Raw genomic sequence first — 72089 nt, 5'->3', positions numbered from 1 at the left:
AAGGTCCAAGCTGTATAAGGGGCAGTAAGGGCATCAACTTAAACTCCAAGACAAGCTCTGTCACTTGACAGTTAAATCATTTGGTTAGGCTTAGAACTTGGAGGAGCAGACCCACTACAAAATTATGATTGTAACGGATAAATAAAGAAAATGTTTAAAAACAAATGAACAGCCCCCTCTGAATAAATTCACAAGGGCGCTTTATAGAAACACATTGGGAATTCACTATTGCAGAGACACATCTCAGCATAAAAAGCCCAGAATAGCTTGTTTTCTGTCTACCTGGGATATAAAAAGACTCTAGAGCTCTTTAACATCAGACAAGGCAATAATGTATTTTCCTGATGCATATATGGTTTCATATTAGTGATAGAGCTCAACCCCTTTACCCACCTACAAGACCAGTGCAAATATATAAAAGACTAATATAGTGACCCCACCCACAACATTTTCTATTTTGTCCAAGACTTTTCACCTGCAGACCTGTGTACTGATGTTCAACACCTACTAAATAGGTCAGGGTCTGCCTGGGTTCAGCCTCACCCAGGACACAGTTCTCCACCCTGGGTTGCAAAATGCATCAAAAAGGTGCTAACCAGAAATGTTCCCAGAGAAGGCATTATGTTTGTTTCTGGAGGTGCACGTGGGCTGCATAGCTGTACCCTTTGCAACTTAATGTTATCCTTTACGGTATCTCTTGCTTCCTCTCCTTCTTCTGCTTAATGTACCTTTCTCTGTCATTCCTCTGCCATTTCTCTGATGGCATCACCCTAGTGTACTTTCCTTGATGTGTTCCTCCATTTTTCCTCCTCTGGCTCCTTTTCTATGTCAGTCCTGGGCTCCCTTTCTGTTTAAGAGTAGGAAAAAGGCAGTCTTTTGGTTCCCAACATCTCCTGGGGAGTGTTGGGATGCACCTAGTAGCCTGCACATACGCAGTGCATCCTGTGCCTCAAAAGTGTTGGGGCAGGTGGAGCTACCAAGTAGGACTCTTTTTGTATTCTGCTTCATGCCTTTCTAAGGTACCTTTCATGCTCACCTTTTCTGTTCTTATCCTATTTGTTTGTATTCCTTTACCTGGTTACCCCTCCCCCGTATACTTACCTCCCTTTCTCTTGGAATGCTATGTGCTGCAGCTTGAATTCCTCCTCTAACGATTAGTCACTTAACACAAACTCAAGACCCTCTTATTTAAGACAGGTTTCAAATAAAAGAAAAAAATTGCATTCTCACTAGCTGATTTATTTTGTTTGTTTCAGCCTTGCTGGCTTACCTTCTCAATCTAAGAAATCCAAAAGAGCATTGTTGCAAAACAATAGGTTGGATTATGACATGGATTTTATCCATCCCGCAGGTCCAGAACTAAATATTGCAAAAGCTCTTGCAAATCTTTACATTCCTCTTCCCCTGAGTGCTCAAGGTGACCAAAGGGGCCCGCAGGGGGATGCCTTTACCAGACAAGCTTGTGTGCAGTATTTGTTTAAGCAACCTCTCCAAAGACAAACATTTTGGCAGCCAAATGTGAATGAACTGCCAGTGTTGTACTTCTCTGCCACCTCAAATAATACTGCAGATTCTCCACCTCCCCAAGAGCCACTCTCAGGGAGCAGGGGGTCCACTGCAATCTGGACAACATCCTGTTGCTGGCCCAGAGTTGAGACTAAGCAATAGTTCATGAGGGGATTCGACTTGCCACTCTGAAAAGATATGGCTTGATAGTGAACATCAAAAGCCAGCTAGAGCCAAACTAACAGATAACATATCTTGGAGTGCATCTCAATATTCACACCAATACCACTCTTCCACTACAGAAGATACCTCCAATCAGAGTAGGCAGAAAGGAACTTGTTCCTCTGTGACGTTGGCCTCCCAGTGCATGAGCATTTTAGAAACCATGGCCAACTGCATATCGATGATACCCTGGGTGTGCTGTAAAGTTTTAGAATGGTTTTATATTACAGTGGAAGAGGCAGCATCTCAGTCAGATTATAAATTTCTTTCACCAGATGCGCAGGAGCCTTTGGTAGTAGATATGGCCGGATTCTCTAACATGGTCTTGCATGTTGGACCCATTGCCTTAGACCATTGTTACCACTGATGCCAGTGCAACAGGATGTGGGGTCCCTTCTGTGACCACACCAGAATGCAGGGCAGATAGAGCTTTTCAACAAAGTCTGTGATATCAAATATGCTGTCAGTATGGGCAGCTCTGATGGCATTAACAACCCAACCCAGCACTTCTCAGAAACAACATAATTACCATACTAATGCCCCATACACACGATCGGATTTCCGACAACAAATGTTGGATGTAAACTTGATGGTGGAAAGTCATGCTCTATCGAACAATGTTGGCTAGCAGGTTCTCAAATTTTCCACCAACAAATGTTTGTTGTTGGACTTTCCGATCGTGTGTACACAAGTCCGCCAGACAAAAGTCCACGCGTGCTCGGAATCAAGTACGAGCCGGAGATATAACTAGCGTTCATAACGGAGACATCATGTACGTCTTGTACGTCACTATGTTCGTAATTGTTGCCCAACATTTGTGTGACCGTGTGTATGCAAGACAAGTTGGAGCCAACATCCTTCGAACAAAAATCCACGGTTTTGTTGTCGAAAAGTCTGATCGTGTGTACGGGGCATTACACAATCAGATATACAGTATGTCCACAGAAACATAATTGGTACCATATAGACACAGCCAGAAATGTCCACAGAAACATAATCAGTACCCTACCAAAACAAACAACTACCATAAACATACCCAAAGATACCATGAATACCATAGGGAAAAAATCAGAAACATGTCTGAGGATAAAATCAGTACTGTACTGAAACAACTAAGAATGCGTAGGTGTTGCAGTAATAAAGCAAACAGTACATAAAAAGCTGCATGCAATCCATAGTCCAACTATGTTGCAAAAATCCATCTGCCACCTATATTGCATAGGCAATACTCGGATTGTTGCAGCAGAGCTGACACATTCCATCTTCTGCAACAATCCATGATTAGTGATGAGTTAAATGTACCTTGGTTCTGTTCAGATTTGAAGGATTCGTGATGAAGAATTGCACTGAGCGGAAATAACATCATATGCAGGAGACATCCAGAAGTACCAGGATTTTATCCTGAAATGGATTGTTGTTTCTTATTTTATGTCCAATATTTTATGTCCAATATTTTTTTAATAAAGCGTTTTCAATTTTGCAATGCTGCACTATGGAAGGGTCTTTGTTTTAATGCCACATCTACACTAATGAACTGAGAAGTTTAAAGAGTGACTGAGGCTCCATTCACACCATGGCATTCTGTTTTGCAGGCGGAATTGCAGCGATTCTGCCCGCAATTCCGAAAAGCCACAAATCGCAGGACACTTTGCGATCCCAGGTATTTTGAATGGCACCAAATCACGGCGCAATTTTTGCCACGATTGTCACCCAACAAATCACTGTAAAATCATGCAAAGAGAATCGCGGGACGTCTGACGCATGTACAACTTCTTTTGGGCATCCCGCGATTCTGTTTGCGCATTTTTACTGCTATTTGTCAGGCGACAATCGCGGCAATGCCGCGCCGCAATTTGGTGCCATTCAAAATAGCAAGGGCGTCCCACGATTTGCTGCATTTCAGAATTGCGGGCAATTCATGCCATGGTGTGAATGGAGCCTAAGGGTCACAACCAGAGGAGTGGAGAAGAGGAGCTGGAAGTGGTGTCTGTTCCTGCTTACAGTGCATAGGGAAGCCCTAGGGGAGAGTGGAGAAGCCTGGATGTCCTGCCAGTCATATTTACCTGTAGGAAGCATTTCATGACACTCTTATTTATAAGGGGTCATATTAATCTGGTGAGCCTTTTATTATTTTAACTGCTTGCCGACCGGCTCACGCCGATATACGTTGGCAGAAGGGCACGTACAGGCATACTATCGTACCTGCACGTTGCCCTTTAAGAAGCGGTTTGCGGGTGCGTGCACCCGCCGCGAGCTCCATGACTGTGATCGGGGGTCCGCGGACTCGATGTCCATGGGGATACCCGCGATCGTCTTACAGAGAGGAAGAACGGGGAAATGCTGATGTAAACAAACATTTCCCCATTTTGACTAGTGACAGGACACTAATCACAGCTCCCTGTAATCAGGAGCGGTGATCAGTGTCATGTCACACGTAGCCCCTCCCCCCCACAGTTAGAACCACTCCCTAGAACACACTTAACCCCTTCACTGCCCCCTAGTGGTTAACCCCTTCACTGCCAGTCACATTTACACAGTAATCAATGCATTTTTAATTGCACTGATAGCTATATAAATGTGAATGGTCCCAAAATAGCGCCAAAAGTGTCCAATCTGCCTGCCATAATGTCGCAGTCATGATGATAGCTGCCATTACTAGTAAAAAAAAAATTATTAATAAAAATGCCATAAAACTATCTCCTATTTTTTTTACCAAAAATATGTAGAAGAATACGTACAGCCTAAACTGAGGGAAAAAATGTTTTTTTATATATTTTTGGGGGATATTTATTATAGCAAAAAGAAAAAAATAATGTGTTTCTTTCAAAATTGTTGCTATTTTTTTGTTCATAGCGCAAAAAATAAAAACCGCAGAGGTGATCAAATACCACCAAAAGAAATCTCTAATTGTGTGGCAAAAAAGGATGTCAATTTTGTTTGGGAGCCACGTCGCAGGACTGCGCAATTGTCAGTTAAAATGACGCAATGCTGAATCGCAAAAAGTGCTCTGGTCTTTTGCCAGCCAAATGGTTCGGGGCTTAAGTGGTTAAGGAGCATAGAGCATGGAGGTGGAATAGTATTCATAATTTGTTATTATTTTATTATAATAATACTGGGGTTAGTGAAGTGATTAGAGCAAGCAGCTCCTTTCTAAGCATGATGTTTGAAGCAGTTATTTGAGGGGCCAGTATGTGCAGAACAGAAGCACGTAAGAATCCTTAAAACTTTGCAAAGTTTGCTAGAACGTTAGCAATGTATAAATGTCCAGAGACATTTATACATTGAAAATAGAATTTCCCTCTACATCATATATACCCTTTAAAAGCAGACATATCTTCCATCCTGAACTTTCCACTTTTGTGCATTTGTATATGGCTAGCAGCAGATTATCTACCATCTGTGAAGAAACTGTTGGTGTAGTATACAGTAATTCCATTGTTGGCTACATGACCAAATGCTTAGGTACAGTATCTGTTAAATGTAGACATGTGCAGTTTGTTTCGTTCTGAATTGAAATTCAGACGAATTTTCGGTTTTCGAAAAATTTGGATGTATCCAAATTTTCGAATTACAACAGTACCGAATTTAAACTAATCCGAAATAATGAAAAAAAAAAAAAAATGTGGACAAAATTCGAATTGATTCGAATAGTTGTCGAATCAATTTTGAATAGCTTTCAAATTCTAATCATTTTTTGTTTTCCAGTTTACAAAGAGAATATAATAGAATAGAAAATAAAGGCATAGAATAGAAAAATATAATAGAATAGAAAAGAATATAACAGAAAATAAAAGAATAGAATATAATAGAGTAAAACAGAACAAAATAGAATAGAAAAAAAAATAGAATAAAATAAATTTGAATTTGAATACATAAGAAAAGAATAGAATAAAAAAAGAGAATAGAATAGATTATAATAGAATGTAAAATAAAATACCAATAGAATGAAATATATAGAATTAATTTTGAATTTGAATAGAATAGAAAAGAATAGATTAGAATAGAATAGAAAATAACAGAATAGCATAGAAAAACAATAGAATAGAATATAGCCACCTTCCAAAATTCGAATTTTGAATAGAATAAATTCAAATTTGAATAGAAAAGAATTGAATATAATAGAAAAGAAAATAATAGAATAGAAAAAAATAGAATGGAAAAGAATAGAATAGGATAAACAAATAGAAAAAGAATAACAATAAACAATAAAAAAAAACTGTAGAATAGGATAGAAAGAATATAACCATTTCCCAAAATTCAAATAGAATCAATTCAAATTTTAATATAATAGAAAAGAATAGATTAGAATAGGAAGATTGTTTTATTCTTTCTATTCTATTCTGCATTTTTTCTATACTATTCTGTTATTTTCTATTCTTTTCTATTCTATTCAAATCTGAATTGATTCTATTTGAATTTTGGGAAATGGTTATATTCTTTCTATTCTATACTATTGTTTTTTAATACTATTCTTTTCTATTTAAATTTCAGAAGATGGTTATATTCTTTCTATTTGATTATATTTGTTTGTTTTCTATTAATTTCTATTCTATTTTATTCTTTTGTGTTCTTTTATTTTCTACTCTACTATTTTCTACTATATATTCTATTCTATGTGTTTATATTCTATTCCTTAATTTTCTATTCTATTTTATTCTCTTTGGAAATTCGAAGACCTTTCAAATTCTCATTTGAAAACTTTTCGAATTCGCAAACAGAAACAACATTTGTATACATTTTTGGCCATATTTTTTGCTTATTAGAAAAATATATTGTGTTTTTTTTGTTTTTTTAAATACTCTTTATTAAGTATTTTGAGGGTAAGGTACAAAACAAAGCCTATTGGGCATACCCAGGCTTATAAGGTAAAACAGAATACATAAATACAAAAAGAACAAAAATATCAACTATTTCAAAAATAACTGCTACAGCTCACAGCTCTTTGTTTACACCTGGTATAGATGTAAACAAAAAGGCACCACCTAATCTGTACTACCCTGCAGATGTACAAGGAAGTAATATAAAAATACTGCGTTATAAACATAAATAAACAATAGCAGCCAGCACTACAAGCTTAACAAAAATTGTGTGAATGAATAAAGTGGAAACAGTGCAGCGCTAACAATCAAGTATTGAGTATTGACATATCAACATACTGTGATATACAAAATAAATTGTGATTAGCATATAAAAAAAAACTCTAACACCATCATCTATTTAATAGTGTCTCTAAATAAAGTGCACTGTGCAAATTGTATATCAACATTGGTAGTATAGTCCCATTGGTGATTAAATCAATTATCCAGTAGTATATATTGATGGGAAGGAATCCAGGAGTGTAGAACTAAAGGAGTCACCTCTGTGTGTGCATCCACCACCCAGGGGAGAAGATTAAATATGCTTACCAGAAGGTAGCATCGATCAGGCATGTGATATCAAAGCTCTAGATAGCGAGTGGTGCAATTGCTCCTCCTCAGCTGAGCCACCTCAGGAAACCTCGACCTGGCATGTGAGAATATGGATCAGGGTGGCAATGTCCCAGGTGGTAAAAAAAACCTTCTTCCACCACAGAATCGTTTGGTAGGTATATGGTTAACAGCATCCATAAAAAACAACAGAAAGCCTCCACATAGTGAAAAACCATATGGTTACAGGTTTATTTGGAATAAAAAGGCTTTACATAGATTTAAAGTAGTATTGTACCAAGTAGAAAATTTCCTCTGTGATCACAAAAGCATAAAGTTCAAAAAGGCTTGAAGGCTTGGAAAAGACTGGGGTAACCATACGTTTTTTCAAAATTAGTTTGGGGGGGGCAGAGAGATAGGGATTATGACAGTGCCAAGAGAAACAGGATACAATACTTAAGAGTAAAAAATTCTATTTATTTATTTAACTTTATCCAATAAAATTTAGACATAACAGTCACATAAATGAAGTGTGCAAGAAAATTCTAAAATCAATTCTGTAGCAGAAATTATTTCACGTCCCTTGGCCTGATGTTTATAGCGGCCAGTTCTGTGAATGGGTATTCAGATGTCCGACATGTTTCGCCGGTTTTGGCTTCTTCAAGGACAGTTGTTTGATACCTAAAAAGGCTACAGTGTTTTCTATAAAGAAGAATACAGCAGTCAATAGATGTTTATGCACAGTTGATGCGTTTGAGATATAAATTGATATGAATATACAGATATCACCATATGTTTGCGGGCCGTCTAGGAGAGATATGTCCCATCACCCAAATATGGCCTCCAGAAGCCCCCCCACACATCATAGGTGTCACAAATGCCCCAAAACCGACTATCTAAAGATTGTATTACCTGCAAATCGCCAGGGATAGATACTACGTGCCTCCGAATCAAAAGCCCCAAAACTAGAGATCAAATTAAATAGCTGCAGGGGACAATAAGAGAGACCTGACGGAGAATATGCCTAGAAAAATATATACAGGCAAAGTTAATGCAAATGAGGCCCAAGGGGCACATCTCAGTTGAAGTAAACGATTAAAGAATGGACTAACATAGTCTCTAATTTTACTTACATGTAAGATACTCAGGTTGGAAAACAGGACATCGGAAAAACAACCAATATTGGGAATAGTTCCACAAAAAAAGGGGGAGAAGTTTTTTATCACTGAAATGGTAAATAAAAGAAGGGAAAAAGAAATATCGGGGGTATTTAATATACCAGATACTACTATTTAAAAATATGTAGGTAAGCAACAATGGTTGCAATACAAGTGGATGGCAAGTCAAAAGTATAAATAGATTACACTCACCAATAGTGCTATCTAGAGTGGAAAACTATGGCTGAGGAAGCCAAACTGGGGCCAATGGAGACGCCGATCAGAACACACTGGGGGATAGAGATATATGTACCATCAGCTCAATAAAGTCCAAAATGAAAGAGAGTGAGAGAAAGCAATCATCAAAGCAAAGGGGTACTTACTCAATAATGCTGCATAACGTGTAACCGAGTCCTGTGATTCCCTGGCGTGTCTAATGGCCTGGGATGCCGGCGCTCTTATGTCCCCCTCACACGAGCGGCGTCTGACGTCACCGCGCGCGTGAGCGGACAAAAGCGGCCACTGCGCATGCGCCGCTCGCTGTCGATCCGGTCCTACAAGGTCCAGAAAGCACAGCGGTGGTGTCCATGGTGATGTGTAAATACACATCACGGGCACCGCGCAGTATACAATGCCACAATAGTCAGCAAGGATACCTGGAGAAGGAAGTTAGGCCAGTACGCAATGGCGGAGATGGGCACAGGAAAAACCAGTGCCCTTGGGTGTCCATACAGCTAGGATGTATCTCAAATAAGGGGCTAATGATAACAGAGGCGACGACAGTATCCTCCTGGGATACAGGGACCCGTGGACAATAGGCCGCAGCGGGTGACAGTCTGAAAAGGGACAGAGAGGCAACCACAAAGGCGGGGTGCAACTGGGACACAATGGGATAGAGGTTAAGGGACAGACCGGGGACCAAGGGACGATTAGGGAAGGGCGCCCGCACACAAGGCTTAGGGGATTGAAGGGATAGGAAAAACACCATGGTCCCCGGCAAGTACCCACATAGATCGCCCAGACAGCTCGCAAATTAACAAATTAACATACCTGTAAATAACACAGAAATATCGACAGCATTGGGAACAACATTATAATACAACAGCATGGAAATTCAAATATGTACACAGATGCAATACTAAGGGTATTCAAATAGTAGATAAATCTGTTTGTTTGGGTACAAATGAGTAACATCAAGGGAAACAATGTAGATGGATAGGGGAATAAGGGATGCCATAACTTGATCCATCAGGACCCATCTGTAAAAGGGAAGGAACCAGCTGGGGAGAAACCTGTAGCATACCATAACAGATAATATAAGGAGATATAAGTAAATAGTGAAAAAAGATCATGATTTCAAGGTGGGCTGTGTCACTCTCACCAGGGAAGGAGAGGGAAAGGGGAGGGGTACAGGGATAGAGGGAAAGATGGAGGGGGGGGGGGTTTGGTTTGGGGGGAGAGGAGGGGGGATGGATAATGGGAGGGAAGCAGCCCACCTATAAAAATGGCTTAAAGCTAATGCCTTCATTAAGTCCTGGGTGTCTAGTGGCATCCAGGGTATGTATCCACTTCGTTTCCAATTGTAGTAATTTTTGATCGATGTCTCCACCCCTGACATGTGTAGGGATGTGTTCCAATGCTGTAAATCCCACGACATGGGGATTAAAGTCATGGTGTACTGCTATATGTCGGTTGATAGATGTAGAAATTTTGCCTTTATATAAAGGTTTGATGTGATCACGAATCCTAACACAGAACTGACGTTTAGTTTTACCCACATAGTAACTACCACAAGTACAGGTAGCCAAATAGACTATGCCCGTGGTTTGGCAGGTAACCTTGTGTTTGATTTTGTATCTTTGGCCATTCGGAAGCAGTTTTTCACGTACGTCGTAAATAAACTCGCATATGTCACAGTGACCGCACGGAAAAGTGCCAGTCACAGATTAAGAAAATTGCGGTTTGGGTGCGTGGTGGCTCGTTATAACTTTGTCACGTAACGAGGGGGAGCGACGGTACGTAATTTGGGGTTGAGGTTGAATGTATTTTTTGATAGTGTGATCTGCTGTAAGAAGAGGCCAATATTGTTGGAGAATATTCCTCACCTCATTATGATGTTGGGAAAATTGAGTAATAAGTCGAACCGGCTGAGAGGTATCCTTCTTTTTGGTATTGTACAACAATTTTTTCCGATCTAATTTTTTTACTTTGTTGAAAGATTGTTTCAACAACTTCTGGCTATAACCTCTTCTTTTTAATCTTTCATACAGGTCCTGTGCGGCCGCGAAAAAATCTTCCTCGTCCGTACAGTTCCGTTTGATCCGCAAATATTGACTATAGGGGATGCTATTTAGCAATGGTTTGGGATGAACACTGTTAGCATGCAAGATAGTATTCCCTGACGTTTTTTTACGGTACAGGGACGAAGAGATGTTTCCATGGGAATCAACTCGTATTTCCAGATCAAGGAAGGTGATTCTTGTCTGGCTACACTCCATAGTAAACTTGAGATTATATGAATTGACCGCCATTGTCTCTACGAATCTCGTAAGATCTTCGCGAGTACCAGACCAGAAGAAGATGATATACCTGTGCCACAAAATCACGTGGCACAGGAAATCAGCCAGGTGATGATTGGAAAACAGGTCTTTTTCCCACCCCCCCAGGTACAAATTGGCGTAGGATGGCGCACATTTCGTGCCCATGGCCACGCCTTGCACCTGGAGGAAGTGGGAAGTGCCAAATAAAAAATGGTTTCGTGTTAGGATAAAACGTAAAGGGTCAATCACAAAGTCATTGTATGCCTTGAATTTGGGGCCTCTGTCCTCCAACAATTTGGAAATAACCTCAATGCCAAGATTATGGGGTATTGTATTGTAAAGGCTCTCAACATCCAGTGCAACCAGCCATGTATCCTGCGGGACTCGCAGGTCCCCGAGAATACGCAGGAGATGCACCCTGACACAATCGGACGTCCAGGGGGGTTTTTTAGCGACTTATGCAACTTAAGCAGAGCGTAGAAAGTAGGTATTCTAGGATTATGGACATTAAGAAACTTCCAGGTGTTAATGTCTATGGTTCCCTTTTGGTAGGCAGAAAAAATGAGCTCATAGTATTCAGAAGTGTAGTTTTCAACAAGTGTACGTGAGATAGGTCTATACCAGTCATGGTTGTCAAGGATGTTGCGGCACATGACCTCATACGCCGCAACATCCATGACAACCACATTGCCGCCTTTATCAGCGGGTTTTATAACCAAGCCGCTATGGTCTTGCAAGGATTTGAGGGCCCGTTTTTCGGCACCAGATAAATTGGAGGAATGTAAGGCAGGAAAATCCATATCCTTTATGGTTCTGCTAATCTGTTCCACAAAAGCCCAAATGTTGGGGTTTGCAGAGAGATTAGGAAAATTGGTAGATTTAGGTTTGAAAGATAACGGAGGGGGAAAAGACACTCCAGAGGCCACAATGCCATGGTTGTCAGATTCCCATAGACATTCATCCTCTGTGTCACCTTCTTCAAGGAGAGTAAGTAGGTCTTCAATAGCCTGAATTTCGGCTAATGTGGGAGCAGTGTTTTCAGATGCTAAATCTGCTGTCTGATTAGTATTGGATTTATCAAAAATTACCTTAAACATTAGCTTTCTTGCAAATAGTTGTATATCCTTGATAAATTGAAATTTGTCAAAGACCGCTGAGGGACAGAACGTAAGGCCTAATTGTAGGACTTTTATCTGGTGTTTACTATCGGGATGAGGTGTCGTATTGCATCAAGGGTCGCTCAGCCAAACTCTTAATACGTTTTTTCACTATGTGGAGACTTTCTGTTGTTTTTTTATGATGCTGTTAACCATAAACCTACCAAACTGTTCTGTGGTGAAAGGCGGTTGTTTTTTACCACCTGAGACATTGCCATCCTGATCCATATTCTCACATGCCAGGTGGAGGTTGCCAGAGGTGGCTCAGCTGAGGAGGAGGAATTGCACCATTCATTATCCAGAGTTTTGATATCACATGCCTGATTGATGCTACCTTCTGGTAAGTGTCTTTAATCTTCTCCCCTGGGTGGTAGATGCACAAACGGCAGTGACTCCTTTAGCCCTACACTCCTGGATTCCTTCCCATCAATATATACTAATGGATTAATGTTTTAATCACCAATAGGAGATTAAGGAGGGATGTGGGCCCATAGGAAGGACACAATGTAAGGTCTTTACCGGGTTTTGGTATTAGCACTATATGCGCTTGAGAGAAGGAGGCAGGCAAGGATTGTGTGCCAAAACATTCCTTAAACACCTTGTGAAGTCTGGGCAATAATTCTTTAACACAAAGTTTGTACTACTCATCCGATAACCTATCAGGCCCAGGTGTCTTGTTGGGAGGAAGAGCCAGGATGGCCTGTTCTATTTTAGGGACAGTAAGTGTTTGATCCAGGTCTACAGCATTGTCAGACAAAAAGTCTGGGAGGGTGAGCCTCTGCAAGGTATCTAGCAGGATAGGGCGAGGGGATAGAGAAATAGGGCTAAACAAAGAGGTAAAGTAGAGTTTAAATTCCCGTAAAATCAGAGAGGAGTCAGATATCTGAGCCCTTGAGCTGGAGGTTGCTGCTGAAATTACTGTCTGTTGACAGGAGTCAGCCACCAAATTTGCCAACAATTTGCCATGTTTGTCCCTGGCTTCAAACACCTTACCGGCCCAGATTGCATTATCAGAGTGGGTGAGTGAGGTGTAATGAAGAGATAGCTCCCCACTGGCCTGATCTAATTCTGAGAATTTATGCCCCAATGGAGTGGTGGCAAACGCCTGGGCAGCAGCAGTTTCAATTTGTTGCAATTTAACCGTATGCGCCCCATACTCTTCCTTAATAGCGTTCACATACTGATCATGTGTATGGGCCTTAAAGTGATTGTTAAGGATCGTTTCTTTGTTTTTTTTTAAATAAACATGTCATACTTACCTCCACTGTGCAGCTCGTTTTGCAGAGTGGCCCCAAACTTTTCTGGGGTCCCCGGCGGCTCTCGCGGCTCCTCCCCACATCAGATAACCCCCTAGGAGAAGCGATATCCCGAGGGGGTTACCTTGCAGGTGCACTCCCGAGTCCAGCATTTGCATCCACAGACACGAATGCCGGACTCGGCCCCGCCCACCGGCGCCCGCATATTTGGATTTGATTGGATTTGATTGACAGCAGCGGGAGCTAATGGCTGCACTGCTATCAATCTATCCAATCAAGAGCCGGGAACCGCAGGCAGAGGAAGAGTGTCTCCCCACCGGATGAAGTTCCAGAGCTCAGGTAAGTAAAATGGGGGGGCTGCAGGGCAGGGGGCTGCCAGGTGTTTTTTCACCTTAATGTATAGGATACATTAAGGTGAAAAAACATGAGGGTTTACAACCCTTTAAAGGCATCCTATACCATCTGGAGTGGAGTTAGAACCTTCATTTAGTTCCCAATACTGGGCACCACTCTCAGCCACCAATTCCTGTACTTTATCATTCAGCAACCATTTGGCGTCCAAGCGCCAGCATCCTGGATTTCTCAGATCCCCAATATCAACTCTCCAGTGGTGCATGATCTGAAATTCCGTCCGGCAGGTAATCCGATGATTGTACCAGACCCAGAGCCACCCTGGAGCAGAAAGCCAAATCGATCCGAGACCCAAATGTATGGGTAGAGGAGAAATGGGAGTACATTTTATCACGGGGATGTTAAAATCGCCAGACCTTAGAAACATCAAAGGTCTGGGTCCAATGCACAAAGAAGAGTTCATTTGAGGAATCCAGGGCCGGCTCTGGGATAGCATTGAAGTCCCCAGCCCAACCCTGGAGGGTCACCAGACTCCCCTGAATAGTGTACAGAATTTCAGGAGAGAAGGGAGGTGGGACATACACATTAATGAGGTGGGACATACACATATAATTAACCTCACGGACAACAACCTTCTCGACCCCCTACAGTCCAGCTTCCGTCCCCAACATTCTACTGAAACTGCCCTACTAAAACTCACCAATGACACACTAACTGCTAAAACCAATGGCCATTACTCCATATTCATACTCTAATGCCATGTACACATGGTCGGATTTTCCGACGGGAAATGTTCGATGGGAGCTTGTTGTCGGAAATTCCGACCGTGTGTAGGCTCCATCGAACATTTTCCATCGGAATTTCCGTCAAACAAAATTTGAGATCTGGATCTCAATTTTCCAACACCAAAATCCGTTGTCGTAAATTCCAATCGTGTGTACACAATTCCTACGCACAAAGTTCCACGCATGCTCGGAATCAAGCACAAGAGCCGCACTGGCTATTGAGCTTCATTTTTCTCAGCTCGTCGTATGTGTTGTACGTCACCGCGTTCTTGGCAATCAGAATTTCGGACAAGATTTGTGTGACCGTGTGTATGCAAGACAAGTGTGAGCCAACATCCGTCGGAAAAAAAACATGGATTTTGTTGTTGGAATGTGCGATCATGTGTACGTGGCATTAGACCTCTATGCTATCTTCGACACGGTTGACCACCTGCTCCTCCTCAGCAAACTACACTCCCTTGGCCTCCATGATTTTCTGCTTCATCCTGGTTCTCCTCCTACCTATCTCAGCGCACTTTCAGCCTGGATACACACATGTGCGGTGCGAATTGAAGCTCAGGTTTCTACTGGGAAGATAAAAATCTGCTGTTCAAAGGTTTCACTGTGTTGTAGCTGTAGATCAGTGAGCAGGGAGAGGAGGGGAGGGGGGGAGAGGGGGAGGTGTAGTGAGGGGAAGGAAAAAATCCTTGTTCAGAACGCAATGCATCTGCGAATCAGATGCGTTCCCATAGGAGATAATAGGCTTGTAGTTCGCACCGCAATGCCCAAAAAATGCACACGCTTTTTGCGCAATGTGCAGTGCGAATGCAACGCACATATGTGAACCAGATACATTCAAATGAATGTATTTTAAAATGTCCTGCAAATTGGATGCGATGTAAGCTGCATCTAATTCGCATAGGTGTGAACGGGGGCTCGGTGTCACTTACAACTCCATCTCCTCCGCTCCTCTTTCTGTTGGGGTACCCCAAAGCTCCGTCCTTATGCCCCTCCTATACTCACTCTATACCTCTTCCCTGGGCCAGTTGATAACCTCCCATGGCTTCCAATACCACCTCTATGCTGACGAGACCCAGATCTATCTCTCCACTCCTCAACTCACCCCCTTGATCTCCTCATGGATCTTAAACTTACTAAATGACATATCGGTATGAATATCACACCACTTTCTCAAACTCAATGTTTCTAAAACTGAGCTTGTTATATTTACTCCTTCTCAGTCCCCCCCATGACTTTACCATGAAGATCAACAGCACAACCATTGGTCCCTCCACACATGCCAGGGTGCTGGGTGTAATCCTTGACTCTGATCTCTCCTTCAGCCCCATCATCCAATCGCTGTCTAAATCCTGACGCCTTAACCTCCACAACATCTCCAGACTACCACCCTTCCTGACTAATGACACCTCAAAGCAACTTATTCACTCCTTGATTATTTCCCGCCTTGACTACTGCAACTCTGTCCCTAATGGCTTACCCTTACGCAGGCTATCCCCTCTCCAGTTTATTATGAATGCTGCTGCTAGACTAATACACCTCACTAACCCATACGTGACTGCTGCTCCTCTCTGCCAATCCCTTCACTGGCTTCCCCTACTGCACTGTATAAAATTCAAAGTGCTAACCACAACATCCAAGGCCATCCACAACATCGCCCCCGGCTACATCACCAACCTCATCTGCATATATCGCCCAAATTGTCCCCTCCGCTCCTCCTAGGACCTCCTGTCCTCTAGCTGACTTATTTCCTCCTCCCATTCTCGCCTTCAGGACTTCTCCAGAGCCTCTCCCATCCTCTGGAACTCCCTGCCCCGGTATGTCCGTTCAGCCGATAACATGTTCAGCTTTAGGAGATCCCTAAAAACTCACTTATTCAGGGAAGCCTATCCCACACCCACCTAACAACTGTCCCCGAGCCACCCCCATCAAATCATTCCCCGCATCTATTACCTTTTGTACCACCACCCCCTCCCTTTAGAATGTAAGATCTACAAGCAGGGCCCTCCTGTCCCTTCTGTATTGATCTATTCTGTAATTGTGCTGCCCCACCTCCACATTTTAAAGTGCTGCGTAAACTGTTGGAGCTATATAAATCATGTATAATAATAAAGAGAGCTAGGTGTACACAATTCACATCTAAAAACAGGATAATATATCGGCCTCCTGGGTCCATAGAGACACTGATCACCTTATAGGGAATTGTTTGATTTGTTGAGTAGGATGGCCTGCATGAAAGGCCTGCTGGACCCAAGCCCTACAGAGAGACAAGATCTTATTGCCCAATAAATGGGCCTCCTGTAGGAACAAGATTGCGGTTCATGTGCGTTGAGGTACTTGAACATGAGGGCACGTTTAAATTTATTATTAAGCCCCTGCACATTCCATGAAACCAGATTAATTGCCATACTTAATTGTAGAAATGACGCAAGGATTAGACTTAAAAATGAAAAGTGACATGAGGAGTAGGGATGAGCCGAACACCCCCCTGTTTGGTTCGCACCAGAACATGCGAACAGGAAAAAAGTTCGTTCGAACATGCGAACACCGTTAAAGTCTATGGGACACGAACATGAATAATCAAAAGTGCTAATTTTAAAGGCTTATATGCAAGTTATTGTCATAAAAAGTGTTTGGGGACCTGGGTCCTGCCCCAGGGGACATGGATCAATGCAAAAAAAAGTTTTAAAAACGGCCGTTTTTTCAGGAGCAGTGATTTTAATAATGCTTAAAGTCAAACAATAAAAGTGTAATATCCCTTTAAATTTCGTACCTGGGGGGTGTCTATAGTATGCCTGTAAAGGGGCGCATGTTTCCTGTGTTTAGAACAGTCTGACAGCAAAATGACATTTTGAAGGAAAAAACTCATTTAAAACTACCCGCGGCTATTGCATTGCCGACAATACACATAGAAGTTCATTGATAATAACGGCATGGGAATTCCCCAAAGGGGAACCCCGAACCAAAATTAAAAAAAAAATATGACGTGGGAGTCCTCCTAAATTCCATACCAGGCCCTTCAGGTCTGGTATGGATATTAAGGGGAACCCCGGCCAAAATTAAAAAAAAAAAATGACGTGGGGTTCCCCCTAAATTCCATACCAGACCCTTCAGGTCTGGTATGGATTTTAAGGGGAACCCCGCGCCAAAAAAAAAAACGGCGTGGGGTCCCCCCAAAAATCCATACCAGACCCTTATCCGAGCACGCAACCTGGCAGGCCGCAGGAAAAGAGGGGGGGACGAGAGTGCGGCCCCCCCTCCCTCCTGAACCGTACCAGGCCACATGCCCTCAACATTGGGAGGGTGCTTTGGGGTAGCCCCCCAAAACACCTTGTCCCCATGTTGATGAGGACAAGGGCCTCATCCCCACAACCCTGGCCGGTGGTTGTGGGGGTCTGCGGGCGGGGGGCTTATCGGAATCTGGAAGCCCCCTTTAACAAGGTGACCCCCAGATCCCGGCCCCCCCCCTGTGTGAAATGGTAAGGGGGTACATAAGTACCCCTACCATTTCACGAAAAAAGTGTCAAAAATGTTAAAAATGACAAGAGACAGTTTTTGACAATTCCTTTATTTAAATGCTTCTTCTTTCTTCTATCTTCCTTCATCTTCTGGTTCTTCTGGTTCTTCTGGCTCTTCTGGTTCTTCCTCCGGCGTTCTCGTCCAGCATCTCCTCCGCGGCGTCTTCTATCTTCTTCTCCTCGGGCCGCTCCGCACCCATGGCATAGGGGGGAGGCTCCCGCTCTTCTCTTCTTCTTTTCTTCTCTTCTGTTCTTCTTCATTTTCTTCTCCGGGCCGCTCCGCAATCCATGCTGGCATGGAGGGAGGCTCCCGCTGTGTGACGGCGCTCCTCGTCTGACAGTTCTTAAATAACCGGGTGGGCGGGGCCACCCGGTGAACCCCGCCCCCCTCTGACGCACGGTGACTTGACGGGACTTCCCTGTGACGTCACGGGGAATGCCACAGGGAAGTCCCGTCAAGTCACCGTGCGTCAGAGGGGGGCGGGGTCACCGGGTGGCCCCGCCCCCCGTTATTTAAGAACTGTCAGACGAGGAGCGCCGTCACACAGCGGGAGCCTCCCTCCATGCCAGCATGGATTGCGGAGCGGCCCGGAGAAGAAAATGAAGAAGAACAGAAGAGAAGAAAAGAAGAAGAGAAGAGCGGGAGCCTCCCCCCTATGCCATGGGTGCGGAGCGGCCCGAGGAGAAGAAGATAGAAGACGCCGCGGAGGAGATGCTGGACGAGAACGCCGGAGGAAGAACCAGAAGAGCCAGAAGAACCAGAAGAACCAGAAGATGAAGGAAGATAGAAGAAAGAAGAAGCATTTAAATAAAGGAATTGTCAAAAACTGTCTCTTGTCATTTTTAACATTTTTGACACTTTTTTCGTGAAATGGTAGGGGTACTTATGTACCCCCTTACCATTTCACACAGGGGGGGGGCCGGGATCTGGGGGTCACCTTGTTAAAGGGGGCTTCCAGATTCCGATAAGCCCCCCGCCCGCAGACCCCCACAACCACCGGCCAGGGTTGTGGGGATGAGGCCCTTGTCCTCATCAACATGGGGACAAGGTGTTTTGGGGGGCTACCCCAAAGCACCCTCCCAATGTTGAGGGCATGTGGCCTGGTACGGTTCAGGAGGGAGGGGGGGCCGCACTCTCGTCCCCCCCTCTTTTCCTGCGGCCTGCCAGGTTGCGTGCTCGGATAAGGGTCTGGTATGGATTTTTGGGGGGACCCCACGCCGTTTTTTTTTTTTTTTTTGGCGCGGGGTTCCCCTTAAAATCCATACCAGACCTGAAGGGTCTGGTATGGAATTTAGGGGGAACCCCACGTCATTTTTTTTTTTAAATTTTGGCCGGGGTTCCCCTTAATATCCATACCAGACCTGAAGGGCCTGGTATGGAATTTAGGGGGACTCCCACGTCATTTTTTTTTTTTAATTTTGGTTCGGGGTTCCCCTTTGGGGAATTCCCATGCCGTTTTTATCAATGAACTTCTATGTGTATTGTCGGCAATGCAATAGCCGCGGGTAGTTTTAAATGAGTTTTTTCCTTCAAAATGTCATTTTGCTGTCAGACTGTTCTAAACACAGGAAACATGCGCCCCTTTACAGGCACACTATAGACACCCCCCAGATACGAAATTTAAAGGGATATTACACTTTTATTGATTGACTTTAAGCATTATTAAAATCACTGCTCCTGAAAAAACGGCCGTTTTTAAAACTTTTTTTTGCATTGATCCATGTCCCCTGGGGCAGGACCCAGGTCCCCAAACACTTTTTATGACAATAACTTGCATATTAGCCTTTAAAATTAGCACTTTTGATTTCTCCCATAGACTTTTAAAGGGTGTTCCGCGGCATTCGAATTTGCCGCGAACACCCCAAATTGTTCGCTGTTCGGTGAACTTGCGAACAGCCAATGTTCCAGTCGAACATGAGTTCGACTCGAACTCGAAGCTCATCCCTAATGAGGAGAATAAGGAGAACCTGGACCAACAGGCCATGCCACACAACACGCTACGCCACAAGAGTAAATACAATATAATCATGAAAATGAGACAATGTAAATCAGATACACATGGTTGCCACGTAACACTAAACTGCAGAAACATTATTATAACTCTCTACCAACTAGCTATTACCCCAACAGAACTAGCTAGTCAATTTTAAGTCCCAAAGCACGTCAACATGATCCTCTTCTTCTATAAATGATGCAACTGTATCCAGCAAAAGGGGGAGTTAGGGACTCAGTCTACTGCAGATGCCCCGATGGAACTCCCGTATTGGAAGGATTCACATTTAGTCACTGTCTTGAGTATCAGGTCACAAACCAGCAGCACCATAGGAACTTAACAGGGTCCAGGCACTGCAATCAGGAATAATTTGTAACAAACCCAGTACTTTGCGACCCTGACTCTTCCCTTCCTGACTTCCGCACCCAGTGAGGAGGGAGAGTGAGGAGGACAAAATGAAGGTGTATGGAACAAAACTTGGGGGTCAAGGTGTCTAAGGTGAAGCAGTTTCTGCAACCCGCAATTCAGGAAGTAGCGAACACATTCCTCATTCAAAAATAGGAGAAGAAATAGAGGGCTGGTACGCCTACGGCAGGGTTGAAATCCATGCATCTGTCTCGGCAGGAGATTCGAAGAATCGGACAGAACCGGAGTGTTGAATACGGAGGCGGATGGGATAGTGCATACTAGAGGTCGACCGATATGGGTTTTTCTCTGGCCGATGCCAAAGCCGATATTTAGAAATCGCTGTGGCCGATGGCCGATATATGATGCAGATTTTTTTGGGCCGATATATTAGGCCGATTTTTTTTTTTTCCCTTCATCTCATAAAATCTAACAGTTAGACCCCTTTCACACTAGGGCGTTTTTCAGGCGCTTTTGGGCTAAAAATAGCCTGTAAAACAGCTCCCCTGCAGTCTGTGTGAAAGCCCGAGTGCTTTCACACTGAGGCGATGCGCTGGCAGGATGTTAAAAAAAGTCCTGCAAGCAGCATCTTTGGAGCGGTGTATACCCCTCCTCCACCACTCCAGGCCCATTGAAATGAATGCGCACCGCTGCCGAAGCGCCTACAAAGCGTTTCGGCAGCAGCGCTTCAGGGGCGCATTTAACCCCTTCTTGGGCCGCTAGCTGGGTTATAAGTGCCCCGCTAGCAGCCGAATAGCGCCGCTAAAATGACGGTAAAGCGCCGCTAAAATTAACAGCGTTTTACCGTCAACGCCTGCCCGCTCCAGTGTGAAAGCAGCCTTAAGTAATAAGTGATACAGAAATTTTTTTATATTTAAACATTTATTAAACAAAACAAACCTCCAATCAGTTCACTTGTATGTAGAATTTAGATTTAAAAAAAATAACTATATCTTAAATATTAAATACACAAAAACAGGTAATCAAAACTTTTGGACGAAAAAAAATGGGCTAACTTTGAAATTGCGTTTGAAAGACCGCTGCGCAAATACCGTGTGACATAAAATATTGCAACAACCGCTATTTTATTCCCTAGGGTCTCTGCTAAAAAAAATATATATATATAATGTTTGGGGGTTCTAAGTGATTTTATAGCAGAAAATACAGGATTTTTACTTGTAAGCAACAAGTGTCAGAAAAGATTTAGTCTTTAAATGGTTAAACTGAGAACTTCTCCACGGAGTTCAGTCTATTGATAAAAGAACCTGAAAGAGATACAAATGTATCTTCTTATCAGACTTGGCAGGCTGCCCAGAGGAGGAGAGAAGATAACTTCAGACAACTTGCAATTGACTTCTATTACAGAAGTCATTTGCAAGTCCCGCTGAATCTGCTTTTTTTATCAGCACAATCGGCCGATGCCAATTAAGTAAAAAAAGCCAAATATTGGCCGATATATCGGTCGACCTCTAGTGCATACTATACTTGATGTTCTTCACCCGAAGGCAGCGACAGACAATGTTGAAGATCTTCCTCTTCCTCTGTAACTCCGCCGAGAAGTTGGGAAATAGGTAAACAGACGTATTACCAGAAGGCAGTGTAGGATGTTTCCTTGCTTCAGAAAGGACTTTGTCTGTATTGTGGTAATTGAGAAACCTAATCAGGAGGGTTATTACCTGGATTGTAGGGACCAGTAGGTACATGGTGTGCACGCTCTACCACATATGTTGCCGACACTTCAGTAAGACCCATTAGGTCCTTAAAACAACTCCGCCGGCGCATCGCCCTCCTCGCCCTCAGGATGACCCATTACTCTAACATTATTGCACCTCAGACGATTTTCAGCATCATATTATTTGGCTACTAGGGCATCCATCATGCGCTTCATATCCGCCAAGGTAGAGGTGTGAGTGGCAGTAAGATCCTCTGTGGCAGAGATGCGGGTTTCGGTCTACGCCAGCCTGCCCCGATCTTATCCAGCTCGCTCTGGATAAGATTGCACTTCTCCTCCAGGTGATCAGTGTGCCCCAATAAGGAGGTTTTGCTTTGCTCTATGGCTGCCAGGATCACTGCCTTTCCATCCTGGGCCACTGGGGATGGCACTGTTGCAGCAGATGTCCCAGAAGCCTCCATTCTCATTTCAGCCAGCAGTGCTTTCCACTTATTTAGGAGAGGATATGCAGCAGCTCTCCCTGCCGTCCCAGCAAGATGGTGCTGGGCCACATGTGTGTAGGGAGGATGTCGGCTGCTCTTTCAGCAGGGGCCTCAGTCAGCAGCTCCACTACAGTCAAAGCATGCTGCAGATGTGACAGAGAAGTCACGGGAATGATAATCACCGTCCCCAGGCTTGTACTCACAAGAAAAGGAGAGGATTATTATCAGGATCCCCGGATCTCCAGGTAAAAGCGTCCACCGCGGTTCACATACGGTCACCCCCCCATTCAGGTTTTTTTAAAAACAAATCACAAACTGAAAAAATGAAGACCCAAACAGGAGTTACAAAAGAGGGGGAAAATCAAAAGTTTATGGTTAAGGGCCCTTTCACACGAATGCCTTCTGTTTCGATCACCAGGGCATCTGTAAGCTGATCCCCTGCTGATCAGAGCAGAGCAGGGTGGATGACAGGTCCGTGTCTACTCAGTATCTGCAGTTTGGACACAAAGAGACCCTGCTCTGCTCTATGGGTGGCCGGGAGTAAACTGACTCTGCTGTCTGTATACACCCGACTGCCTCCAATCCAGTGGAGGCTCGATCAGACCAGAAGGTAGGTGGGTGTAAATGGACATAAGTCTGTTTACACCCATCGGTCCATAGGAAAGAATGGCCCTTCTGATTGGGTCCACTTAAAAAACTGACAGGCTGACCTAGTTTTTCCTTGTCAAAAGAAGTTTATTGAGTATACAATGTTATAAAGATACATAAAGTAAGTTTACAAGGATCTATAAAGTAAGCTCATTGTTTTACAGTAGGGTTTATATAGGTAAATATCATGAAATTTCAAATATTAAACATTGGGTTCACGTAAACCTAAAGTAAGATATATATCATTTCCTTAGTTACTTTTGTAGGTATTTAAATGATTTATACCTACTATACATATTGTTTACAAGTAGAGTGTATATAGGTCAAATAAATTCTGATAATGAGCTTTAATCGTAAGGTGGAGAAAAGGAAAGAGAAAGAAGAAAAAGGGTTGAAAGGTAGAGGTATGGTCCACAAGGTTGTCCCACTCGTCAGTTTATTATTCTTTTTAGTTCTCTTTGAAGCCTTAGAATGGGTGTCTCTGTAAGTCATTTAATCTGTTACCATGGCAACAGGACAGAGTCATTGAAGTTTGACAGGAACTGTTGTTTTATCCAAGGATGCCAAAGTTTTTCAAATTTTGGAATTTGATTTTGATCGATGGCAACCATCTTAGCATGGGACATTGTATTATTCATTCTGTGAATTGTTTCTGCTAGTACCGATGTAGGAGATTTCCATGCCTTGGCCACTGTTTGTTTTGCAGCCGTTATTAGTTGGATCATAAGTTTGAATTGAGAGAGTGTTAACCATTCCGGTTTTAGATTAAGTAAAGTTAAATATGGATCTGGTTGTATTATTTTTTTAAATATTTTAGATGCAATCACGAAGACTTCCTTCCAGAAGGTTTGGATTACTGGGCACGTCCACCATATGTGTAAATATGTGCCTATTTCTGGGCATCCTCGAAAACAAAGAGCTGAGGTATTAGGTGAATATTTTGCCACTCTAGCGGGTACAAGGTACCAGCGAGTTAGAACTTTATAATTTGTCTCCAGTGCTAAGATGTTGGGTGAAGATGACTTAGATGTGAGCCATATGTTAGACCAGTCCGTGTCTTCTAAAGTTCGTCCCAGGTCCTCCTCCCACCTCTGAACGTAAGAGGGTCTATTAAGATTTGGTACTCCATATAATTGATTATAAAGTGATGAAATTGTACCTTTAGCAAATGGATCTTTTGTACAGATTGATTCAAAAATGGATAATTGGGATAATGGTGTATCCCCCTTTAGGAATGGTGTATAGAAATTTTTGATTTGGAGATATCTAAATATCTCAGAGTTTGGTAGATCATATTTTTCTCTAAGCGATGGGAATGAAAGGAATGATTTAGATGCTATGAAGTCATTTAGTGTCTGAATGCCTGATGTTGTCCAAGCTTTAAAAGAATTTGGGTAGATCCATGCCGGATAAAAGGCCGGATTTCTGATAAAAGAAAGGAGAGGATTGCGTGGAGATTGTAACTGATATTTGGTTTTTAGTTTATCCCAGAGAGATAAGAAGTCTTTAGTTATGGGATTATGAATTTTAAAGTGGTCTTTAGGATCAAGCCATAATAAATTTGATATTAATAGAGGGTCATTTTCTGAAGCCTCTATAAATACCCATAATGGGATTTCCTGTTTTGCATGGTATTTGGACAGACTGGCCAAATGTGCTGCTCTGTAGTAGTTAGTAAAATTAGGGTATCCCAGGCCTCCTTTATTTTTGGGAAGATGTAGTGTGTGTATAGGTATACGTGGTTTAGAAGAGCCCCATATAAACGAAGTTGCTCTTTTTTGTACTATTCTCAAAAAATAGGAAGGAATTGGAATAGGGAGGACTCTGAATAGATAAAGCAATTTGGGTAGAATAGTCATTTTGATTGCATTAATCTTCCCTATCCAGGATAAAGGAAGTTGCGACCATTGTTTTATTAGATTTGTGATCTGTCTTAATACAGGAGGATAATTGGTTGAGAATAAGTCAGAATGAGATGCTGTTAAATGAATTCCAAGATATGGGATTGATTTTTCTGCCCATGTGAATGGGAGTGCAGCCCTAGCCGGGATCAATTCCATGTTTGTGAGTGAAATATTAAGCACTAGGCATATTAAGCACTAGGCATTTCTTAGGATTAATCATAAGGCCGAATAGGGCTGCAAATCCATCAAGAGCTGGTATTAAGTTAGGACCAGAGACCTGTGGTGATGATAGAAAAAGTAATATATCGTCTGCAAATATACATAATTTGTGTGTAATACCTTCTACTTCAATGCCAGTTATAGTTTGGTTTGTTCTGATGTATTGGGCCATGGGTTCGAGTATAAGGGCAAATAATAAGGGAGATAATGGGCAACCCTGTCGGGTACCTCTTTCGATATTAAAGGCTTCAGATTTGTATCCAGCATATTTTATATAGGCTTTCGGTTTATTATATAATGCTTTGATCCATGTTAAAAAGTGGGGTCCAAAACCCCATTTTTGTAATGAATATTGCATATATTGCCAGGATACTGTGTCAAATGCCCTCTTAACATCGAGAGATAGAAAACATAAAGGGATTTTCCGTTTTTTAGCAATATGTGCCAATAACACTGCCCTGCGTATATTATCGCCTGCCTGTCTATTTGGCATGAAGCCTACTTGATCTCTATGTATTAATTTTCCTATAATGCTATTGAGGCGTTTTGCTATTATTTTTGCTAATAATTTAATATCGAGGTTTAACAGAGAGATAGGCCGATAATTCACACAGGAAGTATCATCAGAAAGGGGTTTTGGGATCATACAAACAATTGCCATTAGTGTTTCTTGCCGAAAAGAATGTCCATCTAGAAGTTTGTTAAAAGTTTCAGTGAGAATGGGAGAGAGTATTTCTGAGAATGTTTTATAGTATAAAGCCGAGTAGCCGTCTGGGCCTGGTCTTTTGTTAAGTTTTAGGTCTTTTATGGCGTTAGCAACTTCATCTATAGTTATAGGCTCATCCAAACTGTTTTTTTGATTCTGAGATAACTCAGGTAAGGTTATTTTTGAGAAGAAGGATTCAGCCTCTGTAGGATTAAATTCATTGTTTGTCTTGTATAAAGTTGCGAGATGTGAGTGAAATTTATGGACTATTTTAACTGGATTACAAGTGTAAACATTTTTTGATAATTTCAAACGTATTGGTTTGAAAGATTTGTTAGTTGAATTTAATGCCCGAGCCAAATATGTTCCTGGTTTGTTTGTATTCATGTAGAAATTGTGTTTGGAGCGTTTGAGGGATTTATCAACTGACTCAGTGAGAAATAGATCGTATTCCAATCTAGATTTTTCCAGATGAGATTTTGTACTCTGAGATGGATTATCTTGAAATGATATGTAGGCTGCATTAAAATTGAGTTCTAGTTTTTTTCTAGATTTTTGCGTTCCCGTTTAAATAGTGCTATTTGTCTTTGTATTGTACCACGCAAGACAGGCTTATGAGCTTCCCACAGTGTTATTGGGGAGATGTCTGTTGTATTATTAATTGATATGTATTCCTTTAAAGCTTGTTCAATGGCCATCTGATGTAGTGGGTGTTTGAGCATTATGTCCGGTAAGTACCACGTTGGGTCATGCGCTTTTGGTATGGCTGAGGCTATAGTAGTGTATACTGCATTATGGTCAGACCACGGAATCGGAATTATATCTGATGCAATAATTTCTGGTATCATTCCTATTGTTAGAAAAATATGATCTATTCTGGTGAAGGTTTGATGAGGGTGCGAGAAATAAGTGAATTTCTTTTTCATTGGGTTACTTTCTCTCCACGAATCTACCAGATTGTATTTGGAAAGAAGTTGAGAAAAAGGTAATCTAGAGGTTATTTTGGATGGTGTAAAAGGTGATTTATCTAGAAATGGGAGAAGGACCTGGTTCGAATCCCCACACATTATCACTGTTCCTATTTTGTGTGTATTAATCACTTGTAATATATGTGAGAGGAATGGTGTAGGTTGTTTGTTAGGAGAGTAGTAGGAAATTACCGTGATTGCTGTATCCATTATATAACCCATGAGTATCAGGTATCTACCTTCTGGGTCTTTAATTTCTGATGATAAGGTGAATGGTGTGGATCGGTGAAATGCAATTAGAGTTCCCCTTTGCTTGGTACAGGCAGAAGCTGTGTAAATTTGTTGATAAAAAGGAGAAATATATTTTGGAGTAGAATCTTTGGTGAAGTGTGTTTCTTGGAGGCATACTATGTGAGCCTTTTTGTTATGGAAAGTACGGAAAGCTTTGGTCCTTTTTTGAGGGACATTTATTCCCTGAACATTCAGGGAAAGTATATTCAGTGGTGCCATGGCAATAGATCAAATAGTTTTGACTTACTTTTTGTTCTGCAGAGCTGACTGCGCAGATCAACCTGTGTGGACTGAAGAGATGAATAGATAGGAAAGAAACCAGTGAATTCTGGAGTAAAGAGTAAACAAAAAACATATGAGATTAGATGATACATTGTATAAATTATTTTTTGCAAGTAATCACAATTTACCCGTGAAAGAGAATAAATATCTCTCTCAGGGGAATAAGTGCCTTCGTCACACTCCCACATAATATGGTTGGGAGAATGAGGAGGGCTAATGGGGGTACACGGATCTTCCGCTTACAGGAGAGAAGTGCTATGTCAAAAGACATCAAAATGATGTTTCATTAATTGGAGTGCAGAATATAGTTTTTGTTGAAATTATTTATTCCAGGGTGGTTGTATATGGTTAGTCTTGCCCTAGGCTAAATAATTCAGTTAGAAAGGTACTGTTAATAACTTTGGTATTGATGAAGATAGTTTGAATTATTTTGGGATTTTAACCCTTTTAGAGTAAACAATTACATATTTTATTCATATGTAACTGTTTAGATATGTTAACTCATAAAATTGAGGTTGTATTGCTTCAGATTAGAATAAACAAAAACATAATTCTAGGAACTAGTTAGGTACTAATATATTTGTTTTAAGAAAAGAAAGAAAAAGCTTCCATTACTTCTGGGTTATTGAACATATTTGTCTTAAAAAGTAATAAATCTATTGTTATTACCTGATAATATATAACTGAGCAAGAATTTCCTTATTTCACTTATATATTCTAAGGCTTTATGAATCAGAAGTAATAAGAAATATAACTGGAATGTAACATGATCCCACACAGTGTCACAGTTACATTCAGTTATAAATATAGGTTTTTTATAGAGAACCATCTCTTAGTATAATAAATGAAGAGATATCAGGAATTAGGATGTCAGTCCATTGAATCTTCTTGGTCCATGGATGATGTGGCATAACGGCCTCTTTTGTGAGAATGATGATTCCCATTTTGTTCTGAAATTTTCTGGGTGCTGCCTGAAGGTGAAGATGATGCCATTCTTCTGTGTGTGGGAGTGTTGCTGCTTGTGGGTTCTGTCAGATTTAATTTTAAAAGGGTTTGTTGTAGTTCATCTGCTGATCTGCTTCTGTAAATTGTACCTTGGTAGTTAAATCTGACTGAAAAGGGGAAGCCCCATTGATACATAATGTTGTGGCGTTGCAGTTCCATTAGTTGGGGTTTCATGGATCGTCTTTTAGTAATAGTAAGTTGGGATAGGTCAGCAAAAATTTGATAATTGTGTCCTTGAAAATTAAGTTCCTTTTTTTCTCTTGCAGCAATTAGTATTTGTTCTTTCGTTCTGTAATAATGAAATTTTGTGATTATATCACGTGGGGGTCCATCTTTCTTTTTGGCTGTGAGGGCTCTGTGTACTCTGTCCAGTTCTAAACGTTCAATAGGGATATCTGGCTTTAGTTCTTGTAATAGAGCAGTAATAGTAGATTGCAGGTCTGTCACAGTTTCAGGTATTCCCCTTATGCGCAAGTTTGAACGTCTGGCTCTATTTTCGTAATCTTCGAGCTTAGTTTGAAGTATTAAATTCTCTTTTTTTAATTGTTCCAATTCTGTTATATTTTCTTGGGTTGTAATTTCAATTTCATCCATTTTTATTTCTAAGGCTGCGGTGCGGTTTCCCAGCTCTCTTATTTCTTTGGTTAGGCTTTTTGTTATTTGGTCTGAGGTTTGTTTTAAAGCCTTATGAAGCATCTTTTCAAATTGTAATAATATTATTGGGGATGCTGAGGAGTCTTGTGGAGAAGTTTGTGAGAGGATTTGTTCTGTATCTGACTCAAATGGAGAGTCTTGCTGTGACATTTTCTGTCTGTGAGAGCGCCCTGGTGCTGTATATTGTGAGGTGACTGGAGCTGCTTCAGCTGCAGTGAGTGCCTGTGAGCTCTTTGTGAGGTGATTTTTATTTCTGCCACGGTTTCCTCCCAGTACCATATTTCCTGCCCAAACTTTCACAGTTTGTTCCCTGGGGCAAAAAGGTTCAAATGGATACCTTTTGAGCCTGCAGGCCCCGCTTTGTCCTTCTCTTCTCTCCTCAGCGGTGTGGAGCTCTAACAATGCATGTCTGCTCTGCTAGGCTCCGCCTCCTGCCCCCGGCTGACCTAGTTTTATCGCCATGTGAAAGGGTCCTTAGTGAAGCTTATTCCAAAAATCCTGAACCTGCTTTTGTACCAAAAAAAAACCCTCATTCCTGGGAATATGATGTTTGATAAAACAGAGGAAAACCATAGTATTAAGTCTAATGCTATCCCCAACCCTATTGCTAACCCTAACCCTAGCTCTAAACCTAACTTTTGGTTTATCAACAAAGCCAAGTTATCTGTTTATCAACAAAGCCAGCACTGACAAGGTGATCACATGGATTCAGAGATAAAGAGTTACGGTTAGCATTAGGGTTAGCTTTGTTCCTAACAAAGCTATTTATGAGCTCTGATATGGTGATTACATGGCTTTGTTAGAAAACAAAACCACGTGATTTTCTTTTAAAAGCATATTTAACCAAAACAACTGACATTATGAGATTTGAAGTTAATTTTAATAAAACATCAGGAAATGAGCTGCTAGATATTTTTTCAAAAATGCAATACATTTTAAATGTTCAAGTTTCCTACATTACCTGATTTATACTCCATTTTTTGTGTCAACTAACTGGTAATGTACTGTACATAACGTTGCAAATGCCTGTACGGAAAGTAAACAAGTGTAAAAAAAAAAAATAGCATTTTGGAAAACAGAGATTGCATTATGTTTCTATAGTGAAAACAAAAGCTAACAGCAATAATATTATTACCTGAATAAGAACAGAATTGAACAATGCCAGTGTCTCTTGCCCTCTTTTCCTGCGGTGCAACCTTTACCTAATAAAATATATGACTCATTTTTATGAGGCTTCTTCTAAAACCAATAATGTAATATTGGGATTTGCTAATATGAACTGGAACAGTGCTGGTAACACAGTACATATTGTTTTGAAGAATTTGGCTAAGTCTGAATTAAATTCCGATAAGAAAACAAACATGTTTTGTTGACTTGAGCCACCTTTTATTTACATTTTATTAACTGAAATGTACTGAGCAGATTACTGAGCATCTCCGTTAATCTGACACGGTGAATGAAATGTTCATTGATGTTATTCTATTTTTGCAGACTTTATTATTCATTTATCATTTGCCAAAGCGATTTTTATAAAACAAGGCAGCACTTTATTAAATAACAGCTGTAAAATGTATTTATGAAATAATAATTGTTGCTCAATAACCAATCCATACATGTAGCAAGAGAAAGACATTGTTAATACAAATTGACAAAAAAACAGTTAACCACGTCACCTTAGGACGATTGCCCCTCTTCCCGACCAGGCCATTTTTTGTGATACGATAGTAAAATTGATGTTCTTTTTTCCTAACAAATAGAGCTTTCTTTTGATAGTATTTGATTACCTCTGCGGTTTTTATTTTTTTTCAACAAAAACAGACCGATAATTTTGAAAACAAAAAAAAAAATCAATATTTCTTACTTTCTGCTTTAAAAAACATCCAACAAAAAAATGTGAAAAATCTAAATTTCTTCATTAATTTAAGTCAATATGTATTCTGCTACATACTTTTGGTAAACAAATCCCAATAAGCGTACATTGATTGGTTTACGCAAAAGTTATAACAGTAATATATTTATGGAATTTTAATTTTATTTTTATTTATTTACTAGTAATGGCGGCGATTAGCAACTTATAGCTGGACTGGGATATTGCGGCAGACAAATCGGACACCTAACTGACACTTTTGACAGTATTTTGGGAACCAGTGACATAATTACAGTGATCAGTGCTAAAAAGATGCACTGTCACTGTACTAATGGCTGGGAAGGGGTTAACATCAGGGTTGATTAAAGTGTTAAATGTGTGCCTAGCTCGTGATTCAGTGTAGTGGGGGTGGTGCTTGTACTAGTGGAAGGCATGGATCGGTATTCCTGCTTTAGACCTCTTTCACACTGGGGCAGTGCGGGCATTAGGGGTAAAGCACTGCTAGTTTTAGAGGCACTTTACCACTGTTATAGCGGTGCTTTGGTGCCACTAGCGGGACGCTTTTAACCCCACCAGGAGGGGTTAAAATCGCTCGCTTAGCGCTGCTTTCAAAGCACTTTTAGGGTACTTTGAAAGCAGCGCCAATTCATTTCAATGGGCAGGGGCAGTGTATACACCCGCTGATCAGCTCCCACTTTAAAATCACAGCAGGAGCGAGCTGCCAGTGGATCGCACTCGTGTCCGATACCCGGAAGTGCAGAATCATGTAGATATACATATATATATATATATATATATATATATATATATATATATATATATATATATATATATATATATATATGTGATCCTGCACAGTGCGGCCACCCTATAGCAGTAAATGTGCTATAGAGTGGTCGTCAAGTGATTAAGATCACAATGTGTTAACCCCACGAATGATGCACACAGTGGTCATGTTGGCATTATAGTTTTGAGAAAGCTAACTCTTCTTTGGTGTGGCATACAATGGTCTTTATAGAATATGTAAATAAACAGCTTAGTATCATAAACCAGATGATCATACATGGTACAGCAAAACCGCAATATAGAGAGCCGACAATCATTACTTAGAATTCTACAGACAAATAAAGTAAAGCATTCCCATGTCAAATAAACCATGCAAGTTTTTGTATCTGCAAGGGGGACGCAGTGGTAGTATAAAATAGGGTATATCTGACATCCAGACCCAACCGCCTACCAGTGGAAGTTCAGGTCAATGTTCATGGGGGACGAGGACGACCATTTCAGTAGAATCTCTTTTTTGGCATAGTAGAGTTGATAGGCTATAAGAAGCTTAGAGTGATGAGAGCGCTGGTCCTCATCGGAGATGCCCAATAAGGCCAAAGAGGAAGTAGGGATTAGGTCAAGTTGTAGCCGGTGGTTAATTTCATCAAAGACCGCCTTCCAGTATGTCACTATGGAAGGGCATTCCCAGAACATATGTATATATAAACCCGGTTGGAGTTGGCAATGAGGACAGGTAGGATCTCGTTCTGGAAACATTCTCTGCAGCCTTACAGGAGTATAATAGATCCGATGAAGAAACTTAACCTGGATCAGCTTATCTCGGGATGAAAATACAAGCTTAGGACCCCATTCTAGGCTATCCTCCCAGTCCTCTTTATCTAGGGAGGGAATGTCCTCCTTCCAGTATTCCCAAAGACAGTGGTTTATCTAAGTCTCCAGGAGCTAAAAGGTCCTCAATAGGATCAGTTTTGAGTATAGGATTCCGAGGGAACTGGGCAACAGCAACATGTCGCAGCTGGAAATACCGAAACAGCATCCAGCCTGGCAGATTGAACCTCTGAGACAATTGTGAAAAGTTTAATGCCCTGTACACACTGTCAGATTTTCCGATGGAGAAAGTGCGATTTGGATTGTGTTGTCGGAAATTCCGATCCTGTGTGGGCTTCATTAGACTTTTTCCATCGGAATTTCCGACACACAGAGTTTGAGAGCAGGCTATAAAATTTTCCGACAACAAAATCTGATCCTTTAAATTCCGATCGTGTGTAGACAAATCCGACGCACAAAGTGCCATGCATGCTCAGAATAAATTAAGAGACAAAAGCTATTGGCTATTGCCCCGTTTATAGACCCAACGTATGTGTTTTACGTCACCGCGTTCAGAATGTGTGACCGTGTGTATGCAAGACAAGTTTGAGCCAATATTCGTCGGAAAAAATCCGATGGATTTTGTTGTTGGAATGTCCATTCAATGTCCGATCATGTGTACAGGGCATAAGAGTGCACCCATGGGCATAATCTCCCCAGCTGGAGATCCTGAATGGTACGGAAATGGGAGAGTGCAGGGTTGCCCCAAAGGGGTTGGGCAGGTGACAACTGGCCCGGGACAGAGAAACATTGCGTCAAAGTTTTCTAGATTAGCCATGTGATTCTCCTTGACCCAGGGTGAACTCGGTGTGCCCTTGGTCCCCTATAAATGAAATTGCGAAGATCCAGCAAGGACCCCAAGAAAGCAGCCTCCAAACAGGTGGCTGCACTGGCTCTAGAGCTCTGAAACCACCAATAGGCAGATACCAGTACATCCGCCCAGAAATAAACCTTAAAAGTGCCAGACCTCCCAACTGTGGAGGGAGAGACAGCGTAGCCTTAGCCAAACGTGCTAAAGCCCCATTGCAAATGATTTAAACCAAGCACTTATGTATTTCCTTGAAGAATTAAGTTGGAACCCAGATTGGACAGTTACGGAATATGTAATTGAATTTTGGGAGGAGCATCATTTTTACCAAATTGATACGGCCTAGTAAATTCAGTGGGAGCCCAGACCATGATGAGCAACAAGCTTTATGTGATGTTAAGAGTGGTTGGAGATTCCGGTCAAAAAAAGGCATCTATTCATCTAGTCACCTGCACTCCCAGATACTTAAACTCCTCAACCCATTGTAGTGGGGAGGAGGGGGCTAAATTAATTACCTGATCATCAATTGGGAAGAGGATAGACTTGGACCAGTTAATCCGTATGCCCAAGAACGAGCCAAACGTGTCAAAAATAGTTAGGGCAGCCGAGAGTGATGGACCCGCATCATTCAAGTAAAGGAGGGCGTCATCCGCGTACAGGGACAACTTCTCTTCCAAGCGTCCCACCCTCAATCCCCTGACCTCAGAAGATTCCCTAATCAGAATAGCCAGGGGTTCCAAGGCCAGAGCAAATAAGGAGGGAGACAAGGGGCATCCATGTCACGTACCTCTATGTATAGAGAATGTCTGGGACAGCCAATCATTGGTACGAATACATGCCCTGGGAGCTCTATAGAGCATTTGTAACCAGCGAAGAAATTTGGGACCAAAACCATACTGCTTCAGAATCTCCCATAGGTAGACCCATTCCACTGAATCGAACGCTTTTTCTGCGTCTAGGGAAGCGATGACTCTAGTGCCCTGGTTGTCATGTGGGATTGAGAGGTTAAGGAATAGGCGTCTTAGGTTTATGTCTGTTCCCTTACCCAGCATGAACCCCGTCTGATCAACATGAATCAGGGCTTCAATAACAGTAGACAGCCGGCCAGTCAAGACCTTTCGCTATAATTTTGGCATCAACACTTAAAAGTGAAATAGGCCTATGGGAGGCGCAGTCTTGGTTATCCTTGTCAGGCTTGGGAATCAGTACAATAACGGCCTCCTCCATGGATTCTAGAAGAGTGTCAAGGGAGGGCAAGTCCAAAAAAAGGAGCGTCAGCTTAGGAGCTACAGTCTCCACAAAGTTTGAGTAGAATTCAGCTGGGAGCCCATCTGATCCCGGTGACTTACCCGCCTGCAATTTCCCAATGGCTGTCTGTATCTCCTTCAGAGCTATATCTGACTCTAGGCGTTCCCTGTCTGCCCTGTCCAGCATGGGTAGCTTAACAGTCTCTAAAATGGTATTGAGATCAGTCTGGGAGTAGGTGGCCCTGGATACATAAAGCTCCCTAAAGAACTGCGCAAAGCGCTCATTAACAAGGTCCGGAGCCACTATGACCTGGCCATTCTCCCCCCGTATACTTGCAATGTGGGTTGTTGGGTTATGGTTTTTTGCCGCCAGCCAAGCCAATAGGTGACTGTTTTTGACCCCATACTCAAAAACCATTTGTTGAAAACAAAACAGGGCTTTTATAGTGTTGTCCACCTGAAGAAGGGATAGTTGTCTCAGGGTTCTCCTAAGCCCGATACCTGTCCAGGGTATGGAGATATGCTCCGCCTCCAAGCCGGCCGCCTCGGTTTTCAGAAACTCCAACGAGCGGGACGCCTCTCTCTGGAGTTTCTTTGGAGATGTATGCACCCCTAACCCATGCCTTAAACGTATCCCATCTCACAGCGTCGCCATTTGTGGTCCAATAAGTGCACAGGGACTCTGTGATAGGTTCCTCTAATCTATTGTCTGTCGCCCAGAACCTGGACAGACTCCACAGCCTAGAACCAGAGCAGGGCGAGAGGGTCAGGCTGAGTGGGGCATGGTCTGACACACCTCTTGGGACTATACTTGCATCTGCAACCCAACGTAGGGCAGTAATGGAGGCATATGCCAAGTGCATTCACGACAGGGATTTGCAGGAAGCAGAATGACAAGTAAACTCCCTGCCGACCGAATGTAAATGTCGCCATACATATACTTAGGCAGAAGTGGATGCCCACTGGGCCAGTGCAGAGTCACCCCTCGTCCCTCCCTGCAGTCTATCCATTTCTGGGCAAGGGACCAAGTTGAAATCACCCAGCAAGAATACTTCAGGGGTATCAAAACCTAGGATCATTGGCATAATATTGTTCAGTGTGGTGACAGACACTGGGGGGGGGGGGCAAGTACAATCCCACTACAACCACATTTTGGTCATAAATATTGGCATGCAATATAATATACTTCCCCTCTGGGTCAGTACGCAACTCCAGTACTCGAAAAGGCAATGATCTGCGGATTAAAATACTGGCACCCCTGGAATAGTTGGAGTAGGTGGCATGATAATGCACACCCACCCAGGGTCGCTGGAGACCATGGATCTTGGAGCCTGTAAGTGAGTCTCCTGCAATATGCAGACATAAGGGTTGTACTTCTGGAGAAATTTGAACACCAAGGACCATTTCATGGACATGCCATGAAATCACTGTTATGTGAGACATGGGAGGTTGTATTTATATGTTAAAGGCAGGAGTAGAGTGGCACAGAACAGTGTCTGCAGGGAAAATGGTCCGGGTGGCAAACATCCCACAGCAAATATACCAATCAGCACATTATGCAGTAAGCAACAGGGCTCCTCAAAGCCCTTGTCATATAAGCAGTCATAAAGCACGAAACAAATCAAAAGAAAAAAGAAAAAGTTTAAAACAGAACATAACATGTGAGCCAGGTGGATCAGCTCATACAGAAAAGCACCTACAGTACAATGGAAATGCTGGCAGACAGTCAGCACATGAGTGCACTTGCAACAGCAGTATATGCTCCTCTGGGTAAAGCAATGTTGAAGACTGGCATGAATAATAGAGTCAGTGCAGGAACATTGAACCAGTAGAGACCAAGGGTACAGTCATCCCAATAGGGAGAAAAAGGACATCCATATGCTGAGACAAACACCTGCAAGCAGGGGCACATACTTAAACTGTTGCAAACCAAGTTTTGTAAAGGCACAACGGTGCTAAAGTATGGGAGGGCGGTACCCCCACAATATCAGTCTACAAAAAATAAAGAAATGGGGGTCCCCAAATTATGAAAAAGATCAGGGATCCAGGAAAATATTTAGAAGGCAGGGTACCCTACCTACCCGCCGGTCAACGATGGGGTGGCAGGGTATCCATCCAAGCTGAAGCTTCACGGAGGGAAGTAAAGAAACTGACCATTTCTCCATCCTGGGCCCACAGACGAGCAGGGAACAGGACACTGTAACGGATGTTGTGGACACGCAACGCAGCCTTCACCTGATCAAAGGATTTACTGAGTTTCTGTGTCTCGATGGAGTAATCTGGAAAGATTAGTAGTTTGTTGTTTTGGTAACAGATGTCTCCCTGAATTCTGGTAGCATGGAGCACTTCATCCCTGTCCCTGAAGTTTAGGAGCCGTAGGATGAGGGTACGTGGGGGGGCCCCCGAGGGCCCAGGCCTGGGCAAAATGCGGTGCGCTCAATCAATTTTTAATAGGGAGAAAAGTGAGCACTTGGTAACAGGGTACACAGCAGATCCTCCACGAATACCATGGGATTTGTGCCCTCCACCCCTCTGCCAGCCCCACTATGTGGAGGTTGTTTCTTTTGTTGCAATTTTCTGCGTCATTTGCTTTATACACCAAGGCTTTTAGTTTATTTTGCAGTGTGCAAAGAGCAGAGGAGTGCTTGGTAACCATGTCCTCCGTTTGACTCACACGCTGTTCCATCGTTTTTATAACATTCCTAAGTGGAGGACCCTAGACAGTAATATAATTCAGTTTATACAATTCATAAGGGTAAATCTATTCATAGCTTGCCCATAACAGATTGTGACCTAATCATTTCTTTAATATCATTATTCATTGCTCTTTTTCTTTTTGTATCTGAAGTAAATGTTCCTTAACCACTTCACCCCAAGGAAATTGCTGAGAGGCATGTTGAGCCCATTGAATATTAATTTTTTTTGTCCCAAGTGATTGAATAATGACAAAAAAAAAAAAAATTACAAAAAGTTGTCACTAAATGATATATTGCTCACACAGGCCATGGGCATATGTGGAATTGCACCCCAAAATATATTCAGCTGCTTCTCCTGAGTACGGGGATACCACATGTGTGGGACTTTTTGGGAGACTAGCCGCGTATGGGGCCCCGAAAACCAATCACCGCCTTCAGGATTTCTAAGGGCGTAAATTTTTGATTTTACTCCTCACTACCTATCACAGTTTTGAAGGCCATAAAACGCCCAGATGGCACAAAACCCCCCCAAATGACCCCATTTTGGAAAGTAGACACCCCAAGCTATTTGCTTTGAGGCATGTTGAGTCCATGGAATATTTTGACACAAGTTGTGGGAAAGTGACAATTTTTTTTTTTTTTTTGGACAAAGTTGTCACTAAATGATATATTGCTCACACAGGCCATGGGCATATGTGGAATTGCACCCCAAAATACATTTAGCTGCTTCTCCTGAGTATGGGGATACTACATTTGTGGGACTTTTTGGGAGCCTAGCCGCGTACGGGGCCCCGAAAACCAATCACCGCCTTCAGGGTTTCTAAGGGTGTAAATTTTTGATTTCACTCTTCACTGCCTATCACAATTTCGGAGGCCATGGAATGCCCAGATGGCACAAAACCCCCCCAAATGACCCCATTTTGGAAAGTAGACACCCCAAGCTATTTGCTGAGAGGCATGGTGAGTATTTTGCAGCTCTCATTTGTTTTTGAAAATGAAGAAAGACAAGAAATTTTTTTTTTTTTCTTTTTTCAATTTTCAAAACTTTGTGACAAAAAGTGGGGTCTGCAAAATACTCACTATACCTCTCAGCAAATAGCTTGGAGTGTCTACTTTCCAAAATGGGGTCATTTGGGGGGGGGGGGTTGTGCCACCTGGGCATTCCATGGCCTCCGAAACTGTGATAGGCAGTGAAGAGTGAAATCAAAAATTTACGCACTTAGAAAGCCTGAAGGCGGTGCTTGGTTTTTGGGGTCCTGTACCGCGGCTAGGTTCCCAAAAAGTCTCACACATGTGGTATCCCCGTACTCAGGAGAAGCAACAGAATGCATTTTGGGGTGTAATTTCACATATTCCCATGGAATGTTTGAGCAATATATCATTTAGTGACAACTTTGTGCAAAAAAAAAAAAATTTGTCTCTTTCCCGCAACTTGTGTCACAATATAAAATATTCCATGGACACCACATGCCTCTCAGCAAATAGCTTGGGGTGTCTACTTTCCAAAATGGGGTCATTTGGGGGGGTTTGAACTGTTCTGGCATTTTATGCACAACATTTAGAAGCTTATGTCACACATCACCCACTCTTCTAACCACTTGAAGACAAAGCCCTTTCTGACACTTTTTGTTTACATGAAAAAATTTTTTTTTTTTGCAAGAAAATTACTTTGAACCCCCAAACATTATATTTTTTTTAAAGCAAATGCCCTACAGATTAAAATGGTGGGTGTTTCATTTTTTTTTTCACACAGTATTTGCGCAGCGATTTTTCAAACGCATTTTTTGGGGAAAAAACACACTTTTTTAAATTTTAATGCACTAAAACACACTATATTGCCCAAATGTTTGATGACATAAAAAAGATGATCTTAGGCCGAGTACATGGATACCAAACATGACATGCTTTAAAATTGCGCACAAACGTGCAGTGGCAACAAAATAAATACATTTTTAAAAGCCTTTAAAAGCCTTTACAGGTTACCAATTTAGATTTACAGAGGAGGTCTACTGCTAAAATTACTGCCCTCGATCTGACCTTCGCGGTGATACCTCACATGCATGGTGCAATTGCTGCTTACATTTGACGCCAGACCGAAGCTTGCGTTTGCCTTAGCGTGAGAGCAGGGGGGGACAGGGGTGCTTTTTTTTTTTTTTTTTTTATTTATTATTTTTTTGCTTTTTTATCTTATTTTTAAACTGTTCCTTTCATTTTTTTTTTAAATCATTTTTATTGTTATCTCAGGGAATGTACATATCCCCTATGATAGCAATAGGTAGTGACAGGTACTCTTTTTTTAAAAAAATTTGGGTCTATTAGACCCTAGATCTCTCCTCTGCCCTCAAAGAATCTGACCACATCAAGATCGGTGTGATAAAATGCTTTCCCAATTTCCCAATGGCGCTGTTTACATCCGCCGAAATCTAAGTCATAAAATGCTCGTAGCTTCCAGTTTCTTAGGCCATAGAGATGTTTGGAGCCACTCTGGTCTCTGATCAGCTCTATGGTCAGCTGGCTGAATCACCGGCTGCATTCTCAGGTTCCCTGTTGAGACAGGAGAGCCAGAGAAAAACACGGAAGACGATGGGGGGGGCATTCCCTCCCACTGCTTGTAAAAGCAGTCTAGAGGCTAATTAGACGCTAGGATTGCTTTTACATGAAAGCCGACCGCTGGCTGAAAAGAATGATACCAAGATGATACCTAAACCTGCAGGCATCATTCTGGTATAACCACTCAAAGTCGTGAATGGCGTACCTGAAGACAAAAAAATGGTTAACAATAAAGCACAGTAAACAGTAAAGTATAAAAAATTGCATACCTGAAAAGCAAACATGATAAAACATAATAACAATAAAACATTGCAGAATAGAATACAGTAAAAAAGAGCAGAACAATAGAGAGAGAATAGAGAGAGAAAGAACAATAAAACGACAACTATTTTTTTTTATTTTATATTTTTTTTTTGTGTTTTTTTTTTTTTTTTACACTGTTTTTGTAACTGTAACTTTTATAACGGTAACCGGTTCCAGGTTCGGGTCTCTCAAAATGCGATGGCATCTTGGGAGACCCTGTGAAAGTGTGCCTAGTCTGTGCAATGCTGTACCCTACGCTAATACTCAACTAGTGTATGGTAGCGTTCAAAACATTCACCAATGCAAAGACCAGGATTGTCAGGACAGGAGGGACAATAATAGTGGGTGTCACGCCTATATCCGTGCTTGCTGCAGACACAACATCTTTTTTGGGGGGGTTCGTTGGGTAGGGGTACTCGGGAGGACATAAAGAAAATGCCTCTCATGCAGCTGACTGCATTTGGTTGGGGATGTGAATGGGGGAAGTATGGGTGCTGCAGAAGTGGTGGGTTCCCAATTAGGATTGGCGAATGCAACAGGAAGGGCACTATGGGCACCACGGGCCTGTGTTTGTCTTCTTGGTGGCAGCGGGACACTACTTGTGCTTGCCACCTCACCAGCTTGAACTGCACTTATGGGACTCGCCACGTCACCAAGTGTTACTGCAGTGCTGGTTTGACTACGACCGGGGTGTACTAGGCCGCTGGTGCTTGCCAGTTCACCAAAATGCTACCAAAAAAACTGTTAGCGATCGCAGGGATCAGGCCTGACTCTGCGAACGCTGCAGTTATGCGTTTAGTGTTTTGTAAGTGACAGTGATCGATCGATACTGCACTTGGGTGGGGTGGGCTGGGCTGGGCCGGGCGGAGGGGCAAAACGCAGGTCCTAGCAGGTATCTGGGCTGATCCCGCTAACACTGCGTTTTTGGGAACCCTAAACTGCTGGGGACACTAGTATAGGTCTGATCGGATCAGATATTGATCCGTTCAGATACTATACCACTAAGGGAGGCGTATGCTGCGTGCGTGGGTGTTAGCGGTACTGGCGCTAACCTGACGCTGCTTGGGGCTGGTGCTTGCCAGTTCACCAAAACGCTACCAAAAAATTGTTAGCGATCGCAGGGATCAGGCCTGACTCTGTGAACGCTGCAGTTATGCGTTTAGTGTTTTGTAAGTGACAGTGATCGATCGATACTGCACTTGGGTGGGCTGGGCTGGGCCGGGCGGAGGGGCAAAACGCAGGTGCTAGCAGGTATCTGGGCTGATCCCGCTAACACTGCGTTTTTGGGAAGCCTAAACTGCTGGGGACGCTAGTATAGATCTAATCGGATCAGATATTGATCCGTTCAGATACTATACCACTAAGGGAGGCGTATGCTGCGTGCGTGGGTGTTAGCGGTACTGGCGCTAATCTGACGCTGCCTGGGGCGATGCATATCACCGCCGGGCGATCAGGGGGCTAAACCTTTATTAGGTAATAAACGGCGGGTGCCCTGACACTATAAAAAATAAACGAACTAACCAGCGTCACCCGTAACGGTTATACGGTGATCAGTGGTGAAAGGGTTAACTAGGGGGCAATCAAGGGGTTAAAACATTTATTAGATAGTATATGGGGGTCCCTGTCGCTATAAAAGAGCTGACGGCGAACCTAAATATTTACGTCCCTAACTAGCGTCACCAGCGACACTAATACAGCGATCAGAAAAATGATCGCTTAGCGACACTGGCGACAGGGGGTGATCAAGGGGTTAAAACTTTATTGGGGGTGTTAGGGGGGTACCCTGGACCTAAAGGGGGCTAATACTAACTGCCCTAACACAGTAACTGTCACAAACTGACACCATGCAATAATCAGAAAAAAAAAAAAAACTGCTTGGTGTCAGTGTGACAGGGAGGGGTGATTGGGGGTGATCGGGGGTGATCGGGGGGGGATCGGGGGTGTAAAGTGTGCCTGGCATGTTCTACTGTGTGTGTTTGTGCACTTACATTACAGTCTTCTCTCCTCGGCGCCGGAACGGAAACTGCCGAGCCGAGGAGAGATGACATCACATCCTCTGCCTGTGTGTACTACACACAGGCAGGGGAGGATTCTCATTGGCTGGGAGCGATCGCGAGGGGGGGGGGCCACGATCGGATGGCCTCCCCCTCATCTCTGATCACTGCCAGACCAACGGCGACCGCCTCAGGCGCCGGGGGGGGTCCGATCAGGTACGTGATTTTGCCTGCCCGTGCCATTCTGCTGACATACATCAGCGTAAGGCGGTCGTCAAGTGGTTAAAGTGGCTTTCCAGGCTCTTAAAAAAAAAAAAAATTAAAAGTTAGCAGCTACAAATAATGTACAGTAGCTGCTGACTTTTAATATAAGGACACTTATCTGTCCAGGAATCCCGTGAAGTCAGCCCCCAAAGCTGATTTGTCCATCGGCTCGGGTGCAGGCACCGCCATTGCAACTAAGGGAAACCAGCTGTGAAGCCTTCAACCTTCACAATCGGTATCCTACTGCATATTGCGCGAGTCGTGCTGCACTTTATGAATGGCTCTGTGGTCTTCTGGGGCACACACAGGTCCCAGAAGGCAGAGGAGGGGAAGGAGGAGGGAGCCAATCCAGATGCGGAAATGATGTACCACGCCATGGCGGCGTTAGGACAGAATTACACATTTGTACATTTTAAAAGGTACAAAACAAATAGAAAAAAATATCCAAAAAGGAGGGAAGGTGGGGTGGTCTTTTGTTTAAGATCTATTTGTTTTTTTGGCTGGAACTTCACTTTAACTGTTACTTATTTATTTACATAATTTTATTGAAGGTCTATGCCTAACATGGATAACATTATTAGGAAGTAAAGACTAAACTGATGAGCATTCATTTACAGTGCAATATTAGTGAGGCCTAAGGTAGGACTGTGGCCAAGGTGTGGATATTTAGTAATTTAGATAAACTTAACCACTTCCATAGTGGGCCTATTCTGGCACTTCTCTCCTACATGTAAAAATCATCATTTTTTGCTAGAAAATTACTCAGAAAGCTCAAACATTATATATGTTTTTTTAAGCAGACACCCTAGGGAATAAAATGGCAGAAAAAAAAAAAAAAACGGTTTAATGAATTAAAAAATAACAAAACAGTAAAGTTAGCCCAATTTTTTTGTATAATGTGAAAGATGATGTTACGCCGAGTAAATAGATACCTAACATGTCACGCTTTAAAATTGCGCACACTCATGGAATGGCGCCAAACTTTGGTACTTAAAAATCTCTGCTTTGAAAATGTTTACAGGTTACCAGTTTAGAGTTACAGAGGAGGTCTAGTGCCAGAATTGTTGCACATGCTCTAACGCACGCAGCGATACATCACATGTGTAGTTTGAACGGCATTTACATATGTGAGTGGGACTTGCATGTGCGTTCGTTTCTGAGCGGCGTTTTAATTTTGTTTTTTAATTTTTTTTTTATTTTACTTAATTTTTTATATTTTTACACTTTTTTTTACTTTTTTTAATCACTTTTATTCCTATTACAAGGAATGTAAACATCCCTTGTAATAGGAATCTATTGTGACAGGTCCTCTTTATGGAGAGATGCGGGGTCAATAAGACCCCACATCTCTCCTCCAGGCTGCAAAGCATGAGATCAAGAAAAAAAATTCACTGATCTCATGCTGACAGCCGCGATTGCGGCTTTGTTGACATGCGGGAACCCGGGCTTGATGTCATAACGTCGCGCCCGGGCCTTCGACGGTCATAGAGATGACTGGAGACCATCTGGTCACCGGAAATCTCTATCGTCGTCATCTGGCGCCAGGCGATTCTTTCTCCAGGCCCCCAATGGCACGGGAGAGCACCAGATGGTGGCGAGAGGGGGGCCATCCCCTCCTGTCGCCTATAAAAACGATCAAGCGGTGGAACTGCCGCTATGATTGTTCTTATCATGCACAGAATCGCTGGCTGGAAATAATGATATCTGAATGATGCCTGTAGCTGCAGGAATCTTTCAGATATCCCCGCACAAAGTCAAGGACATCATTTGACTATGTGCGGTAGGGAAGTGGCAAGCAGTAAATAAGCTTTAAAACAACCCTTTGCTGACATCTGTTGCTGAAGGCACCCTGGGGCCAGGACCCTTTCACACGCAGCCAATCCAGTGCAGTGAGCGCATGGCTTTAATACCTATGGCACATACAGTATAAATCTGAAACCTGAATTGAATAGTTTTGCTGCTTCTCTTGTGATCTTTAAGGATGAATTGCTCCATAGTGCTTGCAGCTACTGAGCTCAGTGAAGGATTGTTATAAAATATATCTAGTACTATGTAAATATTTGAATGGCCATAGCTGGTCAAAGTTCCACTTTATTGGTTATTGAAATAATCTTTCTTTACATTTGTGTTGCTTTTATTTTTGTTGTTTTCTGTGGATGCATTTCTATGATATCTAAAATTTCTGAGATGTCACTTATCCCTCATTTTTACTTATCTGCATTACTTTGCTTGTGGTAGCAAATATCTTTTTTTCCCCACCATGTGTCATTTATGTTATAACAAATATTCAGGATTTTCTTATGTTATTGCAGATTTTGTGATGATTAAGGAATCAGACTAACAAGACAGGAATATGCAATTTTAATTAAAAATTAATAAATGTGTTCTCTGTAAGATTCTATTTGCATATTTACTATAAACGAAACATTGTAGCTCAAATGTAAAAAGCTGTAAATTCCATGCAATGGAAATGGTACCCTATTAGAAATTAAACTGTGTCACTTGTGTTGTTTAATGGCCATTTAAAAAACCCACAAAATTATTTTCTCCTTTTTTGTTGTGTTTAATTTAATGCAAGGTTTTTAACTGAGTGCTGTATTGTTGACCTTTCCATATAATTAAATCCCATTTGAATTAGCATATTTTAATTGAAAAATACTCACTTGCCGAGCCAACTTTTTTCAATCATATAATACAGTAAAAAATTCTTCCAGCAATGTAGAATGTTCTACATTCTCAAAGTTTAATTGCCAAATTTTTAAATTCATCTGTTCTGCTTTTTTAAGGTTTTTTTTTGTGAAATGTTGGAACCATTCTTCAGAGCCCTAAGTCTATTTTCCTGAGATAGTTTTAATTGCCTAAGTTAAAATAAGAACATCACTGAAAACACAAATATATACCCTAAAGAGTTTTTAAAAAAGAAGCCAGTCTGTCTTAATTATAACCAGAGAGAATGGGATCATTTTCGCTCAGGCATCCATAAATTTTATGCAAAAAATCCATACAATGCCAAGTTAACTGAAAGAATATAAAATATTTATTTATTCCACAAACCTTGATTTTGTGTGTATGAATATTGATTAATTCCTTAAGGCTCATATAGAAAGTTTGACCTTGTACATGTGTAAATCAGAGCAATGTTTCTAAAAAGTGTTCGATATTGTATCTTTTTATTATTATTATTTTATTATTGCAAATTTGCATCATAGAATGTGGTTACTTTTCATTTGAAGTACCGTATTTATCGGCATATAACACGCACTTTTTTCCCCTTAAATTCAGGGGAAAATCGTGGGTGCGTGTTATACGCCGATCCCTAATTGTGATTTGTACGCGAATTGTGCGATCGCCGCCGACATTCACATAGCGTGTAGTTTTAAATATGGCGCCGTGGAGTTCGGAGGGTCTCGGCGGAGCTGAACGAGCGCCGCCGAAATCACAGTGACTGGGCGGAGCCGAGATACACATAGTCGAGTGTTCTCGGCTCTTTCCGGCGCCGCTCACAGTCACGCCCAGTCCCGCCATTGGACCTGTGTTATGTCCATCATAGGGCGGGACTGGGCGGGACTGTGAGCGGCGCCGGAAAGAGCCGAGTACACTCGACTATGTGTATCTCGGTGGCATTCGTTCAGCTCCGCCGAGTCCCTCCGAACTCCGCGGCGCCATATTTAAAACTACATGCTATGTGTATGTCGGCGGCGATCTGTCCAAGCATGGACACTGGGGGCAAGGCTGCACTGACCACTGGGGCAAGGCTGCACTGACCACTGGGGCAAAGCTGCACTGACCACTGGGGCAAAGCTGCACTGACCACTGGGGCAAAGCTGCACTGACCACTGGGGCAAAGCTGCACTGACCACTGGGGCAAAGCTGCACTGACCACTGGGGCAAAGCTGCACTGACCACTGGGGCAAAGCTGCACTGACAAGGCTGTACTGGGGCAAAGCTGCACTGACAAGACTGCACTGGGGCAAAGCTGCACTGACAAGGCTGCACTAACAAGACTGCACTGGGGCAAAGCTGCACTGAGAAGACTGCAATGGACACTGGGGCAAGGCTGCACTGACACTGAAAAGGCTGCAATGACACTAACAAGGCTGCAGATGGACACGATAAGTCTGCATTGATGGGCATTTTAATGTAAGTTTTTTTTCCTCAAACTTCCCTCCTAAAAGTTTTTTCCTTAAAATTCTCTCCTAAACTTGAGGTGCGTGTTATACGCCGGCGCGTGTTATACGCCGATAAATACTGTAACTTAAATGTGTATTTTAAGTTTAAAATATGATTCATTTATAAAATAAGAACTGATACATCTAAACAGTAGGAATGAGGAATGAGCTTTGGGTTCTGGTTGAACATGAGTTCGACCCTCACCCAGTCTGTCTGCAGTTCAGCGAAAGGTGAAAAAAAAATGGTCATATTTGGCCAGTTGACTTGCCTAATGATCTGGCTGATGTTTGTAAACAAACATCAACTGGAAGTCTGTCATATAGAGGAGGTAGCATTACCAAATGACACTACAGATACCCAGGGTTGCTGAAATAAAAACAACAGTGTTGGGGATCCTGGGTGACGTTATTGACCAAATATGGTCATGGCCATATTTGTTCAAGGATGTCACCCACGAACCCTAGCACTAGGGTTGATTTACTGAAGACAAATAGGGTGTTCACTTTGCAAAGGAAGTTGGCCTTTGCAAAGGAATTTTCCCCAGAGCTTACTGAATGTAAGAAGTATATAGGTAATTGGACTGTTTCCAGAAACAGAGACAGGGCTCCCAATCCCTGTGGTAAATAGGAAGATATGAAGAGGTAGACAAAACTCACTCCAAAGAATAATGGGATTTTAAAGGGAGATGATGTGTCTGTTTGAAGGTGAGCAATACTACAACAGTTAATATAAAAATATAAATTTTATTGAGAACATATAAAATGTACAGTAAAAGATCAATCAAGTATCATGATACGACCGTAGAGAAATTTTCTTTGTGAAATCAGTTTCTTTGTGAAATCAGTGAAATCAGCCAACATGTTTCGCATATTTGCTTCGTCAGGGCATTGCAAGCATCACAGATTTCATCTAAATTGTATAAAAATATATAAATCATTAACGTGATCATACATATCAGATAAATATAAGAAGCAACATTTCATTGTGTAGATAAAGAATAACTAGGTACAGAGTGTCATAACTAAAAAAATTCTTTTGAAAGAATCCTCTTGCTTTAGCATAATTGTATAACTGGTATTGACCTAGATTGGGGTCAACCTCAGGTAGCTATAGAGGCAACAATAAGAAATAATAATAACAAATAATAATAAAAAAAAAAAATTATCAAAACCCCATTTAGGTGACTTTTGATAATATATGTATTAATACTATTGCTATTGCCAATGCCAGATATATTCAATTACCTTTAACATTAACCATTATGTATTTCTATGGGGTAATAAATTAGCTGAATAATGTCCAACAGCAAAATACTACTATCATAGTACTACTATCATACTATGGACAGCCAGCCTAAGCAATTACAGCAACAGTTTTTTTTATTTTTTTTTTAGGGTACATCTTTTACACGAATAAATCAAAGCTGATCATTCTAAGCACCCCTGTCAGTGGTAAATGATTTCCCTCAACACTCTAACTGCTACTTCTGCATGACAGCTTATTTGTAAAACTGATGCAGCCATCACATCTAAAAACTGGTAAGCTGCAATATAATTAATGTTTGCTTCTGGGTTTAATACAACTTTTAAATCCAGGGTGCTTTTGTTACACACTTCACCAGTTCACAAATAAAAACATCACACTTGTATATAGGGACATCAAATTGTAGCCCATCCACCCACTTCTGGGTTACTAAATAACAGTAATAGGATTCCAACAACCGTGCTTTCAATTACATATACTCATCAGATTTAGCACTTAACATAATCATCAGACGCTCATTTCTGAGCTCTGAGATGGTTCTCCAGGCAAATGTGAGTAGCATTAGTAACTGTCCCATGTTGTTTTTTTATCCTCGTAGCTCTTTGGTCACTCCTAAGCTCCACAACAGCACAGAAAGGAATACAGCTTCAATGCACCTGGGACTTTCTCCATCTCATTCCCCTCAGGAAACCTCCTCCAGGAAATTGGCCAGGGGCTTGATACACAGTCAAAGAGTTCAAAGCAAAAATAAAAACAGCATAGTGTGGCTCCAGTAGGCTGATACATTTCATTACACTTCATTGATTTCATCAGAGGCACTTTGCAGGCCAAGCAACGTATTCCTTAAAAAAAAAAAAAAAAAAAGAAAAAAAAAAAAAAAGGTGAACAAAGGTGAACTTGGCCTTTAAAGCAAGCCTAGAAGCAAAAACAAAAGTTGTATATACTGCAGCTTACACTTTAAGCCCACATACAGTATATTGTAAACATAATATATATCATACATGATATAAAAAAAAAAATATATAACATCATATGAGACATGATCCCACATATATTAAACTGACTCAGAGATAAGCCTCTAAAATCAGATAAAATCTCCTTAAGACCCTTTTCACACTTGCACGCCTTTTTCTGCGACTTGGGAGTGCAAAGTCACATGACAAGTCATACCCCATGATTTTCAATGATAACCATTCATATATGTGCGACTTCAAGTTGCACAGACTTCAAAGTAATCCCTGCACTACTTTGGCCTGACTTTGATGCGAGTTGAGGTCCATAGACCTCAAGTTTACACAGGCATTCCCTGAAATTGCGGCAAAATCGAAGTGGCGGTAGTGTGAAAGGGGCCTAAAGGCTAAGTTCACCTTTTTTTTTTCAAAATTTCAGCTCCCCTATGTACCAATTTAGCATTAATGTGCTTTCCATTTATTCTACACACGTTTACCTCACTGTCCTCATCGCTGTTTAAAAACACATCCATTACTTCTGCCTTATATCCTGGACAGACTTTGGGTCATGACAAAGGAAGGAGTTGACATGCTGAGGGTAGATGATGCAGAGTGTGTGCTAATTAGATCAGCTGCTCAGCTGTGTCATGACCTCTAGTCTGTCCAGGCAGTAAGTCAGAAGTAAAGGATAAGTGTTTTTAAACAGCGATGAAGAGAGTGAGGTAAGCGTGTGTAGAATAAGTGGAAAGCTGTTTTATTTTTGCAAAAGAAGTACATTAATGCTAAACTGGTACATAGGGGAGCTGGAATTTAGAAAAAAGGTGAACTTAGCCTTTAAAGCAAGCCTAGAAGCAAAAACCAAATTTGTATATACTGCAGCCCACCAATTCTTAAAAGTGAGGGCTGCATTTGTTTTTTTTAACATTTTCCCCTTTTTTTTCACCTGGTGGCCAGTAACACACGTCCTGTCTTGGAAGTGAGTGGCTCCACTCTATAGAGGTGCAAAGGAGCCACTGGTTTCATTGTCAAAACATTGGAGAGGGTAGGGTAAGGGGCACTAGAATCCTTTTAGGATAAAGGTTTTACATAAATGAATAAACGCTAACCATTGTAAGCACCCCTCTCAGTTTTAAAAGGTTTGCGTCAATCCTATAACTCAGGGATTCATGGACCGGTACTTGACTGGGCCGCACAGCAGGAGATGTGCGGCAACCATGGTCCGCACAGGGCTATCACAGATCACGGTCGTTGCTCACCTCCTACTATGTGGCCATGCCCGTGCATCCTCTCTCAGCTCCTCTGCCTGCCCAGCCAACAATGACATCCTATCAGCAGGGCAGGGGATGGGAGGAGCTGCACATCAGAATGGAGAGCTCCTCCCGCCCCCTGCCCTGCTGATAGAATGACATCGTCAACCAGGCTGATGGGCACAGGAGCTAGGAGAGGACACACAGACTGTTAACAGCTTCTGCCCTGCAGATAGGAGTCCTGAGCAGGGGAGTCAGAGATTGATGTTATAGAGGAAATGAGGGGAGGGGACAGACTGCAGGGGAACTGAAATGTAAAGGGGGGCTGTGATGTAGAGGGGGTACTGTAAAATAAAGTGGACTGCGCTGTAAAGGGGAGTCCCCTTTATATTACAGTGACCCTTTACATCACAGCCCCCCCTTTACATTACAGTGCCCTCCTTACAGTGCAGTCTCCTTTATATCACAGTTTCCCCTTTACAGCGCAGTCCCTTTTACATCACAGCCCCTTTTACATTACAGTGCCCCATTTACAGAGCAGTCCCCATTACAATAATGAAAAAGGGAATGCACTGTAAAGAGACACTGTAATGTAAAGGGAGGCTGTGATGTGAAGGGGAACTGAGGACAGTGAGCGACTGCTTTAAAGGAGGAACTGTGATGTAAAGGAGGACCGTGAACACTGATATAAAGGGGGAGACTGTGCTGTAAAAGGGGGTTGTGGTGTGAAGGGGGCAGAGGATAGACTTTGTGAATATCCCATCCCCCAACCATGCACCCCTGGTCCCTAGGAAAATTAGCTGCCAAGAAACCAGTTTCTGGAGCCAAAAAGGTTGGGGAGCGCTGCACTAACTAAGACTTTGCTAGACAGCTTAGTCTGTTAAAGGAATATGAAAAATAATAACAGACCTACTGGCCAGATCACCAGGTGAAAATAAAGGAAAAAAATAAAAAACAAATCTATCCCCTACTTTTAGGTATGCAGCAATATTTACTTTTTTTTTGCTTTTGAGCTTAGATATACCTAATGCCCTGTACACACGGTCGGACATTGATTGGACATTCGGACAACAAAATCCATGGATTTTTTCCGACGGATGTTGGCTCAAACTTGTCTTGCATACACACGGTCACACAAAGTTGGTGGAAAATCCAATCGTTCTGAACGCGGTGACGTAAAACACGTACGTTGGGACTATAAACGGGGCAGTAGCCAATAGCTTTGTCTCTTAATTTATTCTGAGCATGCATGGCACTTTGTGCGTCGGATTTGTGTACACATGATCGGAATTTCCGACAACGGATTTTGTTGTCGGAAAATTTTATAGCAAGCTCTCAAACTTTGTGTGTCTGAAATTCCTATTGAAAATGTGTGATGGAGCCCACACACGACCAGAATTTCCGACAACAAGGTCCTATCACACATTTTCCATCGGAAAATCCTATCGTGTGTACAGGGCATTATTTGTTTCACTCTTCATTTTGGCACCTCACAAATATTGTATTATTCTTTCTAACCCCCATATTTTCATCCATTTTGGGTCAGTATTCTGACACCATTTTTTTTAGATATAATAGAACACTGATTCTTTCAATTTGTTTCAGCATTATAGATCACTGTTCATCAATTCTATGTCTATCTCCAGATAGTGGTGCCAATGTAAATCGTGCCCACATGGACTCACAATTGTGGTCTTTCTTTTAACCACTTGCCGACCAGCCGCAGTCATTATACTGTGGCAGGTCGGCATGTTCCCACGAATTGCCATAGCTGTACGTCAGCCCTTGAAACAGCTCTAGCTGGCCATGCGCGATCGCGGGCACAAGAGCCAGAATGGAAATGTATGTGTTTAAACACAAATCTCCATTCTGTCAGGAAAGGAGAGACAGATTTTCTGTTCCTCCTAAGTAGGAACAGCGATATGTCTCCTCCTCTAGTCAGTCCCATTCCCATACAGTTAGAAACACACAGGAGGGAACACGTTAAACCCTTTGATCGCCCCCTAGTGTTAACCCCTTCCCTATCAGTGACATTTACACAGTAATCAGGGAATTGTTTCGCACTGATCGCTGTATGAATGTCAATGGTCCCAAAAATGTGTCAAAAGTGTCCAATCTGTCCGCCACAATGTTACAGTCCCACTAAAAATCGCAGATCGCCGCCATTACTAGTAAACATAAATAAATAATAAAAATGCCACAAATCTATTCCTTATTTTGTAGATGCTATAACTTATGCGGAAACCAATCCTTATACGCTTATTGCATTTTTTTTTACCAAAAATACGTAGAAGAATATATATTGGCCTAAACTAATGAAGAAAATTATGTTTTTACATTTTTTGGGATATTTATCCGGTGCCTGCGGCGGTCGGCAAATCTCCCCCGGCGATCGGTGGTGAGGGGGAGGCCATCCATTCGTGGCCCCCCCCTCGCGATCGCTCCCAGCCAATGGGATCATTTCCCTGCCTCTGTATTGTACACAGAGGCAGAGGAAATGATGTCATCTCTCCTCGGCTCGGTATTTTCCGTTCCGGGCCGAGGAAAGAAGACTGGAATGTGAGTGCACCAACACACACACACACACACAGTAGAACATGCCAGGCACACAAAACACCCCGATCCCCCCCCCGATCGCCCCCCGATCCCCCCCCAATCACCCCCTCCCCTGTCACAAACTGACACCAAGCAGGTTTTTTTTTTTTTTTTTTCTGATTACTGTATTGGTGTCAGTTTGTGACAGTTACAGTGTTAGGGCAGTGAGTGTTAGGCCCCCTTTAGGTCTAGGATACCCCCCTAACCCCCCCTAATAAAGTTTTAACCCCTTGATCACCCCCCGTCACCAGTGTCGCTAAGCGATCATTTTTCTGATCGCTGTATTAGTGTCGCTGGTGACGCTAGTTAGGGACGTAAATATTTAGGTTCGCCGTCAGCGTTTTATAGCGACAGGGACCCCCATATACTATCTAATAAATGTTTTAACCCCTTGATTGCCCCCTAGTTAACCCTTTCACCACTGATCACCGTATAACCGTTACGGGTGACGCTGGTTAGTTTGTTTATTTTTTATAGTGTCAGGGCACCCGCCGTTTATTACCGAATAAAGGTTTAGCCCCCTGATCGCCCGGCGGTGATATGTGTCGCCCCAGGCAGCGTCAGATTAGCGCCAGTACCACTAACACCCATGCACGCAGCATACGCCTCCCTTAGTGGTATAGTATCTGATCGGATCAATATCTGATCCGTTCAGATCTATACTAGCGTCCCCAGCAGTTTAGGGTTCTCAAAAACGCAGTGTTAGCGGGATCAGCCCAGATACCTGCTAGCACCTGCGTTTTGCCCCTCCACCCGGCCCAGCCCACCCCACCCAAGTGCAGTATCGATCGATCACTGTCACTTACAAAACACTAAACGCATAACTGCAGCGTTCGCAGAGTCAGGCCTGATCCCTGCGATCGCTAACAGTTTTTTTGATAGCGTTTTGGTGAACTGGCAAGCACCAGCCCCAGGCAGCGTCAGGTTAGTGCCAGTAGCGCTAACACCCACGCATGCACCGTACACCTCCCTTAGTGGTATAGTATCTGAACTGATCAATATCTGATCTGATCAGATCTATACTGGCGTCCCCAGCAGTTTAGGGTCCCCAAAAACGCAGTGTTAGTGGGATCAGCCCAGATACCTGCTAGCACCTGCGTTTTTCCCCTCCGCCCGGCCCAGCCCAGCCCACCCAAGTGCAGTATCGATCGATCACTGTCACTTACAAAACACTAAACGCATAACTGCAGCGTTCGCAGAGTCAGGCCTGATCCCTGCGATCGTTAACAGTTTTTTTGGTAGCGTTTTGGTGAACTGGCAAGCGCCAGCGGCCTAATACACCCCGATCGTAGTCAAACCAGCACTGCAGTAACACTTGGTGACGTGGCGAGTCCCATAAGTGCAGTTCAAGCTGGTGAGGTGGCAAGCACAAATAGTGTCCCGCTGCCACCAAAAAGACAAACACAGGCCCGTCGTGCCCATAATGCCCTTCCTGCTGCATTCGCCAATCCTAATTGGGAACCCACCACTTCTGCAGCACCCGTACTTCCCCCATTCACATCTCCAACCAAATGCAGTCGGCTGCATGAGAGGCATTTTCTTTATGTCCTCCTGAGTACCCCTACCCAACGAACCCCCCCAAAAAAGATGTTGTGTCTGCAGCAAGCGCGGATATAGGCGTGACACCCGCTATTATTGTCCCTCCTGTCCTGACAATCCTGGTCTTTGCATTGGTGAATGTTTTGAACGCTACCATTCACTAGTTGAGTATTAGCATAGGGTACAGCATTGCACAGACTAGGCACACTTTCACAGGGTCTCCCAAGATGCCATCGCATTTTGAGAGACCCGAACCTGGAACCGGTTACAGTTATAAAAGTTACAGTTACAAAAAAAGTGTAAAAAAAAAAAAAAAAAACACAAACAAAAATATAAAATAAAAAATAATAGTTGTCGTTTTATTGTTCTCTCTCTATTCTCTCTCTCTCTATTCTCTCTATTGTTCTGCTCTTTTTTACTGTATTCTATTCTGCAATGTTTTATTGTTATTATGTTTTATCATGTTTGCTTTTCAGGTATGCAATTTTTTATACTTTACCGTTTACTGTGCTTTATTGTTAACCATTTTTTTGTCTTCAGGTACACCATTCACGACTTTGAGTGGTTATACCAGAATGATGCTTGCAGGTTTAGGTATCATCTTGGTATCATTCTTTTCAGCCAGCGGTCGGCTTTCATGTAAAAGCAATCCTAGCGGCTAATTAGCCTCTAGACTGCTTTTACAAGCAGTGGGAGAGAATGCCCCCCCCACCGTCTTCCGTGTTTTTCTCTGGCTCTCCTGTCTCAACAGGGAACCTGAGAATGCAGCCGGTGATTCAGCCAGCTGACCATAGAGCTGATCAGAGACCAGAGTGGCTCCAAACATCTCTATGGCCTAAGAAACCAGAAGCTACGAGCATTTTATGACTTAGATTTTGCCGGATGTAAATAGCGCCATTGGGAAATTGGGGAAGCATTTTATCACAACGATCTTGGTGTGGTCAGATGCTTTGAGGGCAGAGGAGAAATCTAGGGTCTAATAGACCCCAATTTTTTCAAAAAAGAGTACCTGTCACTACCTATTGCTATCATAGGGGATATTTACATTCCCTGAGATAACAATAAAAATGATTTTAAAAAAAAAAATGAAAGGAACAGTTTTAAAATAAGATAAAAAAGAAAAAAAAAAATAAAGAAAAAAAAAAAAAAAAAAAAAGCACCCCTGTCCCCCCTGCTCTCGCGCTAAGGCGAACGCAAGCGTCGGTCTGGCATCAAATGTAAACAGCAATTGCACCATGCATGTGAGGTATCACCGCGACGGTCAGATCGAGGGCAGTAATTTTAGCAGTAGACCTCCTCTGTAAATCTAAAGTGGTAACCTGTAAAGGCTTTTAAAGGCTTTTAAAAATGTATTTATTTTGTTGCCACTGCACGTTTGTGCGCAATTGTAAAGCATGTCATGTTTGGTATCCATGTACTCGGCCTAAGATCATCTTTTTTATTTCATCAAACATTTGGGCAATATAGTGTGTTTTAGTGCATTAAAATGTAAAAAAGTGTGTTTTTTCCCCAAAAAATGCGTTTGAAAAATCGCTGCGCAAATACTGTGTGAAAAAAAAAATGAAACACCCACCATTTTAATCTGTAGGGCATTTGCTTTAAAAAAATATATAATGTGTGGGGGTTCAAAGTAATTTTCTTGCAAGAAAAAATAATTTTTTCATGTAATCAAAAAGTGTCAGAAAGGGCTTTGTCTTCAAGTGGTTAGAAGAGTGGGTGATGTGTGACATAAGCTTCTAAATGTTGTGCATAAAATGCCAGGACAGTTCAAACCCCCCCCAAATGACCCCATTTTGGAAAGTAGACACCCCAAGCTATTTGCTCAGAGACATGTCGAGTCCATGGAATATTTTATATTGTGACACAAGTTGCGGGAAAGAGACAAATTTTTTTTTTTTTTTTTTTGCACAAAGTTGTCACTAAATGATATATTGCTCAAACATGCCATGGGAATATGTGAAATTACACCCCAAAATACATTCTGTTGCTTCTCCTGAGTACGGGGATACCACATGTGTGAGACTTTTTGGGAGCCTAGCCGCGTATGGGACCCCGAAAACCAAGCACCGCCTTCAGGCTTTCTAAGGGCGTAAATTTTTGATTTCACTCTTCACTGCCTATCACAGTCTCGGAGGCCATGGAATGCCCAGGTGGCACAAAACCCCCCCAAATGACCCCATTTTGGAAAGTAGACACCCAAAGCTATTTGCTGAGCGGTATAGTGAGTATTTTGCAGACCTCACTTTTTGTCACAAAGTTTTGAAAATTAAAAAAAGAAAAAAAATATTTTTTTTTTTGTCTTTCTTCATTTTCAAAAACAAATGAGAGCTGCAAAATACTCACCATGCCTCTCAGCAAATAGCTTGGGGTGTCTACTTTCCAAAATGGGGTCATTTGGGGGGGGGGTTTGTGCCACCTGGGCATTCCATGACCTCCGAAACTGTGATAGGCAGTGAAGAGTGAAATCAAAAATGTACACCCTTAGAAATCCTGAAGGCGGTGATTGGTTTTCGGGGTCCCGTACGCGGCTAGGCTCCTAAAAAGTCCCACACATGTGGTATCCCCGTACTCAAGAGAAGCAGCAGAATGCATTTTGGGGTGCAATTCCACATATGCCCATGACTTGTGTGAGCAATATATCATTTAGTGACAACTTTGTGCAAAAAATAAAAAAATAAATAAATAAATTGTCACTTTCCCGCAACTTGTGTCAAAATATAAAATATTCCATGGACTCAACATGCCTCTCAGCAAATAGCTTGGGGTGTCTACTTTCCAAAATGGGGTCATTTGGGGGGGTTTGTGCCATCTGGGCATTTTATGGCCTTCAAAACTGTGATAGGTAGTGAGGAGTAAAATCAAAAATGTACGCCCTTAGAAATCCTGAAGGCAGTGATTGGTTTTCGGGGCCCCGTATGCGGATAGGCTCCCAAAAAGTCCCACACATGTGGTATCCCCATACTCAGGAGAAGCAGCTAAATGTATTTTGGGGTGCAATTCCACATATGCCCATGGCCTGTGTGAGCAATATATCATTTAGTGACAACTTTTTGTAATTTTTTTTTTTTTTTGTCATTATTCAATCACTTGGGACAAAAAAAATGAATATTCAATGGGCTCAACATGCCTCTCAGCAATTTCCTTGGGGTGTCTACTTTCCAAAATGGAGTCATTTGTGGGGGTTTTGTACTGCCCTGCCATTTTAGCACCTCAAGAAACGACATAGGCAGTCATAAATTAAAGGCTGTGTAAATTCCAGAAAATGTACCCTAGTTTGTAGGCGCTATAACTTTTGCGCAAACCAATAAATATACACTTATTGACATTTTTTTTACCAAAGACATGTGGCCAAATACATTTTGGCCTAAATGTATGACTAAAATTGAGTTTATTGGATTTTTTTTAGAACAAAAAGTAGAAAATATCATTTTTTTTCAAAAATTTCGGTTTTTTTCCGTGTATAGCGCAAAAAATAAAAACGGCAGAGGTGATCAAATACCATCAAAAGAAAGCTCTATTTGTGGGAAGAAAAGGACGCAAATTTCTTTTGGGTACAACATTGCATGACCGCGCAATTAGCAGTTAAAGCGGCGCAGTGCCAAATTGGAAAAAGTGCTCTGGTCAGGAAGGGGGTAAATCCTTCCGGGGCTGAAGTGGTTATTATAGCAAAAAGTATAAAAAGATTTTTTTTTCAAAGTTGGCACTCTTTTTTTTGTTTATAGCGCAAAACATAAAAACCGCAGAAGTGATCAAATACCACCAAAAGAAAGCTCTATTTGTGAGAAAAAAGGACATCAATTTTGTTTGAGTACAGCATGGCACGACCGCAAAAGTGTCAGTTAAAGCCACGCAGTGCCGTATCACAAAAAATGGCCTGGTCATTAAGGGTGAAATTCTTCTGGTCCTTAAGTAATTAAGGTGTATGAAATTAGGAGCCTTTCTAAAAGTTAAAGTACAACTCCAGGTTCACTACAGTATATGTTCTATATCAGTTCTGCCAGCACACCCACACGTTATTTTTTGTTTTGTTTTTGCTTCACTCATATAAAGCAGTTCTACTTAATTGTGATGTCAAAGCTTCTCTTCAGCACTGATTTCACTCTCTGCACATGTAATTCCAGAAACTACATGTCCCTGTAAGGTAAACCTGATTCCTAGCATCAGATAGCCAGTGAAGACTTGTACTCATGCTCATGCTCGTGCACATTGCACACATGCTCACTTGAACAAAGGGCTAATGTTGCATATACTGTGCCAGTTCACCACGCATATATTCATGAGGGAGCGTGCACACTTGCACATACCAATTAGCACTTGGCGCCCAGTGGCCTATTTAAACTATTCTATCACTATAAGCAATTTCTGAATGGTATTCAGCTTGTTTCTGTGTTCCGGAAACCTAATCTGCTGTACCTTACCCGTGTGTGACCTGGCTTGCCTTTGGACTTCTGCTTCTGCTCTCGCTCTAGCTCTGTTACCTAGCTAGCTACTCTGACTGTTTACTGGACCTGATCTGCCTTCTGACTTTGTGCCGCTTAGCCTGGATGTTACTAACCTTGGCCTGCCTCCTGGACTTACTTTGCCTGTTGCTTAGGTTCCTCACTACCCAGTTGCTGCTGACTGCTGCTCGCCTCCTGGTTCTGCTTCTGTCTCCCACTCTGGTGCAAATCTGCTTCTTCATTCTGTTCCAAGGACTGCAACTACCAGCTCTACCCACCTACAAAGTGGACATAACCGGCCAGCTACTATGGCACATTTGTGCCACTCCTTGCCCTTACACTCTCTGTCTCCACCTTCAGGAGTGTTGGGCGGGAGGTGCAAGAGAGGCCTCCACAACATTCCAGTCTTTACCAGGTATGTAATAGTCCAATTACTGTAAACTGTTAAACCACCCACAGCCCGCTTGCAGAGCTAGGGAGGGCAGGGCTTAGAAGGTATGAGTGACTGGGCAGGATTGTATGATAATTTTGACCATTTAATTCTGCCCAGCTTGACAAGTGTGATGACCTCATCTCTCTATTCTTAAGGACTACAAAGGGGAGTGGAAATTACAGGACTTTAGATACAAAGTGGCTATGCTATTCTTACTGTCACACAGCCAGAAATAGGGTATTCCACAGTGGTAAAAACTACGATTTACATTTCAGTTGTAGACAGGAAGGCAAAAAGGTATTTTTAACCTAATGTATTCTCTGCATTCAGGTAAAAACCTTCATGAGTCTGTCCTCCCCTCACCCCTAAATACTTACCTGAGCCTAGTCTTGATCCAGCCCAGTGCCTATCTGTAGCAACTCTTCTCTCTCTTTTCACAGAGTATGGACCAGAAAGATTCTAATTGGTCAGCACTGTCACATGGATGGCACTAACCAATTGGAATGCGCCTGGTGCATTCTTGCAGCACTGGACAGAAAGGAAAAAAAGCAGTGGGGATTTAAAATCACAAGATCACAATATGAGTAATAGTAGAAAGTTCATATACAGCGCTTAAATGGATGTATAAAACCCAAAAGGCCAAGTGGAAAAGCAGGAAGAAGGAGGATCCCCTGCACCGACTTCAGCATATGAGCCCACACACCACACCAACGTGCTGATATCAAATGCCCTTACCAGAAAGTTGATTAAGTCAGGCCTCACAGGGAGCTCAAACCTTCTCCAGTAATCCACCAGAACGATCCACCTGCACGGCCAGGCATCCCTCCAATGCAGAGCAGATAACACAGCCACAGGATGGACATCAGGATTCCTCCTCCTCTTTCCAGGACTCCAGAGTTTTCACAGATCATAAAAAACTTGATGGATCAAAGAGTCACCACCATAAAAATAAAACTCTCATGGTGAAGTATGTAGGGATGAGCGATTTCTTAAAATCTAATGCAAAATACAGCTGTCTTCATAAAAATCACAGATAAAAATAAAAAAATACCGTAGCGTGCTTATGGCATCAGCAGGCCACCTTATGCATTTCAGCCAATAGGCCACCTTCAGGGGTGGGCTCAAATGCTGAAGTCGGTGCAGGGGACCCTCCTTCTTCCTTCTTTTCCAATTGTCCTTTTGGGTTTTATGCATCCATTTAGGCACTGCATATGAACATTCTAATACCTCTCCTATATAGCTTTACTACTTTAATAAAAAAACATTTTAGACATTGCTTATTATATTCATAAGCAAAATGAATACCACAATCATTATTGTTTAAGTTATCCATAAATTGAATTAATTTTGTTTCCTTCTACAATAGAAAGTACTCGTTAATTAACTCAATACAAACTAATTTAGAACTAGTGTATTTCTGTCAGAACAAAAAGCTCTCTGCCCATGAATAAATTCATCATGCTCAGCTCAAATTCTACAGCCATGGCATTCCTTTTTTCTATCTCGAGCAGCGTCCGTGGTGGCATGATCATTTTCATCTCCTCCCATCTCTTCCTATTGGCCCTATGATTGGTGGCTCTATGGGCCACTGGTGATGTGAAGGACTTGGTAAATGTGGAGCAAAGCTCCTAACTAGAGGAGGAGGTTGAGATTTGCAGAACACTCAGATTTTCAGAGGTGTGGAAGGGGTGCCACAAAGCTTATACACTTTAAGCACACAAACAACACCTCTGAGTTTCTGTTTTCAAGCACTGCCACCCATATACCAATTTTTGCATTTCATAGTGGCCATTCAATGATGGCATTCAGAGCTACAGTAGATGCAGTTATGTTATTGGATTGGGTATGTCACATATTGTATATCAATGTAAAGTCACTGTTAGTAAATAACAGCTACTCAGTCTGTACTTTACTACAAATTTGATCTCTGTTTTGTAAGATATACTAAAATGAATTGATTCAATCATATTTGCTTGCTGCCATAGAAATTTGTTTTACAGTTTCCAGTTATAAAATACAATTATTTGTGCTCACATCCTTCAGTATTATTTTAATATATTCAGTTTTGCAAGGAACAAATTACAGTAATATTCCATATAAAAAGGTAGTCCCCCTTTTAATCTCCTCTTTTGAGAAGAAATTGATGTTAAGGAGGACTTGAGAACATTATCTTAAATGGTTTACATGCTACTGAACTCCACATGTCACTTCTTGCTAATAAACAAACCAAGATTAATGGATTAATTTACCAGATAGTTACAAAGTTATTAAAATGCAAATAGATGTTTTCTGTTGACTGTTAAGCATTGTATACAGTTAATCTGTATTTTCATGCATTTGCAACAGACTTGGTAAGCATATAAAAGCATTAACAATATAGGAAAGATTTATTCAAACAAGGTATATGTCACTTGGCAATTTACATGTGAAACCAGCACTCAATGTGGACATGCTTCCTTTAAAATGTTCCAAGCAATAGAAAATTTCCAGGCCATCTGTCTGGCATTTCTTCTAACAATGGGGTCCTGAAATTACACATCTACTATGATTCTGCCCAACTGTCATGTGAACCAGCTAAAATGACATATGATGAGTCATTTATGGGAAAAGGTACCTTCGCTGTTTTAATGCAGACTCATTTTGACAATATAATAATTGTTATCAGTTAACTTCAATTTAGCAGAGTTGAAGGAAAGTTTTACAACATGCGATGACTGTTTTAAAATGCTGTATATGTGTATTAAAATCTGCAAAATTAACAGAAGACTACAACAATCCAGTTTCATAAAATGTTATTCTGAGCATATCGCATGCATGCTAATGTGCACTAACTAACTAAATCCTCACTATTTACTTATAGGATATGAGCAAAAGGAATGTTATAGCATGAATAAAATAATAACATGCAGTAAAGCTTTTATAAATTAGGATAGAAGATAAATATGCAAAAAAGAAGCATCCTTCCCCAAATCCATCCTTCCCTAAATCAAGCTTTATTCTTTTTGGAAAGTATATGTTATTTTATTTTGCTAGAATCTTTTTTTTTTCTTTTTTGAACTATAGTGCATGCTTGCTACTGACACAGGCAAACCCATCCTTTATTTACAGCACGTCTCTTCATCAGTGTGGGAATGTAGTGTGTACCAAAGCACCACATATTTATCTCCTGTATTGAAATAGCTGCCATTAAATTTAGGAAATTACTGGACGCTTTCACCCTCTTCCTGCCCAGGCCAATTTTCAGATTTCAACGCTGTAACATTTTGAATGACAATTACCCAGTCATGCAACGGTGTACCCAAATTACATTTTCATAATTTTTTGAGAGAGATAGAGCTATCTTCCAGCGGTATTTAATCACCGCTGGATTTTTTAATTTTTTGCAATATTAACAAAATAAAAGTGACAATTTTGAAAAGAAAAACACATTTATGGTGATATCACATATGTGAGACTTTTTCACAGCCTGGCTATATGGAGGGGCCCAAAATCCAAGGAGCCCCTTTAGGCATTATAGAGGCATAAATTATGAATTTCATTTCCTGAATACCTTTCAAATTTTTTGGAGGCCCTGGAGCATCAGGAAAGTGGAAACACACACATCATGTTGGAGAGTACACCCCAAGATATTTTTTAAAAGGATTAGTAGGTCTTTTAAAAACTTTTATCTTGTGTATCACACAAATCAACCAATTGTGTCAAAACTGTACTGTAATGGTTGCCTTTATGTGAGTGTTCAGGGAATATAGTGTAGTGTAGTGTAGTGTCACCCATAACAGTCCCAGTTCCTATAGGCCAAGCAAGCCTAGCTTTCTGGTACATGATTGCCCCCAAGAATGCCATGTTCACTGGCCTGGTGTCTTGCAGGAATGTAGTCAGTGGAATGTACAGATGGGTCAGGCAGAAACATGGTCAGCAAACAGGTAAAGGATTGATAAAGGTAGCAGGCAGAAATGTGGTCAATAAACAGGCCAGGGTTAGTATAGGCTGCACTAGTGTGGCGGTGATCAGGGACACTGTAACTGGCGTGGTGGTAATCACTTACACTGTAACTGTTGTGGTGGTGATCAGGGACAATATGACTGGTGTGGTGATGATTAGGGAGAGTATGACTGGTGTGATGGTGGTTAGGGACACTGTTACTGGTGTGGCTGTGATTAGGGACACTGTTAGTGGACTGTGGCGATTAGGAACACTGTGAGTGGGTGACGGTGATTAGGAACACTGACTGGGGTGGCAGTGATTAGGGACACCATGAGTGGACTGCGGTGATTAGGGACACTGAGTGGACTGTGGTGATTAGGGACATTGAGTGGGTGGCAGCAATTAGGGACACAGTGAGTGGGTGGCAGTAATTAGGGACACTGTGAGTGGACTGTAGTGGTTAGGAACAATGTGAGTGAACTGCGTTAATTAGGGACACTGTGAGTGGGTGGCGGCGAATGGGAACACTGTGAGTGGACTGTGGTGGTTAGGGACACTGTGAATGAACTGTGGTGATTAGGGGCACTGTGAGTGGGTGGTGGTGATTAGGACACTGTGAGTGGACTGTGATGATTAGAGACATTGTGAGTGGTGTAGAGGTGATTAGAGATACTGACTGACAGCACTCGCCTAATGAAAATGTACTGCTGTGACAGTGATCAAAGATAATGACTGGTGGCATTGGCATACTGTGATATAAGAGCAGCCAGCCATTGTACATGATCACCACCACAGCAGTACAATGTCACCATAATGACGCTTTCCTTGCTCCAGTGGCAGTATGTACAAAAAATTATATTTTTTTACAATTTTATTTTTGAATTAAGAAATTTTTTTTTTTTTTTTTTTTAAATATGTTGTCACCAGTGCAGGGTCACCATAGTGACACTGTACTACTCTAAAGGGGTGATCAGGGATCTTTCTTACACTCTGATTGCTTGTTACAGTGATGATCACTGTGTTAGCAATCAGTAACCCTGTTCAAGTGTTTCATTCACAAAACCTTTGTTAAGCCTGCAATGCTGCAATTAGCCACAGCTATCACATAGCACAAGGCCATTGCGATTGGCCCTGGTACCATGTGATCACTATGACCTATCACAGAGATCACACAGTAATAAGCAAGGCATCATGAATAACAGCCCTGTTTATTACTGTAACTGTGATAGGTCACAGTGATCACATGGTACCAGGGCCTCTCACAGTGGCTGGGTACCATGTTCGGTAATCCACTGTGTTAAACTGAAAACAGAGACCACAGATCACAGCGCTGCACACCCCAGGGGGCATGCATAACGTGCACTTCTGTACGGTCATTCGGGTATGCTTTCTCAGAACCAGAGAGCACAGTTAAAGTGAGAGACAGAGGTTCTGCACATGGAAGTAGTAGGGGATAACAAGGTCCTAAAGGGCAAAGCAGGGGTTGGGCTACACTATCTAGGGCTAGGGCACATCTGCCTCCCTATCTTAGAATAGCCATGCTTTACATCAACAGCATATGAAGGAATAAATAAGAGAAGTGACTGACAAAAGCCTTTCTCTTTTTACTTCTCCCATTCAAAGAGCAGCCACTTGCCTGAAAGTGCTGCTTCTGTGCCCTTTACCTCCCCCTCCTTTTGTACTTCTCAAGAGAACATCAGGGCAACATCAGCTAGCAGTCACTTGCTTTTTCCTCCTCCTCTCTACCTTAAAACACATTTTAGCCATTTGCTTCTCATTCAATTTTATTAAAGGTCCAAAAAAAAAAACAATTGCCCTGTGAAAAACACAAACAGCGTATTATGATTGCAGGTCACTTGGACATGGTTAGGCTATAAAAGGGCTGCAGAATATTAGCAGCATCAAGATGCAACTAAGGATGAAAAAAGCTAAAAACCCTTTCCTTGCCCCACTCCCAAATTATCCAAAATACACAGCATTTCGTTACCTACAGGACATTCGGTAAGGGTTTATGTCTACTCTAGGAGACCTGCCAGTGCCCACAAGTCCTGCGCTAATTTCTTCCTATGCACTGTATCAGCAGCATTTCCAGCTTTCCCTATCACAGCTAAAGCACATTGTTAATATGTCTGCTGGAAACCCACCCTATTATAGTGAGGTGGCTGACTTATACAAAAGCCCCTTTACTGACCCTTTTAGGCCAGCTGACCAAAGCTCAGATCAGGCAATACATTATGGTTATTATGTTGAAATCCCACATTATTTTTTCTGAACTCAGAACAACCAGAGTTTGATTCAAACCCATGGTAGTCCTTAATTAAAATACCTCATCCCTTCTGTTACTGGTAGAATCATCAGGTGAGGATTAAGAGGAAAGAGCCTGAAAAAGGCAAACTTATGCAGCCACAACATATAAGGACTGGTAAGTAGCAATATATTATTTTTCGTTTTTTCAGAAGATACACATTCATTGTAGGCCTAGTTTAACAATCTACACAATCTACACTCTCTGTATGATACGGCTTTCACTGATTTTTATGGCTATATGGTTGCTATATTACTGTGGCAATGCCTAGACAATTATAACTATACTAATTAATGTTATTGTGCTTGTGTTATAAGTGCATTTTGTCAGAAAAAAGACTAAATTATATATGTAGCACCCTCCAGCTTAGTGTGCTAGAGTTAGTTTTTTTTTTAGTAAGTGTAGGTACATTTGTGCAGGCTTGGCTAGCAGCCAAACCTGTCTGTGTTTTTTCTGGGTCAGGGTTTGAGTGACTCAGGGAGGGCTGGTATGACTCACAAGCAGCATCTCTGAGACTCCCCCCCACTTCTAGAAGCATGCAGAAGGTTCTAGAAGGATGGGAGTGGAGGAAAGGAGGAGCTGTCTGGAGTATTCTGAGGGCCTGACCAATCCCCAACTGATGGGTTGGCAGGGAGCAGGCCCCCTTAAATACTCAGAGTCAGCCCAGCTGGGGAGAGTGGAAGATGGAGATGTAGTGTTAGGCAGGCGGAAGCCTTTGAGAATAACCCCCTAGTTTGGGGGATGAACTAAGGCCTAGGCTCAGGTGCAGACGGGACCCTTATTATGACACATGGAGGGATCCTGACCAGGAGGCACGGAAGCAACTAGAGGGCAGCAGGAGAACACTGCTGGGCAAATCTCCAGGGAGGAAAACAGCCAGGAGTGCTGGTGAGTGTTGCAGTCAGAGGACTGAGAGGCATGCCTGTAGGGTCTGGGTGCAAGCAGTCTGGGATGGATGCAGAGTCAGTCCGGGAGGCCTGTGGAGAATTAGCCAGGAGGGCTAGTGAAAGGCGCAGCTGCAGCCAGGTGGGCTGGCAGTGCCTGAAGAGGTGGTACTGGGATCAGTAACCACAGTAATAGGACAGGTAAGCACTAAGACCTCATTTTCAGCTACACTACCAAAGGGGCCCTCGGTCCCTGCCTACAAAGGGCATTTGCTCTGGATCTGATTGAGTCAGTTTTGGATCAAATCGTCAATGCCAGCTGGTCCTTGGAGATGTAGTTCTACGAGCATAATTGTGCTACAGGTAGAAGAGGAGAAGTGTATATATACTGGATGTGTATAGTTTTGTCCCTGAGGAATTGATCAAGTGGTAATCCCATAATAACCCTATCCCCATCCAAGTTCAATTCCCCTAATAAAATACAAAAAACAAAGCTGCAAGGACTTATTCCTGATTCCAGTGTGTTTGGGAAAATGTGTGTGCCTGGCTGTGCAGGGTGGGAGATACCCATATTCACCAGCAGCTCTTACGGGGGGTAGAGCTACATATACCATACAATAAAACATAGTAGGTTACATGGGTAGATGACACAGTCAAGAGAAAACAAAAAAAGAGAAAATAGAAGTTTAACAACAACCAATCAAACTCTAATAGACATTGTTGGCTGGTGATCAAGAGCCAGAATAAACCCGTCAACCCAAATGGGAACAAACTGTGGCAGGTTGGAGGTGTGTCAACCAGTCAACCTAGCCAGAAAGACAGTAGGTATGACATAAAATAATTTTAACCAAAGAATAACCACTACGTAAAATGTATTCCCGTAAACGGGACATTTTACAAGTGGACATTACTTATTCATCAATTCACTTAAATTAATTAAGTTATTAAATCAATTCATTAATTCATTAAATCAATTCATTACTTATTCATCAATTTATAGATGCCACCTCCTAAAAAGAGGGCTTGTTAACTGTATTATACCTTAAGGCATTCAGACGCTTTAGGATGATTCAGCCAGAGATTCCAGAGTTTATGAAATGATGATATTTTAAGATCTTTATAGGCCAATAATTTTTCATAGTGACACTGAACATTTACGCATGCTATGACCTCATACATATTAGGAAGTGTGGGAGATTTCCAATGGCTAGTAATTGAAATTCTGTCTGCAAACAGTATATGAGCTACTACTATACTATGGGACATTAGGTATGACTCAATTCCAATATTCCATTAAAAGCACCAGTTCTGATGTGAGAGGGAAATTATTATCAGTTATATCATGGATCAACTCTGCTACAGGCTTCCAAAATGGTTGAATATGGGCACATAGCCAAAGTACATAGTAGAGATTACCCACTTGATTACAAAGTCTCCAGCAAAGTTTTGATGTGTTGGTATATATCTTGGATAGTCTATAAGGGGTCATATACCACCTATGAATTTTTTTTCATATATAACCCAATGATCAATACATGACAAAGCCCTGTAGCTTAGGTAAATAGCCTTTTTCGATTGGACCAAGGAGGTGGTTTGTGAAAGACCCTTTTTCCCATTTTAACATATCAGGGTCCTTAGCTATCTCTGGGATAGTGGTCAGAGAAGAATACGAAACCTTTGCGCCATGGGTTGAGACGCACGGCGAGGCACAATGCACATTTTCATATTTACGAAACGTTTGCGCCGGTAACAGAGCGCTAATCCCCATTCACTATAGTGATCTCGACGTACGGGAGAATGCAATCTGTGCGCCACTATGGACATGGCGCACGGCATCTTCAATTCAATATTAACAGAAGATGGAGGTGGCAATATTATGGGCTGATTTGGGTTGATGTGAAGAAGTATAGTAACAACTGCCCAAGTAACAAATATGCCTAAAATAGAATGAGAAAGTAACTTTTTCTGAGCAAGCCTGCTGCGCCTGCAAGTACGTTTAGAACTGCGTGAGATCAATTTAAGCACTGCGCATGCACAAGCAACTCTTGCGCTCGTTCAAATGCGTTTGTTCACTGTGTGGCCCAAATCTTAGTAAATGTTGAGCAACGCAAATGAAATTGCGTGGGTTGAATGGGCGGAACTCTAGACTTGACAATTTTTTTTTTACGCTGGTTCACCTTTTATGTATTTTTTTAATGATATTTGCACACAGGTCATGTTTGCATGTTACGTTGCCAACATGTGTCATGCACCTTGTTAAAATTATGTAAAAAAACTCTCGCTCCTCTACCTCCTCCTAAAAGGGCATTTAACCTTCCCCCTCTAATGCATTTGATTTCCTTAGGCTAGCTTTTGCTTTTAAAGGGGAACTCCACACTCCATTCTCCAATGCTCTTGTCTCTCCCCTCTAACCCCTTGGATTTCCATGGGCTAACTTTTGCTTTTAAAGGGGAACTCCACACTCCACACCATTCTCAAAAGGCTGTGAGCTGCCTTCACCAATCCAAACCAAATCCTTTTGCCTTTTGGCATGTTGGGCTCAGCCCAATACAACCACAAACCACCTTGTACCCACTAGTTTAAAGGGGCTTTCACATTCTGTAAAGCGCCCTGTCTGCAGCCCCCCACAACCCCAGCCTAGGGTTGTGTGGAAGAGGCCCTTGTCCCCCTGAATATGGGAAGAAGGTGGTTGACTTTTGGGGTGCCCGAGCCCCTCCTGCCCCCAAGCGTACATCCCCCTTTCATGGGCTGGCTTGCTGTGTGTTTGGCTAGGGGTTTGTTAGTGTGTGGGAGGGGCACAATATTTTTTTAGTTTGGGGTGGTATTTTTCACGTGAGGGTTCTCATTTTAAGCCTTTACAGCCCCAAATGGCCTTGTATGTATTGGGGGGGGCAGGCTATTGTTTGTTTTGGGTTAAAATCTTGCAGCTGCAATGTTGATTTGTATGTTTTCTCTAAAGCCATACATTTTTGAAGCAGCATTTTGGATACATGCTACAGATGCACCACTTTACAGGCAGAGTATCCCCCCCCCCAAGTTACTAGCTTCAGGGCTAGTTCACTCCATAGAAACACAGTCCAGATGCATTCCAGATGCTTTCCTGCAGGTGCGTTTTTGATGTGATCCAGTGCGTTTATGATACATTTTTGGTGCGTTTTTGATGCAGTCCAGTACTTTTTTCCACCTTCTTTTTTCTTAACCTTACATAAGGACATGCTGGATGATGTGTTTAATTTTGGACAGGGGGTGGCTTATTTTGTGCTAGCTGCATTTGGGTTGGTCTGGGCATGCTTAGGGACTTTAGTTTTTTTTGTGTGTGAACAGCACTTGGATGTTTCTGGGCATGCTCAGAGAGTGTGTTTTTTGGGTTATTAATTTAAGGACATCCTTAACAGGTGAAGTTCTGTCTCTACATTGGGTGAACTTGCATTTTGTGTGTTTCATGGACTGTGCATGTGTTTTCAATTGCCTCACTAGCACACAAACCTATGTTATATAAAGCTTGCAGATAGCATTCTTTACCTTGCCCTGAAAAGAGGCAAGATTGTGTGTGTGGGGTTGGCAAGAGAGTATATTTGGGTGTCCTTACTGAGTTTGTAACATATATTTTCTCTTTGTATTGTGTTTGTTATGTCTTTGCAAAACAGTTGTGTTTTCGAGCAAGTTTTTTATTTTGGTTTATTGTATTTTTTTGGGTGGGGGATATTTTCCCCTGAAATGTGTGATGGTGTCAATGTGTGTCATTTGTAGGTTGTTCACTTTGATTTAATTGTCTGTGCTGCATTATTTTGCAAAATCTTTCTCAAGATGTTCTGACTAATGTTTAAATCCTTAATAGATATCCATTTGTGGGCGCAGTCCTTTTTAACTCATGTTAACCATATTCTGTTAGTGTCTCAAATTAACATACATGTGTTTTTTGTTTCCTTTCTTTTTTCTAAGTCCTGTTTTGTTGAGCAATAAAATTTGTAGAAAATGTGTGATTTATCTAAGTTACTTTCCTGCCTTCATGATAGCATATGCATGGATTGTGCATATGCTGCCATGGATAGGCACCAGGAAAGAAATTACAGAGAGGTAAATATTCAATTTTCCATTTTAGCACAGTGGTTCTCAGCCTCAGTTCTCAAGTACCCCCGACAGGACATATTTTGGGAATTTACCTTGGTTACAATAGCTGTCCAAAATACCAAGCCATTGACTGATTTAAAGCACCTGGGCAAGAAGAAGGAAAACCTGCAAACATGGCCTGTTGGGGGTCATTAAGGACAGGGTTGAAAAGCACTGATTTAGAACACTGCACTAAAATCTAGCTCAAGACAATCCTATTCTAATTGTGGGCATTTGAGGGAAACCAAGTGAGCGTTTAGAACCCCTGCTTGTCTTTTTTTAGGTTGGGCTTTGTGTCCCTTTTCTTAAAATTGTGTTACCTTCCTGTCACATAGCCAAACAGGAAGTGAGGGTAAAACCCTACCAGGAAGTGAGGATAAAACCCTACCATTGTCTTTCCTTGGGGACACACAGGTCAATCTAACTAGTGTCCCCATTAGGCAAATTGCACTCTAGCACTTTGTTGTGTACACCCCAAAAGCTTAGGTATTTTGGGTTTATTAAAGGCAAATCCACTCTGCAATACAAGTGTAGTCGCTGAAAATATAAGGGGAAGCACTGGCGATTTTAACATCCAGTCATGTAAAAGCAAAGATGGTGTTTTTTTATTTTCCTTGCATATTCCCCCTTGGATCTCCACCAAATACACTTGTAGTGCAAAGTGGATTTGCCTTTATTATTATTATTATTATTATTATTATACAGTATTTATATAGCGCCAACAGTTTACGTAGCGCTTTACAACTTGAGGGTAAACAGTACAAATACAATACAATTTGATACAGTAGGAATCAGAGGGCCCTGCTCCTTAGAGCTTACAATCTAAGAGGGAAGGTCAAGAGACACAAGAGGTAATAACTATGGGTGATGTGCTGATTGAGAAGATAAATGTACAGTTGTTAGGTGGGGGCCAGATAGGCTTCTCTGAAGAGATGAGTTTTCAGGGATCGTCTGAAAGTGGATAAAGTAGGAGAAAATCGGACGGATTGGGGTAGAGCATTCCAGAGGATGGAGGAGGCTCTGGAGAAGTCCTGAAGGCGAGCATGGGATGAGGTGACAAGGGAGTTTGAGAGCAGGAGGTCTTGGGAGGAGCGAAGAGAACGATTAGGTTGGTATTTTGTGACTAGGTTAGAGATGTAGCTGGGGTCCAGGTTGTGGATGGCTTTGTAAGTTATAGTTAGTATCTTGAATTTAATTTGGTGACTGAGCGGTTTGTGTGGTGGATGAGCCTGGCAGCAGCGTTCATGATGGACTGAAGTGGGAATAGCCTATTTAGAGGTAAACCAATGAGGAGGGAGTTGCAGTAATCGAGGCGGGAGATGACCAGGGAGTGGATTAGAAGCTTTGTGGTGTCATTGGTTAGGAAGGGGCGTATCTTGGAGATGTTGCGAAGACTGAGGCGGCAAGCTTTGGATAGTGATAGAATGTGGGGTTGAAAGGTTAGTTCAGAGTCCAGGATTACACCTAGGACCTTGGCGTGGGGAGATGGGTTGATAGTTGAGCCGTTGATCTTGACAGGGAAATCAGGGGAAGTGGCACCTGAGGGAGGAAATATCATGAGCTCAGTTTTGGATAGGTTGAGTTTGAGAAAGTGATGTGACATCCAGGCTGATATGTCTGCTAGTAAGTTGGTAATGTGTGAGGAGACAGATGGAGAGAGCTGGGGGGTGAAGAGATAGATTTGGGTGTCATCAGCGTAGAGATGATATTTAAAGCCGTGGGAG

The sequence above is a fragment of the Aquarana catesbeiana genome, linkage group LG05 (assembly GCF_042186555.1).
Source record: "Aquarana catesbeiana isolate 2022-GZ linkage group LG05, ASM4218655v1, whole genome shotgun sequence".
NCBI lineage: Eukaryota > Metazoa > Chordata > Amphibia > Anura > Ranidae > Aquarana > Aquarana catesbeiana.
Note: the sequence above shows the minus strand (reverse complement) of the source record.